This window comes from Lottia gigantea, assembly GCF_000327385.1.
Source record: "Lottia gigantea unplaced genomic scaffold LOTGIsca_108, whole genome shotgun sequence".
Lineage (NCBI taxonomy): Eukaryota > Metazoa > Mollusca > Gastropoda > Lottiidae > Lottia > Lottia gigantea.
The window spans coordinates 649381-710328 of record NW_008706957.1 but is presented as its reverse complement, the minus strand read 5'-3'; the positions used below and the strand labels follow the sequence as shown (position 1 = coordinate 710328).

At 33.7% G+C, this 60948-nt stretch overlaps 7 protein-coding genes across 7 annotated transcripts; 6 read left to right on the top strand and 1 right to left on the bottom strand.

Moving 5' to 3' along the window:
• Positions 1-4023: 4023 nt before the first annotated feature.
• Positions 4024-7195, top strand: LOTGIDRAFT_204992 (hypothetical protein). Its single transcript, XM_009046913.1, has 5 exons — positions 4024-4311; positions 4549-4680; positions 5079-5133; positions 5907-6024; positions 6926-7195. Exons 1-5 carry the CDS (start codon positions 4145-4147, stop codon positions 7021-7023), a joined length of 570 nt encoding a protein of 189 aa, XP_009045161.1. The 5' UTR covers positions 4024-4144; the 3' UTR covers positions 7024-7195.
• Positions 7196-9672: 2477 nt separating this feature from the next.
• On the bottom strand, positions 9673-13046 carry LOTGIDRAFT_171052 (hypothetical protein; the record flags this gene model as incomplete). The annotated part of the gene is made up of 2 exons (XM_009046912.1): positions 9673-9681; positions 10299-13046. The coding sequence occupies 2 exons, from the start codon at positions 13044-13046 to the stop codon at positions 9673-9675; spliced, it is 2757 nt and encodes a 918-aa protein (XP_009045160.1).
• A 1358-nt stretch (positions 13047-14404) lies between these two features.
• LOTGIDRAFT_171051 (hypothetical protein) lies at positions 14405-16525 on the top strand (the record flags this gene model as incomplete). Its single annotated transcript, XM_009046911.1, has 4 exons — positions 14405-14501; positions 14931-15099; positions 15877-15969; positions 16462-16525. 4 exons carry the CDS (start codon positions 14405-14407, stop codon positions 16523-16525), a joined length of 423 nt encoding a protein of 140 aa, XP_009045159.1.
• A 10831-nt stretch (positions 16526-27356) lies between these two features.
• Positions 27357-34699, top strand: LOTGIDRAFT_171050 (hypothetical protein; the record flags this gene model as incomplete). The annotated part of the gene is made up of 10 exons (XM_009046910.1): positions 27357-27463; positions 29109-29251; positions 30532-30631; positions 31380-31504; positions 32015-32105; positions 32730-32878; positions 32943-32995; positions 33123-33301; positions 33761-33954; positions 34638-34699. The coding sequence occupies 10 exons, from the start codon at positions 27357-27359 to the stop codon at positions 34697-34699; spliced, it is 1203 nt and encodes a 400-aa protein (XP_009045158.1).
• Positions 34700-37388: 2689 nt separating this feature from the next.
• On the top strand, positions 37389-38860 carry LOTGIDRAFT_171049 (hypothetical protein; the record flags this gene model as incomplete). The annotated part of the gene is made up of 3 exons (XM_009046909.1): positions 37389-37523; positions 37880-37931; positions 38208-38860. The coding sequence occupies 3 exons, from the start codon at positions 37389-37391 to the stop codon at positions 38858-38860; spliced, it is 840 nt and encodes a 279-aa protein (XP_009045157.1).
• A 7624-nt stretch (positions 38861-46484) lies between these two features.
• LOTGIDRAFT_59037 (hypothetical protein) lies at positions 46485-46838 on the top strand (the record flags this gene model as incomplete). The annotated part of the gene is made up of 1 exon (XM_009046908.1): positions 46485-46838. A coding segment is annotated over one exon (354 nt), but the record flags the coding sequence as incomplete, so codon positions are not given.
• A 10448-nt stretch (positions 46839-57286) lies between these two features.
• On the top strand, positions 57287-59223 carry LOTGIDRAFT_171047 (hypothetical protein; the record flags this gene model as incomplete). The annotated part of the gene is made up of 2 exons (XM_009046907.1): positions 57287-57844; positions 59188-59223. 2 exons carry the CDS (start codon positions 57287-57289, stop codon positions 59221-59223), a joined length of 594 nt encoding a protein of 197 aa, XP_009045155.1.
• Between the last annotated feature and the right edge of the window lie 1725 nt (positions 59224-60948).

Sequence of the window (60948 nt, the reverse complement as noted above, 5' to 3'; positions counted from 1 at the left end):
TCACTTAAGAGTACCAAATATGGTATAAATATATCTTCCCTTGAATATTTCTTTTCAGTATAGTACAAAAAAAAAATTATAAGATCTGACTCCCTCCCTCCTTCCACCCACCACCTTATATATCATAGATCTAAAATATCCCTACCTGAAATGGTACCGTGACTAATATCCAGAAGAGTTAAGTATAATGACTATGAAGTACTAATTGTATATGGTTCAGTCTGTCCTAATGTAGTATAATATTGATTAAAACAAACCATAACCATTGATTGATAAACGCCCAACAAACAGTTCACCATATCATAATGCCCACAACGCAATAATTTACTAATAATGACATATTTCCGTCTAATCAGTCCCTAGCTGAAAAGAAAAGGTATTTAACATTATGGACGTTTAATGTTGCCTGACTCTAGAAATGTTAAGTAGTTTTTAAAGAAGAAAAAATGGTATTTAAATATTAGCATGATAGAGTAGCACGAAAACAAGTATTCAATATTCTGTCGTTATGTCATGTCTGTATGAAATCCAATCTGAAATCGAACAGGTTCCAATTCCTGCAATTTTGAGATTATCACGAATGGTCGAGGCTATCGATATGTGCTACTAATTGCGTATTCTTAACGGAACTGAACTTTCGATTGTCCAAGAATAAAGCTTATTTTTTTTAAAATGTCAAACTCTGTGAAATATTAATAATTAATCACAGATAACCTTTTTATAACACTGTTATTGCCACCGACAGTCTTTAAATTCTTTTCTACGATTGTGCTTAAAACCTGGTTAAAAAGGCATAAAGGCAGATCTATATTGATGTATCGTTTCGGTTTTTTTTGCAAGTTACTCATCTTCACATCAATGATCTGATAAAATTTTCATACATCTCTTGTCATTTCATTTCAACCAATCAAATTTATATTCAATAAAAGATTTCCTTATTTTATATGAGGAGTTCAAGGATATTCACTGGTTAAATACTATTGACTTGTATTGTCTAACCATGCATGTATATATATATTGTTTTTGATTGGTTACAAATTGTTCCGATAAGAACGTGATTTAAACAAGAATGTTGTCAGACCTAGATAGAAACGATAGCTACCTTTAAAAAAAAACACGAAACGATTTGCATTATATCGGACTGAACTCATAATGGCCAAACTGGATTTAAAACCATTGAAATTGTGAGCAACTGTGATATTCGGTCGTATGTGTTTATTTTAAAGTGGCAGCCATGAGAATCCATATATAATGTGCGCTCGAGTACTCTTTAAAGGGTACGTAAACTTTAGAATATTGTCTGTGGTCTGTCGGCTTGGTAATGAAAATAAAACGTTAAAACAAAGTTAACGAACCTTAAGTTGAAGTCGGGATTTAGTTCAGGTAAATGCATGTAAACCCTTTTAACAAAATAGTGTACACCTTTCTTACGACAAAATCGATTATTGTTGAACATTGATTTGTATTTATTGAAAGGCGTCTATAGGCCAAGTAAGTCAAAGAATCATTCAATATATCGAAAGGGAAATACGTCTTTGTTAAAAAAAAACGATAAAGTTAAATCATTGTAGATTTGAGTTGAATGAAATAAAGAATTTCGTGAATTGTCTTTTAATACAGTCTAGCACGATTAGAGAAGAAACCCTTTGTTGTTAGGCTTTCCCTTGAGACATTCAATAACAAAATGTATGGTCGGTCGTTCACTTTACATTGTTGTGGTATTGCAAAAGGGTAGGCTTAACATCAAATGTGAGTTTTGGATGACTTTTTGATGATAGCTTTTGGTATTCCCTGCAAGAATTAATTTAAAAAGTAATTCTATGAAACTAGTTGTAAAATCAGAGAGCTGCAATAAAAAACACAAACAAAGCTTATAAAGCCTTCTAAATCTAGTAGAATGGCAAATGACCCCGTGGAAGTTTTGTCTACCAGAATCGATGTCATTGGCGTCATCCATGCAATGTTGGCGACAATCGAGAGTTTCCAGAAGAACACTTTACGATAAGAAACTTCAAATCAGTTCTGAAGTGTGAAATAGAGAATTATAGAATATTTATATTTTTATTATTATCGATTAACCACAATTTAGTCGGAGATTAAAAATCTGTTAATAATAATACTAATAAACTTCCTGTAATAGTAGTAATCTATAAATCTATAACCATCGGCCCAAGTCCGACACTGTTAATATGGATACTAATAAACTTCCTGTAATAGTAGTAATCTATAATTATACAACCCTAGTCCGAATCTTATACTAAAACACTTACTTTACTTATAGTAATCTATAAAATGTACATCTAGAGTCTATCTGTAAATAGTAACACTAATAAACTTTTTGTACTTCTAGTAATCTAAAATCTATAACCTTAGTCCGATTACTCTAATGATACTATTACTAATACAATTGTTATAAATGTATAAACCAATTACTTACTCTATTAATATAATTACTTATACCATTATATCATGGCAGTAATCTATAATCTATAACCGTAGTACAAGTCACTCTGTTGATATCATTTGATCTACTAATTGTAGTAATCTAGAAATATATAACCGTAGTACAAGTCACTCTGTTGATATCATTTGATCTACTAATTGTAGTAATCTGGAAATATATAACCGTAGTACAAGTCACTCTGTTGATATCATTTGGTCTACTTGTAGTAATCTAGACATCTATAACTCTAATGATACTATTACTAATACAATTGCTATAAATGTATAAACCAATTACTTACTCTATTAATATCATTACTTATACCATTATATCATGGCAAGTACTGGCAGTAATCTATAAATCTAGAACCGTAGTACAAGTCACTCTGTTGATATCATTTGATCTATTTGTAGTAATCTAGAAATCTATAACCGTAGTACAAGTCATTCTGTTGATATCATTTGGTCTACTAATTGTAGTAATCTAGAAATCTATAACCGTAGTACAAGTCACTCTGTAAATATCATTTGGTCTACTAATTGTAGTAATCTAGAAATCTATAACCGTAGTACAAGTCACTCTGTTGATATCATTTGGCCTACTAATTGTAGTAATCTAGAAATCTATAACCGTAGTACAAGTCACTCTGTTGATATCATTTGGCCTACTAATTGTAGTAATCTAGAAATCTATAACCGTAGTACAAGTCACTCTGTTGATATCATTTGGTCTACTAATTGTAGTAATCTAGAAATCTATAACCGTAGTACAAGCCACTCTGTTGATAACATTTGGTCTACTAATTGTAGTAATCTAGAAATCTATAACCGTAGTACAAGTCACTCTGTTCATATCATTTGGTCTACTTGTAGTAATTTAGAAACCTATTACCGTAGCACAAGTCACTTTGTTGATATCCTTTGGTCTACTTGTAGTAATCTAGAATTCTATAACCGTAGTACAAGTCATTCTGTTGATATTATTTGGTCTACTAATTGTAGTAATCTATAAATCTAGAACCGTTGATATCATTTGGTGTACTAATTGAAGTAATCTAGATACCTATAATCGTAGTACTCTGTTGATATCATTTGGTCTACTTGTAGTAATCTAGACACATATAATCGTAGTAGGCCTACAAGTCACCCTGTTGATTGGTCTACTTGAAGTTATCTGGAATTCTATAAGCATGATCAGATTCACTCTGTTGATATGTTGTTGTTCTACTTGTCCAGGAGTCGCTCTATTATTAACATTTTGTCTCATTGTAGTAATTTATCAATCTATAACCAAAGTCGGAGTCTATCCTTTATCTTGGCCTATGTTGGAAAACTATCCTGTTCCGAGTCACTGTTAAATGCAGAAATGCAGTAATCTACAAATCTATAAAATTAGTATGATCAATTCAAATAGTCCAGCTAGCATAACAAAAGTTTTCTTTGTTCATAATAAGCAGAGAGTACGTGAATGCATGCCTCCGAGCTTTTAATTGACACGTCTATAATGTGATGTTGAGATTATTGTTGTCTGACATCCTTAAGAAATATGAATTACCTCCCGTTATTTAATAATTCGTGGACTTCCGGTTTGATTGGAAAAATTGCGATGATGAAGAATAACATGTAATTGCATCAAATTGACAATATCACTCTCTACATTGTGCTTTTTTTTCATTCAACAGTTACCTAGACATTATTTCAAATGAGTAGTGACACTGAAAAACCCTCAACGTCGGCAGAAGCTAGTGGAAGCGGATCGAATTCGGCAGGACCCGGTGAGGATGACGATAAAACTGCTGCTTACGAATGCAACATTTGTTTAGATACTGCTCATGATGCAGTTGTTTCAATGTGTGGGCATTTATTTTGGTATGTATCTTAATGTATTTGTGCCCAAAACTGCTGAAAAACTGAAGTGACCAATGAGGAAGTGTTATGTTGTTTTCTTATAACCTCTATATTACCTAAGGTAGCACAACCAATTTTTTTGAACCAAATGTCTACCTTATTGCTGTTCATAAATTATGCATTTTTAGACCATCTACACTCTGATCCTTAAGAATATGGTCCTGTATGATTAATTTGATCGTATTAATTTCTTTTCAGTTGGCCGTGTTTACATCAATGGCTAGAAACAAGACCTCACCGACAGTTATGTCCTGTTTGTAAAGCTGGTATTGGTAAAGACAAAGTTATACCTATTTATGGTAGGGGTAACCCTAACCCACAAGATCCCAGGTATTTTCGATTTATCTGAACTTTGTTAAAAGGATTGTTTGCTTCCTGATAGACATCACAGTACCAATGTCTACAATGTCAATGTGTGTCTCACCAGTCACCAGAATACTGAGGCATGTTTTCTCTGTCCTTAAACATTTTGTATGATTTATGAAAGAAGGTAGAGTTATATATATCTATAGAATTGAGCGATTGGGGTCATGGTGTATTACGTATTCATAGCTTAATATTGTCCAATCAAAATTGGCCCTACTATATTGGTAGCAATGGGTATTGATACGATGGTTGTGCACATAGGCCTACTAACAATGTTGAAAGCACCTATATTTTTCAAGTTCTATCTACAAATACATTTTAAAATACTAGTTTTTTAAAAGCTTTTTGTATTTTGATTTCAGAGAAAAATTACCACCAAGACCTCAAGGTCAACGCCCTGAACCAGAGACTACAGGGGTAAGTTTATCATCAAGTTAGAGATAGGCTTAAAGGGACAGATGCGCATTTCTTTTGACCAATCATACTTACTTCAGAATTTCTCTTAGCTAGGCCAATCAGTATTAATTAGTGTTCACAGCTCACCGTCAAAATTTGAGTCTTCATATCCATCTGTACAGAATTATCTGCGTTAGAATGTTAAAATGAAGTTAAGATACTCTGTGATATATAGAAAAGAACTATATAGAAATAGTGAGTAATATTCCTAATTTGAAGTATTTTTGGAGGAATTATACAAATTTTGTACATTTTTTGTACTTCTTAAGACTATTTATATATTTTCAATACTAATATCAACCTCCCAAAATGGCGCATCTGTCCCTTTAACTTACAGAGTTGAACGAAGAGAAAATCTATCTCTCAACTGTATTGTGGTACAGTGTCGGGAACATGGTCATTAAATTAGAACATGCAGTAATGTCTTGATTTACTCATTAATTGTTGAGCTATGTAAAGATACCAATAGTTATGCCCAATTTGGCTTTTGTCATGGTGAAAATAAGTCATAACCTAGCGATCCTAAAATGGATTGGAGCAACTCCCACAAAGAGTGACAATTTATGTTTGCACCTGCAGAAGTCTGTGTATCACGTCCGAGGAACAGGTAAGGCCAGATTTGTTAGCATAGGGTTTAAGACACGTTTAATCATGCATGTTTTCTTACCTAAAATGATTAAGATTTCGGTTAGTCCAAAACCTGTCCATGCTCATCAAAATGATTCTTTTTTCAGGGTTTTCCAGGCTTTGGTTTTGGCGATGCAGGGTTTCAGTTTTCTTTTGGTATTGGTGCCTTTCCATTTGGTATTTTTACTTCATCTTTTAATATGTCTGATAATCGACCAGGACCTCGTAAGTTTTGTTTTATATTTCAATTTATTGTTTGCAATTTTATGTCAAAAAGCTCATTTACTATGATTGCTGGATAAGTCAAAGGAAAGATAGCTAAATTTATTCATTTCACAATTTGAGGGAGGAGAGTTGTTTTCTGTATTGTTCTTACTCTCTATGCTATTAGAAAGTGTCGGCTGCGACAACGAATATGTATATCATGGACACTGATTGTGTTGTTTTGCACCCTTCCAATTTTCGGTCAGAATCAGTCTTGCCATTCCATTGAAATTAAGCATTTTATGAAGTAAATATTACAAAGACCTAAGCTTATAAATATGTTATGCTTACCTCTTCTGATAGCGATTTCATAATATTGTATTGTGTTCCTATATTTAAAAGCATCTGACACAAAATGGGAATGATGAAAATGGAAGCCATAAATGACCACAGAACACATTAAAAAGTTTGAGTTCTCTTGCCCATTTTATTTCGAAATCTGAATTTAAAGATGGGTTTCCTTATTTTTAAGTGTCAAATTAAGCAAAATATTTGATTAATGAATTCTCATGTATTCTTAATCATATCATTATTTTCTTATAAGGAACAGTTTTAACCAATCATAAATGTCCATGTATGTACAGTCTGGATAAACAAAATAAGACTTTTTGACCATTCTTGATGGATTACTCATTGGAATTCTGCTGGTTATTCTCATCAAATTTAGCTAATTATGAATTAATTATGGGCAAACTGGTATTTTTCCAAGCCATTAGAACATCTCTACTTTCTATTCATATAAGTATTAGCAGATTCATTTTCATAAATAAAAATAAGGGAACCCATCTTTAAGTTTTTGTGAAACCAGCATCTTGCAGTTATGTTGTTATATTATTATAATTGTATTACTATTCTATTATAGCCCCACCTGGTTCAGCTCAACATACTGAAGAACAGTTTTTATCCAGGATCTTTCTCTGGGTGGCCATAATCTTTATTTTCTGGTTAATTGTTGCTTAAATACTATCTTTAGTTTCCTGAATGATTGACTGAATAGGTGAAAGATTATTTTATTACAGTGAAAACTAATTTTAAATCAAACGCAATTTTAAAGACTAGAAATACAATGGAAACTAATATATACCATTGACATTGATATAGTAATACATAAGCTTATACGGACAGTTTTATGATAATAACTATGATTTTGTTATATTTCGTGGTAACTTTTTTCATATATATTTATGTCAAAATTTTATTCAAAAGAAACTAATTGAAAAGTAACTGAAAAGCTATTTTTATGAGATACTATGTTTTTTGCGAAGATAGTGTAAACAATGTTATCTAAACAAAATATTTTATGGCATAATGTGATACTTCGTATAAACTCAAATCTCAATACTTGTATAATAAAAGCGATTCAAAACATGGTTTCAAATACAAGTTCCACTGAAACACTAAGAAGGCATAATAATCTATCTGTTTTAACGCCTCTTGAAGTGGTTGATATGACTAATATGAAATGTAGTCATTTATTTTATGTTAATAGCTCAGTAGGTTTGGCTGGATCCAATTTTAAATTCCAAGGGAGATAACTGTATATAGACATATGACTAAGTTTCCTATTAGTTTATCTGTTATATTTTACCCGTTCTAGTGACTAGTTAAACTGAATATGTTTATTTTTAACTCTAAGAAGTATTTAAAGTGGCTATCCCAGGTGTTTTGACTAATTAATTTAACCTCTATAATACAATATGATTCTAAGCAGTGTGTACATAGTTCTACAGTGTATTCTTTAGTGTCAATTGGATATAAAGGGATTGTAAAGAGGTTTTCTTAAATTTGTATGTGTATCTTGGAAACTGATAGCATCAATTTGCTCATTCCAATTTTCAATCAGTCGTCTGTGGTTCCTGCAATTCCACTAAAACTAAGTGTTTGATGACATCACTTATCACCAAATAGGCTTGTATAACATAGATCTTTAATGCTATTTATCTTCAATCTTTAAATGTATTTTCATTACCCACGCATCTTGATTATTTGTTATTGATAAAATGAATTGAATACAGGTTTATTGTTTGATCTATAGATTGTTTCATCCCTAAATATCAGATCTTTAAAAGTGGTTAAGCAAAACTTTCATGATAAAAAAAAATACAGCAAGATTTTTTAAGTTTCAGATAAGTTAAGTTTTCTGTGTATAATTTTCATGAATTACAGCAATTTTTTTTTAACATTGAGAAAATCATAATGCCCCTTAAAAGCTAATCAATTGAAGAATTACCTTTAATATACTCTAGTCCACTTGCAAAGTTTATCAACCTATTGATTTGTGGTGAAAATGTCAAAATATTGTTAGTTATATACATATATAGCAGATAAGAGGTTATTGTTCTGTTATTTGAACCAAATTTGCTCAGATTTAAAGGGATTGTAAAGAGTTTTTATAAAATTAAAAAAAAAAATTTCTGGGACACTGATAGCATCAATTTGCGCCATTTCAATTTCAACCAGACATCTGTGGTTCCTGCAATTCCACTAAAACTTAGTATTTGATGACGTCATTAAATGCAAAATATGTTTTATGGTGCAAATTGTTACTATCAGTGTCGCCGATACACGTGAAAAAATAAAACCTTTTTACAATCCCTTTAAAATATAACATGTATGTATTATTAATTAATGTAAATGAATTTTAATAAAGAATAAACTAATATATAATGTTGTAAGACTATGTATAATTTGTGTATGTTATTGGTGATTTGTGTAAATATTATTAAATTGTAAATAAATGTTGATCTAATATGAATATTCACATATTGATATTTCTTAAATTTGATATGTTTGCATCTTTTTGCACCCATGGTAATATGGGTGCTATCACACCATAGTAATCACCATTTGAGTATGGTTGCAAATAAAACTAGCATTCATAAGTATCCAACTCCACTTTCAGTTTCATGCCACTCATGGCCACTCTCATTATTTGCTGGTAAACACTGTAGAATCTAATGCTTACTTAATTATCCTTTAATGAAACTGTGTTGTCATGAGAAAAGTTCATATATGAGTGCCTTGCCACATATAGAAACAGAGTTTGTGTTCCTTTGAATGATAGAATGATGTTACCCCTTTAACTTTCTGCTGTCTTAGCAATATAATGCTAGAATTTTAATATATTGTCTGTGGCCATGTCTATCCTCGGTTAGCCAGTTTGTCTGTCTTTCGGTTGGGCTGTCAGTGGTAAACATTTCCTTGTAAACACTCTAGAGTCTACAGTTTTAGACCAGTTTTGATAATCTCAAATTACATAAAAAGACATTATATATTACAAAAAAATTTTATATAAAAAATATATTTACAATAAAGTTTGCATATTCATATACAAATCTATTATGTAAAATGCATTGATATATTTCTTCCATTTGAATATAATTTTCTATTTTGACCACCATGTTGATATTATACTATCCTACTGTGATTTTCCAAATAGTCTTTATAGAGTTTATATAATTATTTCATATCTTGTTAATTCAGAAATTTGGTAATTCTGTGGAATTGTTTTATATTGGTGGAATTTCTGGAAATACTGATAAGTTCAGGTCGACTGTTGAAGCACATGTATAAAACATATCCTTCAGTTGAATCTTTCGTCTGAATATATTATATTATCTGAAAAGAAATATAAATATATAAATTAATGAAATATTACCATACTATATAACAATTGAAATATTACCGTATTATATAACAATTCAAATATTACCATACTATATAACAATTGAAATATTACTGTATTATATAACAATTGAAATATTACCATACTATATAACAATTGAAATATTACAATACTATATAACAATTGAAATATTACCATATTATATAACAATTGAAATATTACCATGCAATATAACAATTAAAATATTACCGTATTATATAACAATTGAAATATTACCATGCTGTATAACAATTGAAAGATTACCGTATTATATAACAATTAAAATATTACCATATTATATAACAATTAAAATATTACCATATTATATAACAATTAAAATATTACCATGCTATATAACAATTGAAATATTACCATATTATATAACAATTGAAATATTACCATATTATATAACAATTGAAATATTACCGTATTATATAACAATTAAAATATTACCATGCTGTATAACAATTGAAATATTACCGTATTATATAATAATTGATATTTTCCCATTAATATATTACAATTAAACTAGACTTTTAATTAAATTGCATAACATATAAATGATTCTTACCAACTTTTTCTGTGCACCGTAAATTTTCTCAATGTTTTCTTTTGCATTTTTCTTTTTCTGTTTTCTCATCCTCTTGTTTCTCTTGTTTTCTTCTTTTGTCGCCATTTTAGATTCTCCTTGGGCGTGATCCAATGCGCTTACTTTTGCGCTTCGTTGATTTTTTGTGTGAGTTATGTATTCTTTAAATGCTTTCAACTTTTGTCTGAAACCTGTCTTCTTATCTGTGGTTTTCTCAGACACACATTGGTTATTACCAATCGTTACTTCATCATCACCTTCCATTTGAAGTCTCTCAGCATCACTTGCCCTTTCAAGTCTCTTAGCATGACGTTCTGTTTCATGTATTTTGGCATCTTCTAGTTTAATAGTATCGAAGTTCTTGTGGTAATCTTTTGAGACTGAACTCGCCAGGAATATGGAGTAATCTGTCTTTTTAATATTATTTCTTATTTCTTTTTTTGTTTCAAATTTCAGCCCTTGTATTGAATTGTTGTTTCGACTTTTACTATACTGTTTGCTAATGCCTTTAGACCTTTGTTTTCCATTCATTAGATCTTCATCTGTATCACTTAGGATTGAAATACTGTAGTCCATTGGGAAGCACGAAACATAATTTCTGGGTTTATAAATAGTATTTAGCAAATCATCCTTTTCTGTCTGAGGATTGATCCTTCGGGCTCTCAATCTCTTCTTTTTGACGTTCTTTGGAGACGCTGTTGGAGTTTGTTGCTTTCTCGTTTGGTGAAACTGAATCTTCTTTGGAGTATTGGTTATTGTTCTTTGGAACTTTTTTGAAGACCGACCTGAGGCTTGAGGATTGATCTTCAGAGAATCATTCCCTTGTTTTTGGGATATAGATGGATGTAACTTTCGTGTCATTTGAGTTGCACTTTGGACAGTCTTATAAGGGGCATGTGACTCTTTTGAAGATTTAATTGCTGAGAATCGTTGACTGCTGAGTGATCTTTGTCTTGTTTCCAAAAGGCGGACACTTCTGTCCCTGTTGGTAAGAGGTTGTTCTGTGGTACCATTCTTTAAATATTTTTGTAAAATTTCTTGTATGACCGTGTTCTGCCTTGGACTTTTGTAGAACTGTCTCTCCCATTCATTGACATTGTCCATTTCTTCGTTGAAGCTTCTGTTTCCTATCGGCTGATGCCGTTCTCTGGTGTCGTTCTTCAAATACTTCTGTAAAATATTTTCTATGGTAGCATTTTTTTTCGGACTTTCATTGAAGCTGTGTGTGTTTTGACCTTTATTATATGCTGAAAATATTATGGCCCTCTTCTCTTGTCTAGCTTCATCTAATCTATTGACATCATTGATGGTATCTAGCAGTCTAATACACCTCTGTTTAACCTTTTCTATGTAAGCATCAATATCAACATCAGCATTAACTTCAGCTCTACTTTCAACAAGTCTTTTTACCTTTTCCCAGTAAGATTCTATACACTTTACTTCTTCATGAGGACTTTCAGTACTCTGTCTATTGGTTGTGTTCTGGTCTGTGTTGTTTTGTGAACACAATAACAATCCCTTGTCTGGCCATGCTTCTGGCGCTCTTGTTAATCTATCATTATTTTGAAAGTCTTCTGCTTTTTGTTTTGTTTTCGATTGTAAACTATTAGTTCGCCTAGCTCGAAATAAAGCTCTTGTACTTTCTCCTCGTCGTGTACTTTCTTCCTTTGTTATACTTTGTTCTGTTTTAGTACTTTCATTCACAATGCGACCTTTGTCATTGCTTGTACTTTCTTCCCTCCCTGTATTGTGTTCCCTACTTCCTTTGCTTGTCAGACCGGCTTTTCTCCGCGTACTTTCTTCCTGTCTTGTACTTTCATTTATTCGTATACTATCCTCCTTTCTTGTACTTTCATTCCTTCTAATACTTTCATCCTTTGTACCTTCGTCCAAACTTTCATCTTGTCTCCTGCTTGTGCTTTTTTCGCTTGTACTCTTTGTACTTTCTTCCTTTCTGTTACTGTCTCCCTTTCTTGTCCTTGTTTCCTTTGTACTTTTCCCATCTGCTTCATGAATTAAGTTTCTGGGAGCTGATTTTTCTACTTGTGACATGAAGACTTTCTTTACTGCATATTTAGAAATAAATTCCTTTATTTGAGCATTTTCTTCTTCCCCTCTTTTCTTTTCTTCTTCCTGATCCACATTTTTACTCTTGAATCCATGTTTTGCTAGATACTCCTTTAATTCTGCTGCTTTAGATGGTTCAAGCTTTTCCAATTTTCTCCATCGCCTCTCAATCGCAGAAGACATTTTAGACTCTCCATTCAAAGTGACCTTTGTTTTAGTATCATTTGCTTTTTGCTCAGCAATACCTGTATCTGTTTCTTTGGCTGCAGAGCGATCTGTTGATATAGTTGAAGTTGAATCAGAACTCCCTGTTTCACTAAACTCAACAATTGGACTTACTCTAAAAGTTTCATCATTCCATACTCTTTCTATGGAGGCTCTATCGATGCTATTTCTCTTCTCTTGGCATTGTTTCTGTTGCCCTACGGCATTTTTTCGACTATTTCTTTTTTCTAGTAGTCTGTCCTCTTCATATAGCCATGATAAGTCTAATTTAGGAATACAGACACCATTTACAATAGTATAAGGTAATTCCTCTACGGCATATCCTTTATTTTTATCAGACATTCGCCCTATATTCTCGCAACTATCCTTCACAAAAGGTTTTGACGTGTCGATAATGTCGACACTCCCCTGAATGCAACACCAACATCCCACCGACATCCTGTAGCTATAATTAGTAAATTGTTTACCTGGGTAAACTTCTCAAACAGTTCTCTACGAAAATTTAACAATTCTCTTCACTTAATGTGAAAAAATCTTCGAAAATTGCTGAAAATTGTTGAGCGCTGTTATATGGTTTCTGTTTGTCTTCGCGACATTATCCAGAATAATTAAGATCGTCTATGACGTCATAAAGCTTTTTACGACGCTAACTTCATTGTTTTAAACGGAGCTGATTTTTTATACGCAAATATATACCAAAGTAACAAGTTTTGGTCTGTTGGAATTTGACATACCAATAAACTACCAATTTTCTTATCATTCAGCTACGTCATTTGATTAAAAATCCGACGTCCAATTCATATTCGCTTATAACAAGATATAGTTTACGTCTGAATATTCTGATTCTACTGCTGTATAGGCCTATCGGATTTTCGTTTTGAAGAGTGTTACTTTTAAAGCAAAGCCATAATGTGATATAAAAAACATATCTGTGTGTAGTCAACCACCCAAATGCATCAAACATCCTAAAAGGAAGTTAACAGATGAGCGTAAATGTTTTTGTTTGTTTTTTTGCGTGTATGGATTTTGCATTGAAGCGACTGTCGGCTTTTGTCATATTTCCCGTTTCTTAAGATTTTGTTTTTATAATTGTGTTGAAAGTATGCAAACGTCAAAATTTTAATATTTCGTTTTGTGAAAATCTAAGGTTTATGGTGTCGCGCCTTTCTTTACTTCCGGTTGAGGCTTGTGGGATTAAACAAAATTTCCATGTGAGAGTATAAAATGAGGAATTTAACATTCTTTGTCCAGATGTATTGCTCCTGGGTCAATTATGTGACCAACGTGATATGAATAATGGGTGTTTACAAGAATATTTAAAATATCAATATTACATTATAATATATTGACAATATAATCTATAATGATAAATGGTTTAATCAATTCGGCATTTCTTCTTTGAACAGTTTTTTTTTTGTGAACAGACTTTACCTTATCAAACTATAAAAAAAGATAAAAACTTCGTTTCAATCGTATGAAACTAATGAAGATAGATAATATCATCTGATATTCACCCGTAATAACCGTCTAGCTGTTTATTGTCTCTTCTAACCGATTCACGATTTTTCCGTGTCAACCCTCCGACCTATAACATCGTCTGGGACAACTGTATTCAACGAGGCAAGGTTAATTAACTTATTGGTTAAAAGGAAAACTAACCATGATAATAAATGTTTTGTTTTGGGTTTTTGTCGCGCTTTTGTTAGCATTGTACAAGCAGTGATAAAAAATAATTCTAATTATCACTAAGACAAAAAAAAAAAATTGGAAAAAGAAAACAAAGTCCACGGGGAATTATGGTTATCTACGTACTTCTACCCATAGGGTCTGAGAATCGATGTGCAGTAACGCCTACGAAGTTATATAAAATATTAAAAAAGTGTGCCGGATCAGGTAAAGACTGGTGGGGCCTCAGATCTTTCAATTTTATCCTAAAAATGTTTCATTGGAAATCTTGACGGAACGTTTTTGATTCTGGCACCTGGTATTTCAATTAACCACATTTCAATATTTCACCTGATGAAATGTTTGAAAAAAACAATTCGTTTATCATCAAAGGCAGTCGAAGTTCGCCCTACGTTTTTGCCCTACAAAACAGACAACAGTTCAATAGTAAATCTATAATCTATAGACCTACATGTTAATTGGGCTGCTAAATGTCGTCATATTATTCTGTAGGCTTGGCACAGATGTGGACATTCACGATGTTTTTCTGGATTTTTTTCAATTTCATTATTTCATGATACAGACCAAAGATGAAACGGACAGGTTGGATTTTAATCGTTCCTGTGCTCGTTGCTTTTGTACATTTTTGTCCATCAGTGAATGGATTTATTCTGAAAAATGACGTTGGTGGATGTAAACCATGTCCTGCTGTTCCAAATTGTGCACCACTATCAAGAAAATATTGTGTTGTAAAGAGGAGACCATGTGGATGTTGTGATGAATGTGCTGGAAGACATAAGGATCCTTGTGATCGCTATTCAGTTCCGTGAGTATACTGACGTAGGTGTCGTTTGGTAAAGGGGTGGGGTTCTTGGGTGTATACAACATCCAATATGCTGCAGTCGCAGGGGTATTGAATAACCAAATAGACGAGATGCTGGTACAGAGTTTTTGGTGGGAAGGGACAGATAGTGGGTATTCCATCTATTCGCTACTTCAGACGGATTTATTTGAACAGGATAAATTTCGAATCAAATACTCTTTCACACATCATTAGAAGTTACTGGAGTGCGTTTTCAGATAAGATGATGAACAAAATTAAATAGATTTCATTTCCAAGGTGGTCTTTTGTTTGGCATGTATAAGTCTTGTAACCGAGACAACGTTGCCCATGCTCTTGCTGTAGACCTATTACTGCAAGCTGAGTGTACGGAAAATCACATCTGGATCCAACTGTTCGGCAAAAATTCCGATGTTAATATTGTTTTAAAATGAAGAACAGTGATGAGTGTGTCAATTTTGGATGATTTTATGGTCAAATAGATAAGTGGGTTTTCAAACCCTCCGCCTCCCCCACAACCGAACCGGCATCTTATCACGAACACGGGTTTTGACATTGTCTTAGGAGGTATGATGAATGGGGGCGTGGTTTGGACATGAATAACCCCACCCCAGTTATTATTATTTTTTATATATATATGCTCTTCTGCTTTTGTATTTGGGATAAGGGCCCGTGGACTTGGTCCAACCACTCCCTATGATAGTTAAGCCACATGGTAACACTTATCACCAATTATGATCAATAGTATGTTTCTAATTTCAGATGTGACGACCAGTTTGAATGTGTAAATGATAAAGGCTATGGTTTAAAACATATTGAAAATGATTTAGATTTTCACGGTGTTTGCAGGTTCAGGTAAATAAGTCTCTGTATACTTAATAAATTACAACAGTTGATAATGAAATTGTTTCTTACATTTACACTTAGTCACTTGGAATTCGACCTCCAACACCATGGACTGTCAATGTGTTCAAATTTCTTTTTTTAAGTACTGTTGAAGTGCTATTAGTTTAAACATCTCTTTGCTCTCTTATTGTCAGCATCCAAATTACAAACAGTGACAAGCTCAACATTACCACCAACCAGCTCTTTCACAAGTTAGAGCCCTGTTGTATATCAACGATATCCTTAAGCTCTGATCTCCCAGAATCCGTGAGTATTCTACTGAGCAGCACCACCGACAGGGAGGATTCAACCTTTGCGAGCTCTGCCATATATTATAATGTCAGCATTGACTCACAAGCAATATTGTTACTGCTGATATCGTCGGATTTTGAGCTGTGAATTTTACATGTATATCGATATGATAACAGTTATCTATTATCTATTAATTATTCTCTATTTCAGAGCAAGAAAGGGCCAGTTTCCATATATATCTCGAAGATCCAGGCCATATATTATTAAAGGATAAGTGTCACTTGAAATTCAGATTTGAGAAATAAAACTTAATTCTTCTTTTGTCATTGACCTTGAATGGAAATTCTACCAAAACTAAGGAATCTGTCATGTTGATGCTTGAAGAGTGTCGGCTCCATTTTGATTAAAATGCAGATCTAAACGTTTCGTTTATGACTTTCATGTGTGGTAGACTCCATTTACCATCCCTTATCTGACGAAATAATTATCAACTACATGTTTTAGATGTTAAATACTAAACAATTGCATACTCTGCTCAATCAAAGATATACTAACTAAATAGGAGTAATTCTGTTATATTCACAGTTAAAATTAGTATTCAAAGCCGACATTTATTATTTTTTTTATTGGTAATCATGGCAACTTTACCCGATCAACAGTTGGAAAACAATTCGTAAGACCATGGATGACATTGTCTTCCTTAAGTGTCATTTAGCAATTGGGCAATAAATAACTAAACACAATTTTATGGCAATTATAAGCAATGAAAAAGACGGAAGAACCATTGTCGAAACGTCGCAAGATATTTTATTAAGTAATTGTTATCCATATATTTGTGTCAAGTTATTCATGGATGACACTAAACGAAAACCAAGATCTGCATTTTAGACACAGAGCTCTGTCTCTTCAAAACATTTGTCATAGTGAAAAAATGGCCTCTGCCCCCTGCTCCCCGTCAACCCCCCTTGAAAATTTTGTGGTCATCTCTCGGCCCCTTCACCTAATGTTTCCTACATACGCCACTGAAAAGTGATAGAAATAATCTTATAAATTAAGTTACTTTTTTAACATTTTTCGTAATATCCAGTATTAGTATAGTATCTAGATAAGTCGAAAAGGAATCTTTACCATAGAGATAAAAAAAGTTTAAAAGGTAACAATTGAGGATAAAACTGGACACTAAAGATCAATATAGGTTCAAGTATGTGGACAATGGTCGTATTTGTTTAGTTTATCCCTGCTCTACCAGGTCTACCACTAACATAGATTATTTACAATTCGATACAATTTGGTCCAATCGTTACAACCTATGTTCCTTACCCTTTAAACATGAATTTTTAGTTGAACTCAAATCACGTTCTGATCTCACGACGTCAACATTGCCAGGGAGAGGGGTATGATCGTCGTTGTCATAGTAATACGTGCAGGTAGTCGTGTCTTGAAGTCAGTGCTAGCAGCGAATGGTAGAGAAACGACGTTAACGTGATTGTAGCCAAACAGACCGATTTACCACTAAATATACATTCACGGATTATACAACTTAAATTAGTTCTTTAATATACTTCTCTTTAGTTTTTATTTTGATTTTGAACTGAAAGGAATATCACAAAAGACCGGGGATTCAAAATGGTTCGGAAAAGTGTGATTTCTGTCTTAACCATTGGCCTTTATTTATGTGGTAAGTGCAAAGTTTTCCTGCATGTCCTATATTCATAGTTTAATAGTTCTATAATATATTTGTTTTAGTAATGATGGAAAAGAGAGGGACTTGTTCCACACCTGTCATATTAGAGAATTTGAAAGATGGCATCCAAAAAAACTAAAACTAAAATAGTATTACTGTACATAAAGATTTAAAAGCTATTAAAATTGTTATGCAATATATTATGCCATGCACAAAATATGGTATATATTTTTTATTCTATTTCGACAGAGTCATTTGTACAAGAATGAAAAAGATAGGTTCTAAATAGACAACCTTGCGTTACACCTGAACAAGTATCAAATTGACATCAAGTCGTCATACAGGTTCTGCTATTATGCAAATATCCTTTTTGGTTTGCTGAACTATAGAAAAATCTAAATTGTATTTGTTACATATACCTGGATCATTGATTCAGTTAATAAAATTTGGTCCACGAAGTTTTAAACTTCGAGTTGTGAAATAGGAAAAAGGTTTGAATATGTTTGATTTTCTAGCCATTTTATTTGAACAAGGCAATTCTTTTCTCGCGAATTGAATACATTTACGTTATTCCACGTAAACCATTCAAATATCAACATGCGGACGCCCAACAAAACATGAGGGCTTTATTTATTAAAAAAGACGCGGTATATTTCGCTGTTCTTTCTAATGTCAAATGTGTGAGTTGAAAAAGAAAGGTAATAATGTGAATTTTAACCACGAGCTCGTTTTTGGACTTAAAGGCATGCATAATAACTTTGACACGGCATGATCATGAGGTTTTGCAACAAACAGGCGTTAATATTAAAACTCAATGCTATTAATGTAAGTAGCTTAAACAAACATTATAATAAGCAGAAAAAATATTCTCGCTATGAGTTGGAAATGTTATATAATCACAAAGTTTAAGGCAAACCCAAAAGTGGATCAACTTCAACCAATCCCATGTACAGTTTCAGATGGAGATGAAATATGACTTTTTGGTATCTCTTGTATTAAATTTACAGAAGATTTTTTTTCATTGGAAATTAGGGCCTATATTTTGAACTCTTTTTATGGCTTAATGTATCGATAATCAATTAAATCAAGAGGTACCAGAGTAAGTTACCCCATTTTCCACCAAGTACAAGAATAGCCCCGACCCTCACCCCCAAAAAAGGCCCATTGAATCAATAATTCATCACAGATCAATTGAATTGTCTACAAAGTGAAACTTTAAAATACTCCAATAGTTTGAAAATGTTGATTTTAGCCTTATCATTCTCCCTTCCATTTAAAGAAGCAATATTCCCCTAGAAGCAATATTCCACTAGATAGTTAAAAGCGCGAATTGAGCTTTGACGTTATATGAAATTTTGTATGATGGTGGTCTATAAGCCAGAGGTGACTATAGGATTACTTGCCTAAAGATGGTGTACATACAAATGAAGTAAATTACCGATTGACCATTACTATTAATTAAATTTGACTTGTCCTGTGAAGCTACAAGTTGTGTCAATAAGGAAAGAAGAACAATATTTAGTTTGGTATTACTACTTGTATTACTATGGCTTTGCTGGCTTAAAATATAGGCTTTGACCAACGTCACCAAAACCAATCGCCTCCAAGAGTGGCGCAATCGTCAAACTAATAATATGGTGATTGAAAAATTACATTACATTTATTCTTTCTCAATTTTTAACCTTTTCTTACTGACCAAAATCTGCAACCCTCTTTTCTTGGTGTTCCTCACATAAGACATCATTATGACCCCAACGTTGATGTTTCTTGGTGACTCATAAATATATAGTTGCTCTTTTGTGACTCCATCAAAACACAGAGATATCTTTGTTTCTTGGTGAATCATCAAATCAGTTGATGTCTCATGATTACTTATCACTTCTTGCTGTCTCTTGGTGAATCATCAAATCAGTTGATGTCTCTTGGTTAGTTATCACTTTTTGCTGTCTCTTGGTGAATCATCAAATCAGTTGACGTCTCTTGGCTACTTATCATTCCTCGCTGTTTCTTGGTGAATCATCAAATCAGTTGATGTCTCTTGGTTACTTATCATTCCTCGCTGTTTCTTGGTGAAGCATCAAATCAGTTGATGTCTCTTAGTTACTATCACTTCTTGATGTCTCTTGGTGAATCATCAAATCCGTTGGTGTCTCTTAGTTACTATCACTTCATGCTATCTCCTGGTGAATCGTAAAATAAATTGATGTCTCTTGGTTGCTATCACTTATTGATGTCTCTTGGTGAATCATCAAATCCGTTGATGTCTCTTAGTTACTATCACTCCTTGCTGTCTCTTGGTGAATCGTCAAATCAGTTAATCCGTGCTATTGTATGTTTGTTATTTCAATAAAAAACATAGCAGGTTCACTATGAAATGAGTGTCTATTTTCGTACTTATATTGGCATTTGACAAGAGGAGATCCCAGCGTGTTGTTTAGTAAGATTTCAATCGATGGGGAAGTCTGATGTCTCAATTTGGATCAATGAAGCTAATTGTTGACAATTGAGAATCTATACAAATTGGGCGATAGTTATGTTTGTCATTGTGATCAGATCTATAGGTGTCTGGTGTTTATCTTGTACAATACACACTTTATCAATTTTCGCATTGGATGGCTCTTTGTAATCTTTTGCACTTACAAGCTTTTGACTGTAGTTCATTTAGGTAACTATTTCACTTAGTTATTTTCAAGCGTGAATACTTGACCTTTTCGTACATGAATCAAACCCGAGTTTTTGTCAAAATTATAAAAATATTCATTTAGATGTTGCGTTTCGTTATTTTATGAGAGTCATTACACTCACCACCTATGATCTCACAATCTGTTTAAACCAATAGCGTCTTAATTAAGACATCATTAAAAAATCACTGATAAAAATGGGCTGATGATTTCAATCAATGTTGATCAATGAATACCCAATAATTCCTGTCGAGACAAAGCTTTTATCGAACAGAAGATTTGATTTGTGAAAAATTCTATCGACCTAAAAATCGTTTTACATGAAATTTGTCTTATGGGTCAATCGCGTTTCGATCTGTACTTTAATCAGATTGACTTAATTGAACTTTCGGAGAAAAAATAAACATACCATAACTATGGACAATGATGGCTGAAGTTCTCTGGATTTGGAGAAGCCACGCCTAAAACATTTTGAAAATGGAGGGCTTTAAAATCTTGCATTCCATGCATTTGAGGATTTCTTCCTCTATCAAGTGAATAATGGACCTTCCTCTACTACAGGTCCCATTTTGCCTCTTACTTCATGTTTTCTCCATTTTTCTTCTTTTTGAGTCTTTTGAGCCCCTCCACCCTTTGGAACCGCCGATGTTTGTGGACTTGTTTTAACGCTGAAACATAGTGTCGCTTGGTGTCTCACTGGGACAAATCGTCTTTCTGTAGATGTAAAGGTCATTTCTTTACCAAAATAAGTCCAGATTGTAGAAATATTTGAAATTTTAACTAATGGTCACTTAACTTGCTTTCAAAGGAATACCACAAATGTTTCAAAATCTGTTTGTTTGTAAATATAAATAGCGGTGAAAAGGTACGACCGGCACGTTCAGTTGTAGAAGTAACCATCTTGTTTCAGTCACTGACACTTGTGGTATGATATAATCCGAAAATAGTTTTTAGTCATTATATTACAATCAACTGCATGAATCTTAGATGCGTACTTGAATATGGGGTATATAATGACAAAGAAAAACAATATATATATAGTAAGCACAAAAAGTCCAACAATGGCCTTATGAAACTTAGATCACAAGACTAGAAATAGGACACTAGCAATTCGAGAACGAATTACATCCTGTCAAGCAATGTAGTAGGGTGAAAAGTGAAAAACCCTTCAATTTGTTATGTAGAAAGACATATTCTTCTATTTTTTGAGGAATATCTCAAACTTCTGCCAACCGATGTCTTGTGTTGGTTAGGCATAGTACTTGTCTAGCTTTGTCTGAGGTCATCGAAATATTAGTGAAAAATCAAACGATGTATTGGGAAAGGAAAGTTAAACAGTGATCCTTTCTTTTCGTCCTTTAACAACCGTAAGGCATAAAAACAGTTTTATTCCCCCTCGTGATGAATGTATATTGGTACTGATAGTGTTTATTTTTCGGACAATAAGTTAGTAAGATGGTATATACTGTAGGGTATAGTACTGTCAATAACTAGTCAATGATAGGTATGTCTAACGTTTTCTTGACAATCTGTGTTAAAACTGTAGTGTACCAACATAGAGATATCACCACAATCTATCGTTACAACAAAGATATCTATATCTAAAAGAACAGTATTACACGCTCTTTGTGTTTCGCTACCCCACAGTTCCGTCAAAAATGGGTCTAACGTGAAACAGCATTAGAACAGGACTCAGATAGAAAACTTGTAAGATTACAATGGAAGCGAAAAAAAAAAACCAAATTGTTTTCAAAATTTTCTTTGACAAGAGCTAAGGACTTATTGCTTTGTGACCGCATTTACTATGATTGTTAGGACAGAGCCAACTTCTATTTTTCAGAAAACGTTACTAAAAGTTACTGCTTATTAGCTGTGGAATTTAGTTCTTTCAAAATAGAGTTAAGAATTCCAAGATTAAGTTCAAAATTTTTTTTCCATGATTGCGTCCCTACAGAATGTACAGGTTAGATATTGTCATGATATAGAAGATATAATGACGTCATCGGACGTAGGATCTAAATTCTGGATGATGATTTGAAAAGCAGAATTCTCTAAATCTAGTCCGCAAATTTTGTAAATGAAAAATATAGATATGTCTATAACCACCAGGCATCCACAAAACTTAAATTATTGTCACTAAAAGAATATAATGTTGAACCACCGCGTTCAATGCTAGGGAAGTTCGTATTATGTTTATTTTATCATCATTATTTCGTTCTCGACAACATCATAAACATATTTCGCATACATTATACCAAATAACACTTGGTATCTGAAAAAACATTAAAATCTAACTAAACATTGACAAATATCTCATATATTTAGATATGAAAGTATTGCATACCTATATGACATTTTTATCTCCTTAGGAAGATGCGGTGTTTTTACAAGTGGATATCATAAGAATTTGCGGATACGGTGACTCAAGTTGACCAAATTTTAACCGATGGATTTGAATTACAGTAGCACTCAAATGCGTTACAAATACGTTAATAGACTTCTACCTTACCCATCTAATAATTGACATTCCGAAGGTTTAATCTTACCTTCTGAAAGCGTTCACAAAATATGTATTGGTACTTCCGGTTTAGATGTATTTCAGATTGCATGCCTCTTAAATGCATATAACCTACATTTTGTATCAGGTAAAAAAAATCGAAAGAAACGTATTTCAGCAGCTCTTTTCAATTTTCGTCAAAATATACACCAGCCGATTTCCAGATAACATAAACAAACTGGTTATTTTACAATTCATTCAGACGACACGAAACTCAATATTGATATTATTCTTCATATCAGTCATTCTACGATGATATTTCGGGTTATGACAATATGTAATAGATACAATATTTACCTCGGATAATTTGTCTTGGCACGGTTGTACCGTTGGTGATCTTGGTTGACCTTGAATACGACCCGTCTGAACAACTGATTCGACATTTACGAATCCAAGTTCAGGAGTATGTAATAAAGGTGGATGTTTTAGGTTAAAACCAAACCGGTCATGTGTCATTGGGATTGGGAACACAAATTGTGGTCAAAGCGGTTTACAAATTTAGCCAGGAGTCGAAATTTTGTTGTTAGTTTTTGCCAAAGATGACTTCAATCACCATCGATGAACTGAAGAATGATTAATGTCATATTATAGAACTAAAATATTTACCGATGTTAAATTTTTGAATATTCATAGTTTAATAAAACCCACTTTGAATAGTGTTTTTGCTTGTCACAACTCATTGTGACTCATTGGGTCACTTGAATACTGTCCTTATATTAATGCTGACGAATGAAGCACTAATAAAAAACAACTTTATTAATATTTTAATCGGATGAGACTCCTTTTTTCTTCTTTAGTAGTGTGTAGTCTGAACAAAGTGTGCTAGAGATCTCGTATTTATTCTTAGTCTAGCCAATTAACTTTTGCTCACTCACTGTTGGAATGTAACTTGTAAGGTGACTTGCTTTAGTTTTAAACCATCTGTGTTGACTTTGGTATTTCACTGTTGATCTCTACAGCTTTAATTTACAGACTTCGGTCAATTTTTAACTTTTACAAATCCTTTAGTACAAATGATACAGGCACAACTTATTTAATTGTTTTCTTTATTTTCGCCACCTGAGACTTTTAAGCATATTTCTGAAGCAATGTATTTCATATTGAGCTAATGAAGACGGGGAACCAGTAGCAACATTTCCAATATTTAAGATAATTAACAGAATAAAAGTGAAAACTGTGCAACTCTACAAATATAAATTGTCTAGTTGTCGATCCTTAAAATCCTTACAAGCAAGACTAGTCTGTTAATCAAAATCTCATTCAAAGTATGACAAAATTGAGAGTAAAGTATTATTTAGTGGAATACTCCATAGAGAAGTACCATCAGGTGTTTCGAAAAGAGTAAGCATGGTCTGCTTCGTTCGCGACACCCACCACTACTATATAGGTCAACATAATAATATACAATCAGACCAATGTATGCCTGACCAAACAAATCAGCCAAGATGTGTCAACAAAAGCAATTTAGAAATCAAAGGAAGTAATTCGTATCAAAATCTAATTTTGATTCATTTTAAGAACTAAACCCGTTTTCCATACAAAATGTGCTTCAAAACCAGGAGATATGGCGTATGTAAAACCCAGTTTTTCGCTGTTTTATATTTGACTTCAAACAGAAACACAAATTACCACAATCATGTCTAGATGTCAAGTCTCTAAAGTTTGACTCGATGTTTTAACACCTGAATCATAATTACAGGTAATCTAAATGTCAACAAACTGAGCTTTACTACTTTTATTTTCAAATACCAACAATCTTTTATCTCTCAGTAAATATGCATTGTCAATTCTTTACTTTCCTTAAATGTCACTCGCCAGAAATGAATTTTTTTCTCAAAAGATTGCATTATATAGTTTTTATTTCTCACTGTAATCGATGTGAACGCGTGTCGTTTTTGTGATTGTGACTGAGTTTGAGAAAACCTTGAACAAACCTGGCACAATACTGTTTATTCTTACACTACAAAACCGCCTAACGAGTTTCATTTCATATAACAATTAACTAACTCAATATCTGTACAGTATCTTAATATTTATACGTTACAAATGACAGTATCATATTACGATAATCATAGATAACAATGACATAATTATGAAAAGTTTTATTGTGGATAAATGACAATGACACAGTCTTATTACGTTAATCTTTATCATGGATAATAATGACACGGTCTTATAATAATCTTTATCAAAGATAGCAATGACGTACTTACGATAATCTTTATCGTGGATAACAATTATACGTCTTATTACGATAATCTTATTATTATATCATACATAACAATGGCACGGTTCATCATTACGATAATCTTTATCATATATAACAATGACATGGTTCATCATTACAATAATCTTTATCGTGGATAAGAATTACGTAGTTCTTTTACAATAATCTTAATCATTGATAACAATGACCTAGTTCTGGTACGATAATTTTTATCATGAATAACAATGACCTTGTTCTTTTATCTTATCTTTATCATGAATAACATTGGCATAGATTTATTTCGACAATCTATGCATACGATTATTATATTATAGATAAACATGACCCAGGTTTATTACGACAATCTTTATCATGGATAACAATAACCCAGGTTTATTACGACAATCTTTATCATGGATAACAATAACCCAGGTTTATTACGACAATCTTTATCATGGATAACAATGACTCAGGTTTATTAGGACAATTCTTATCAGGATAACAATGACCTAGATTTATTACGACAATCTTTATAACGGATAACAATAACACAGGTTTATTACGACAATCTTGATAATGGATAACAATAACCCAGGTTTATTACGACAATATTTATCATGGATAACAATAACCCAGGTTTATTACGACAATATTTATCATGGATAACAATAACCCAGGTTTATTACGACAATATTTATCATGGCTAACAATAACCCAGGTTTATTACGACAATCTTTATCATATGGATAAAAAATAACCCTGGTTTACGACAATATTTATCATGGATAACAATAAGCCAGGTTTATTACGACAATATTTATCATGGATAACAATAACCCAGGTTTATTACGACAATCTTTATCATGGATATCAATGACACAGGTTTATTAGGACAATTCTTATCATGGATAACAATAACCCAGGTTTATTACGACAATTCTTATCAGGATAACAATGACCTTGGTTTATTGCGACAATCTTTCTGGTGGTAACTAACTATGATCCTGTTCTAGTAAAAATCGTCTAGTTCTAAGATGATCTTTATCATGAATAACCATAAACAAGGTCTAGTTCGATTATCTTTATCGTGGATAACATGGATAAAACATTTCATTGCCGTAATAATCGTATGCATAGATTACTATGATTGATGACGATGACGACAACTATGACCGAATTATCAAAACAATTTTTAACGCCTGAGAGGTCATCAACATCAAATTTATTCGCTTGCTGAAGCTCAAAATTCTGAAAAATGTATCAATGTGTGGAAAAGTCATTGTTTTACCGCACAAAAATACTTAATCCTTTAAAAAACTGAAATAAACATAGAATCACGTTTGTTGATAAATACAGGAGTAGTGTTAGATATTTTTAGTTTATTTTGGACTCAGTGTCATCAATAGACCGAGTTTCATAGAAGCCAGGAACAGAATTTACGGAGGTCACTTTTTGTGTTGTGCTTATCAGCAAGTGAACACTTTTGTGTTTATATTCAGCTGATCCTTTTTGTGTTTTAAATACCTTTAATACAATTTTGTGTTTATATCTTGTGTTTGAATACTATTTTGTGTTTATATTTTACGTGCTTGAACATTTTTTCGTGTGTATATCTTTGGTTCAAAAGCAATTTCGTGTTCATGATTTATAAGACTTTGTGTTTATATATTTTTCGTATGTTTGAATAGTTTTTCGTGTTTATATTCGAGACTATACAATTTCGTGTTTATAGTTTGGGTGAAATACAATTTCATATCCTACATATGAATTTTAGACTTTAGTGAGCTTAAGATTATTGTTTATCTGTAGGACTTCTCAAGCTGAATATCTGAGCACGTTCATTTTTAAGCTTAAAGAAACTACGTTTTAACAATGTATACCGACTTTGGAATGAATGGAATCTTATTTCTTCTGTTGACAGTTCAAGTGGTGTTATGTGTTGACCAGACAGCACCAGCTCAAACACAACCATGTAACATGACCCACGCTAACTGGTGTGTGAGTCAGATGGAATCCACGCTCAACAGCGTTTTAGAAACAGCTTCTGCACCAGAAGGAAAGGAATCGATGGAAAACCTTTGTCTGTAAGTATCTTTGATACAATTTATTTTGAACTTTTTAAACTTTTGATATAATGTCCTGTTATTCTCCTCTGGGTTGAACTAGTGAAGACCAACAGCGCAATGTGGTGTACAACAAGGGAAGTTATGCCAGAACAATAACAGCAACATTGGTTTACTCTTTATTGCGAATTTTCAGTGTCCAAGGATCTTTAACGTGCACAAAAATAGTTGTAGTATCATCTGAACAAAGGGATCCTTTCCAACGACCTGTTTAATGAGGTATCAAGATGAAAACCCACAAGTAGGCCTACTATTTTGACCTGTAGGCCTACACATGAAGTCCATTAGCACAAAACAAAACACGAGCTTTTCCAAACTATTTTGTGAACAAAAACAAATGCGTGTTTGAAGAAGATAAAGTTTAAGACGAATTAAAAGAAGCTTAAGAATGTGATACAAAAGATTAGCATCGTGATCAGGAAGCGATCAAGTCATTGGTGTTCTTTTTTCTTTTGCGTCATGTCAGATAAACATCACTTAAAGGGGCGTTCCGCTTTTTCTGTAGGTCGAATTTTTTTTTGCTCGAATTTGTTAAAACTATACACCAAGATCTAAAGGCAAGTGCCCCTTGACGTCTCTGAAACTTTAAGTATACTTTTAAAGTTTGTTATGCTCTTTGGAAGCTGTTTGAAAACCACTGTACGGATTTAAGTAAATTAAACGCCTAATTCGACTACTTATAGGCTATCGAGCCATTCTTACACCTAAACTAGGTCAAACTGCTTAATTAACAATTAGTATTCTCCGTTTATATTTAACTATTTTAAAACAAATTCAGTAGTTACATAAATGTAGCACAATCTAGAGTTTTAATTTCAGGTATGATTTACGACGTGTTTGATGATGAAAATTTTACATACTGCAACTTTAAGTTATTCCTAAGTACACATTATATAAGCAGATAATCGCACAACTTTTTCTCTATTATCCTTTGGATTATTCGCGTGTCTTAATGATTTATTTTATCCAGAATAAAACTTCCTTGTTCGTCTCATCTGATGATCCGATTTAACAACAATGATATAATATGATTACGTATTGAATAATTACATTAATTCTGATTAAATTCCTGTGAAGTGTGATTTACGAGTATAATTATAAAGACCCCATGACAGTGAAATCTAAATCCTTTGAGAAATATCTATATCAACGACCGCTCTGAACTCGTTGGTATATGGCAACCATGACCAAACCGGAAGTTGGTAGATGCTTACGGTATTGCTTACATAACAGAATATAGATTTTTATCCATGGAGTTCAATTAAGTGATTCCGATTCCGATTATGTGGCATGAATGCGAAATCTTAAACCAGAAATACATACTGTTTTTTTTTACATTTTGAGATTTCCAAAATTCTATATGATCTATATTAGTAGTATATCCATCAAAATTGTGCAATTTTTAAAACTGTTTGTTACTTGTACAATTCAGAATATATTAAATCAAATTCGATTGCAGGGTCAATAGTTCTTGCGTAGCTTTCAAATCTACGAAATGAATGTATCATTCCGTTATGCGGGTTTCGTTTTGTGGTTCGGATCGTTAGTACTTGGTTTATTATTTCATAATGCTACATTGTTCCTTCCAACTTTTTTTTTATTTCAGAAATACGATCAAGGGCAATAACTTGACCCAATGTTATATTGATGCTACAGTAGGATGTCAATCAAATATTGATTCACAGCCAACAGAGACGATGAAAAATTGGGAAAAAGTCATGCAAGATATTTATAAACTTTGTGATGGAAGTAGGTAACATTATTCATTCTGGTCCGAAAGTTTCTGTCTTCAATATATTTATACGACAATATTCCTTTTAACATTAGTTTTTCTGCTCGAACAGTAATTTCAGATTGACTATTCAGTATATAATGAACAGACGACATTTCTTTGTTTTTCATCAATGCGTTCTTTAGACGTTTTTCACTTATCTCCCAAAGATCCATGTTTTTTAGCAATGGTGTCCGACGTTTATTACATCTAACCGTTGCTTTCACAGCACCATATTCTCGTCATTAGAAACTAATAACCTTCCTTTACAGAGCATTATAGTAGTTTGCCGTTTGGCAAACTTTGCACTTTGAGATTCAATAATCAGAAAGTAAAGTTGATACTTGCGTCTTGTTATTCAAAATTAATGACTAGAATATTGAGTTGTGAAAGCAACGGTTAGATGTTTTGAACGTCGTACACCATTGATAAAGGAAACATCAAATGTCAAAGATTAAGCCAAAGAAGATTCGTGTCAAATTAGGAAGTTTTCGGATTACCAAATATTCTAAATTCAGTGATATTGATTGTTGATCTGTGAACAAACCTAACTATTGTCATATATTGGTAATATTGTAGAAATTTGGGGTGGTATGCCATATACATAAAGCTTTTAGTCAACATTTGAAATATTGTGACGTCAAACACCCGCCATTTAGTTTGTATTGAATAAATATATACTAGAATACGCCCATACATTAAAATTAAACAATTTTTTTTAATACTTTAACATCATCTGATCAATAACAAATTTATATACTTATATCAAACAAAATTAGCTATGTGGACTCTCCTAAATCGGCAAAAAGTGTTGACAAAGTTATAAATCACGGTACCTTTTTAACCCCAACCAATACAATAGACAATGAGGTCCTTCGTAGAAATATTGGACCAGGATTATGCTTTTATGATAATAAGTTAAAAGAAAAGCCTAACAATATGATCAATAACTGGTTAGTAACAAGAACAATCAAAAGTAACAAGTGTAATCAAAAAAAAAAAAACACCAGCAAATCAAAAATAACAGGAGCAATCAAACTTAACAAGAGCAACAGCAATCAAAAATAACAAGAGCAATCAAAAATAAAAAAGAGCAATCAAAAGTAACCGGAGCAATAAGAAAAATAACAACTGCAATCAAAAGGAAAAACAGAAATCAAAAGACATACAGGTGTTAAAGAGACAACGTTAATGCCCTTACTGGAATATAGCTATGTTGTTATATAGACCATCTTACTAAATATAACTTTTATTTCAGCCTGTCCACAGTTTTTAGAAAGAACTATTAATATAACCCAATGTACCAGTATGATTAGATTTGATTCTCTGTATGAAAATGCTTTCAATATCTTTTGCACGTAAGTATTCATGATTTTTAATGAGTCATCAAAACCTAATCCATAACGGATAAAAACTGTCTTAATCTTCGTCTCTTCAAAACTATTACATAGTTCTACCGTGTTTCCCTCTAGCAGATATATCTCGTCAAATTCATAATGCACCGTAATTTACAAACCGTCCAATTATCACGCTTGTACGTAGTCATTTTTACGCTTTGTTTTGTAAATATGAACACACGCACGAAACTCATGAATGATAAATGAATTCGGGCAACCTCTATCACAGGGGTTTCAACCTGGGGTAATTATTCCTTAGGGATAATTATGATATGTTTTGGGGGTGATAAGGCCCTATGTAGTCTAGCATAAAATTCTATCGTGAAAAAGATTCTCGAAGGATTTATAGGGAGTGAGTCTAAGGCAATCTATTAAGGATCCCGTAAGGGACACTAGAAAGATAAAGGGTGAAAACCCCTAATATCTCGTTTTGATTTTTATTTTGATTTTGATTTAAGACATTATACGTAACACTTTTACGTTATCAACTACTGTCTTGATAGTGTCACTTATTTTAAATTTAGGAAAATTCTGAATAATTTCGAACTTGGCATGATGTTACCTTAACTGAATTAAAAAAAAATGCCCTAGCCGCCTAAAACAGACAGTGCGTCGCGCCAGTAAATGCTTTTTAACCATTGTCACGGGTTGTACTCTGATTGCTTTAAGGTTTTTGTTATTTGAATGACACTGTTTACTGTGATTACAGATCGTTAAACGAAAGTTTACTGTGTGCCCAATCAATAACTGAAGAATGTCCAATGTTCGGTAGATTATTTTATGATCTTCTACCACAGGGTGTTGATGCTACAGCTAATTCAATATGTACAGCAGGTAATTTTTCTTTTTTTTTTTCGTCTCATAATCAACAACTTTTGTTGGTCTTGTGATAACTATCAGAGGCTAGAGGACAACAGTTTTTGAACAAAGTCCATGAAGACTTAATATAATCAGAAAAATAGCTACATGTAAGATTTTCATGTAATCGGGGCGTTTCACTTTGGGTAGCACGATCCAGTACCTCTATTCTTTTGAACTGAATTAGTCATACATCGAAGGAACCTCAAATTAAACTATGCACAGTTCCAGAGGCCATCGTTAAATTAAAGATATCAATCAGATTGCAACCAGACAGCAGGGTTTGTACGGGCTAATGGCATATGGTGATGAGGCTACGCATCCTATCCTCCTAGATATTACTTCTTGTCCAATCTTCATATTGTGAACAATATAACTGATATAACTGTTTAAAACTAAATCGTGTCCAAATATCACATTTTGAAAAAATTGAAGGATTACCAGAAGGTTAACACTCAATAACGGCCCACCATTTTAAATATTTAGGTTGTAACAACTTTGATGAAGCTATGGGTGTTTTAGAAAACTGTAAAATACACGTAATGAACTTACCAGAAGATCTAGAAATGGCTTGTCAGTAAGTATGACCATGGAGCGTTCAAGACAAAGATATTAAGCGAAGAACGAAGAACGAAGAACGGTATAATGTGTATAATATTCGGACAAAAATCAGTATCAGAATCTCGATATTATGTTGATATGCACATTGAAACGCTTTGGCAGCATTAGGTGGGTGTTTGCTGGCAACCTTTTGAATCCACAACTTCTTTTAACACTGTTGCGTTTAGACAGGGAAGTCTCCTTCAACCAATTTCAAGAAGGTGAAAACAAATTGAAAGTTATTTTGGTGGAAAACAAAAGAGGCTGAAACTGAAAGAAGACGGTTGCCTGTGTAAATCCACCTTAACTATTTGATTTCAATATGATGAAAGGGTAGTATCAACATTAAGTTTCAGCTTTGGTAGAAGGATATTTATTAATATTAAAGCGATTGTAAAGAGGTTTTCTAAAAATTTCTATGTGTATCGGAATCACAGTCAATGTGATTGAAAATGGTGCTGATGCTATCAGTGTTCCCGATACACAAACAAAATCTAGAAAAATTCTTTACTATCCTTTTAATAACCGGAACTTCCATATCTGTTTTTTTCTTTATTATTGTAGCATTACAGGTTGCTTTACAGGAATAATTATTTTTCAGGGCATACAACAATTTTAAACAGTGTTTACATGCTTCAAGTGCACCAGTAACATGCCCAATGTTTGAAGCCTTAATGGAAGTTTTATATCCACAACATATTTTTGGTTTATATGAACAACAGTGTAATAAAACATTCGATACGCTGCCAGGTAAGAATTTTTCAGAATAATCACTCTATTTCCATACTAAGTAGTCTTTTGTGATTATATCAAGAGGTTCCGGTTTTAATTTGCCAGATATCAGTTCATATTCTAGGAGAGCAAAAGGTTAGTTTAAATTGTGCGATTTTTGGAAATAGTAGATGGAATAAATAAGATACCCAAATCACTTTTCAGTCTAATGCGCCTATGTATCCTAGCCTATGTATCCTAGCCTATGTATCCTATCCTTCAGCTGGTGATTAACATGACGTTATTGGTATTACTCTTGGTATCACAAGATGATCTTTTTACAGGTAGTCGAGAAGAATGTGGAGAGACCGGTGAAGCAAGAATAAAACATTGTGTTCGAGTCTTGGCTTTATCTTGGCCAGCTTCATTAAATAAATCACCAGTATCAACTAAACAGTGCAAGTAAGCGGTCTTTCGACGATTCTTATTTTCTTTCATGTAAATATAATATTCTGAAATAGGTTTCAAAAAGGAATTAGCTTCAATGCTGTCTGCCGCCAGTGTTATAGAGGGCGTGTGTTTCAGGTTTATATAAAAAAAAAACATGAATATTGACAAAGAATGGTCTTCTAATATTATTGACTGATATTGTGAAATGAAGAATGGTTATTCCATTGATTTTAGTAGAGAGAGTAATCCTTATTTTAGGAACTTTATTTGGTTATGATTTTTTTTTAAACCATCCGATATTTATTTTTCTCAACACAACATTTACTATGCAATTAGACTATTATAATTATAACAATTACAAAATACACTCAATAAATCAGTGTATACATCTACTTTAAATCGATATCGATCTCTCAAACTTTGAGTATTAAAAGAAACCATCAATATTTGACATGACAATACATTTTACAGAGCTTATGAAACGGGATTAAGATGCCTAGACAATGCAGGATACCATCGCTGCCCGTCTTTACGTCAGTATTTTGACGAAGCTACTGCTGATAGAAGAGATTTTATGGATATGATGCAGAATAAATGTAGTAATATATTATCTGATGGTAAACAACATAACACTGGTAAACAATCTGTTGGAGGGGGAGCCTCTGGTACGTATAGATCCTCAGATTTTGTGGGTAGACTACGAGCCTACTTCGCTTTGGCCCTCTATATACCATGATATTTGATTGGTATACATGTTTGACTCTCTAACGCTCCCTTCCAGTAGAAGCCGATATCGCAAAATGAAATGAATGGAGTTTAACGTCCTCTTCCTCTGCATCTAATTGAGTTGATGAAGACAGGTAACGCCATGCAGTGTGTATTAAAGGGAATAATGTCAAGACAGTGGCAATTGCCTCTTTTCTGACTTTCAATTGTCGGGTTATCTTTAACGTTAACAGCCCGTAGCAGATATGGCAGCAGTGGCGGGGCCAGGTTTAACTGCGAGGGGGCCAAATACCTGAGATTACCCGAATTTCTAACCTAGTTATGAGATTTTTGCCCGAAAAACATGCCTCGGGCCATAACCGAGGATAACCTCTCTGCCCCCCCCCCCCCCCTTTTTGGTAGTCATGGTGGTTGGTAGTAGGATCTGGATCATTTGGATGGTTTGGTATTGGTGGCAATTGAGAATTGAGTTTCGGTCTTCCATTGACTTTTGTACTGCCTTTATGCATTAAGGCAGGTGTGGTCACGTGAATAGCACTACGTCACAAGTTAATTACGATTTATTTAAAAACTATTTGCAATTCTAGTTGAAATAATGTTGAAAATGCATTTTTTTTTTCAGGTTTACATTCTACTACAAGTTTATTTATTGTTGTGTTAACAGTATGGCACTGGAACCATTAACAGGAATCATCTATAGTATCAGTGGTATTTAATGATAAACATTTGTAAAATACGAGACAATTTCCCATATTTGGTCTACTGAATCCCTTTTAGCATTAGTTTAACAGTATTAGTAAAACACTTCACATAGGTTGAAAACCATTCATATATTGCTGTAGCTCGATTGGAAAATTGAATTTAAGTAAGAAGTCATTGTAAGATTGACATCTGAAAGTATAAGGCGACAAATTTGGTAAAAGATGCACCCGAGAGTGTTTACCGGTCATTTAGGTGGGAATATAACTTGAAGGCTAATTAATGTTCTTTATTTAAAATGATTACGGAGAGGTTTTCTAATTTTTTCATGTGTATCGGGGATACTGATAGCATCAATTTGCTTCATTTCAATTTTCAATCTGACGTCTGTGGTTCCTGCAATTCTACAAAAATTAAATGTTTCATGATGTCACTAATCGTGATAAATTATTTGCTTTATCACATAAGACCCTTCATGATTAGAGTAGTCATCAAACACTTAGTTTGAATGGAATTTCAGGAACCACAGACATCTTATTAAATATTGGAATGGTGCGATTGATGCTATCAGTGTCCCAGATACACATATTTGTTTTTTCAAAAAAAAAAACCTCTTTACAATCACTTTTACAAATTTTTCTGAGATTTGATTGTTGCTGACATCAAGCTATCTTGGGTGTTTCCTTAAAGCCATATTCTAAGGCACAATTAACACCAATCGCCGATGGTGTCTGATTCTCTCATTATATGGGTAATGAAAAGAAACTAGATCATATGACGCGAACGAGAGCATGCCCACAACAGACTAGAGGACAACTCTCGATTAATCGTACATCTTTGAAACTGATATGAATGATGTTAGCGATTGTATCTGTATCGGGGACACCATTCCGATTTCTCCTTCAATCTCACAGATTAATATTATTCATAAGGAAACATCAGGAAATATAAACTTGACCAGCTACTATTCGATTTAATGAAATGGTACTCGTAATTGTGACGTCATAATCTGGTCAAGCCTTTATGGAATTGAAAAAAAAACATCGGACGAAATTGTGCAAATATAAGCTAAAAGTGTCTTTGACCAATATTTTAGAAGGACCAAGATATGAAAACTTCGTGACTATTGTACTATTTAATGATCATTGTATATATTTCATAACTTTATTCAATGTCTATTTCGCTTTAGTGTTTCCACAGTCTATATGTAATTGAGAGGAACGTGGAAACTACGTTAAATTATAATAGCATTTTGTACAGTTTTTGCATAATTCACTTTTGCCCTTTGTGTCACCTTGTAAAAATTCATTTATTTTGAATAAAAATTTAATATAAAATTTTTTTCAGTTTTGTGGATCCAATATGGCCAATTCATTCCTTTCCGACTGAACTGCAGACATTGATGTTTCGCTACTGTGAGTTACCACCTTCGCAACCGATAGATAAATCACACATTATCACACAACCTTTCTGTTTTCTGCTACATACGACAGGTTCGTGAAAATGACGTGAACTCGTAGCACAGGTTAATAGCTATGCAAATTAGGCCATTGTATTCATGCACCATGTAAACAGAACAATATGGCATTCTTTGAAGATAACTACTCAATTTAGTAATCACCAAGATCTTTTTATATTTTTATAGAAAGGTGTAAAAAGGCTCAAAAAGTAGGTCCTGTTTAGACAAAATTCAAGGAATTTAAGTAAAATATGCGATTATTGATCGCCAAAGCACGAGTAATAGCAAATCTAGCAGCTCATATAATAAATTCCATAATATAAGCACTCGTTTAAGATCCTATATGTAGGAAATAGCCAGATCTGCATGTTTTCAGTGAGTGGGTTCTACAGAACAAATTTGTCGATATTTGTCATCTAACTTTATCCAGATTGCACACGTATACAATAACTTAACAATTAATTTAAAAGTTTGGAGAAGTTATAAAAATATTCCCTTTCAAACTTTCTTCTATAGAAGATTTTCAAAAGATATTTCTAAATTGGACAGAATCTTTGGAATACTCTTGGGAATATTTCCAACGATATTAAATATCCTAGTAATTTACTTTTCCAATTCTTTGGATATTATTTTATTAACTCTCTGAATCGATTGCATTATGTGCGTTATATTTCTTTACTATGTATAAGCATTGCATAATTTGAGTATTTTCAGAATCAATATTGTGATCATTTAATATTTTTCTTTGGAGACGAAAACTGAATTACATAATATATTACAAATAATATAATGTTCAATTTAGGAGGAGTCGACTACTACACAACTTTTACCTTCGATTTTGCCATCTTTTGGACGAGATTTTGATTAATGGGATTGCCTTTTTGAAAATAAATCAATTGTTGATAGCTATATAAGTACTTTTAAATCTGATCACAACAATAGCAACGGTGGATTTATTGTGTTATCAATACTGATTATTGATAGAAAAAGTTATAAATTCTTTAGGTTCTTTAAGGTTAAGATTTTTTTTGCCATTTAGGATCCTTTCTCTGTAGAGCAACAATGTTTTTTCAACTTGAAATTGTGTATCTACTTTTTAAATGTATCTTAAGTTTAAGATTTGGAAACTTCTCTAAGACGAATATTACAGTGAACAGCTGCGATGAATCTCAACCTATTAGAACTGTAATAAAGCCGCAGTTATTATTTTGTGCGATGACTTGCATTGAAGAAGCAGAGTGTAGGAGATTGTTATTCTGTCCAGCGGATAATTCTTGCAAGTTGTATCAAGACGGAACGGGCTGTATTGTGAAACCTAACATAAACGCAGGTTGTAGTTGTTATAAAAAGGTGGGTACAAAGGTTATTGTGTGTAAATAACACTTTAAAGGAACTGCTTCGCCATCTGTTTGACCAATCGTATCGTAGCCTCAGAAATGGGCAATTATTCTTTTTTCGATTTCTAATTGTCGAAGGATTATTAACTTGCGCATCCTGAAGCACAGGGGACCTAGGTTTATTGTCCCATCCGATCGACAAGACGCTTTTTTTCATGTCAGACCGTCCAACCTGCATCTTTAACAGCGGGAAACCGGGTTGAAAAATCCGAAGTTAGCCTATTATCTCAACCTAGGCCAGACTGAACCATCGACCAAGCGTCTTTTTTCTAATATTTTATGTTGTTAATTAAATATTGGTCTTTTCAGAATATTGGTTGTGATGAAGATAATAATTGTACATGTCCTTTAGGTTACTATGGTGATAATTGTCAAGATGTCATCACAGGCAAGATTTGATACTTCATTCCTTAATCCTCTTCCTTGAGGAATTGAGTATTGTCATCTGTAAAAAGCAGTGGTCTTTCTATGCATCAATGGTCCGAGTATGGACCATGAAAGTGTCAAAAAGGGCTTCCCTATGTAAAATGATAATAGATTTCAATATGGTTGGAAATCGCAACGTCGGGTCAGAATATCCTGGTCTCCCTCTCGTACAATGTCACTGGTGACGCCTTATATTTGTTTGTTTTTCCAGACTGTTCTGATGGGTATAGCAGAGGAATAGAATATCCAAAGGAACTGTTGACGACCATACAACCCGTGTCATCTCCAGAACCGTTTGAAGTCTTGTGCTATCTCGATTATGGAGGTTTTACTTCAATATTAATGCGAGCAGAATACTGTGACTTTGAAGAATTCAATCGAACCTTAGCAGAATACGAGACAGGCTTTGGTGCGGTTTATCTGAACCGTTGGATTGGATTCAATCATATCTTAGCTATTCTGAATAATCCTCATTCTAGTTTCACTTTGAAGGTTCAACTTCTAGATATTAATTGGGTTAGTTGTGAAAATAGGTATTCTAATTTTGAAATTGGAGACAAAACCACTAACTACGTGTTAAGCCTCACCGCAGATACAGCTAATTGTGGAGAATCGATTACTGGTACACCAAACTTGAATGGCAGGCCGTTTTCTACCTATGACGTTGATTTTACTGGTGTTCATGAGTGTGCCTTAAATTATGGTGGTGGTTGGTGGTTTGATGAATCAACAGAATGTTCTCAAAGTTTTCTTACTGGAACTATTGAATATGGAAGTTCATCAGGTGTCTATTATTTCTGGAAAGATAACTGGAATGGAGCACATATTAAGCGTATTGCCCTGAAGTTGATTCGATATAACTGAGAAAAGTTGTAAGATGGGGTTCATAAGAAACTACATAATGGTTTGCGCGTGGAATTTATAAAAAGGTTATAATATTTCAACTAATTACAAATTACATTCTATTATTTGCTGTATGTATCATAAGTTCCATAAAATAACACATAAACCTTTTGTTTTTGTTGTTTGTGTACTTAATTCTATAAAACCCCAATAGTATGACATAGTGTAAATTTGAAGGAGACAAATCACAAAATCGTCCACGATTATTCAAGATGGCGGCGCAAAACAGGTTGAAGCGTTTGGGGCTATATTATACCCGACATCTTCATAATGTCAAATTACAATGATAATCGGAGACCTAGACATAGAGACTGTAAAAGCAAAGTCATAATGTTTACAATCTTTCTGTTGAGTGCACTGATTGGCTGTATTCGCTGGCAGACAGTCCAATCATATCGTTGCATTCCGTGATACGAAAAAGGCGGTTATGGGAGTCAAAAGTATTAGCCGAGGGTCGTAATAGCTTGACATTGTGAAGAAGTATACCGGGATGATGACTGTGTCGCTGTTTTATCATCTAAATAAAGAGCTATGGTTCAACTACCATGGGGACTGGTTGATCCCACCACGCATAATATCAACTCTTTCAGTTTTGTGAATTCAATATGACTAATTCTTATTCCATATTCATTCCAATCTGAAATTCATGATGTTGTTTCGTGTTTTGTCTGGGGGATACTGCATCAATAAAAAAAAACACAAGATACGGACATCCAGATCTGCATCTTAATCTGAATACTATCTCAGATAAAATTCAGATATTTCAGATATTTCGAATTGAAACCTTTATTCAATGAGATGGAAACGTATATTTTGTGGATTATTTAATGTGAAATGGAATATTAGCTTACTGTCCAGTTGGTATTATATTTAACCTATATAAAAACGAAGATATTAATAAGCTATAAAAAAGGGGCGGTCAACTGTCGAGATTGAGATTCAATATGTGACAGTTCTGTGGAAGAACATAGAAGCAAGACTCCAATGAATCTCCTGAGAGGTTGTCTTCCAAGAAAGTTTTTGCAAAATGGAGAATAGATTTGGTGCATTCTGACACATATTTTTGGGGTTAAAGCGTATGAAAATCATAATTCTAAATTGAATTGAATTTCGGGGAAGGGAGGGTTTGATTCTCCCAAATGTACAGGCCTAGGGTGGAGCAGACACTTTATTTAGAAATTAGGATTAAGGGTCTTGATATTGGGTTTTCTTCTGTTCTTATTCTGACCTGAAATTAGAAAAAATAACTCGCCCGATGGGCGAGAAGTATAGTATATGTTATGTACTGATTGTTTTTAGTTTACTATGAACAATATTATCATTTAAGTTCTTGTTTTTTGCATATGCAACTATCATTTTCTGCTTATAGACATGGGGGAATTTCTCTTGAAGGCTCTTATAGTGGGCATGAACTATCTTGCTTGCTCGATTGCTGGTTGTATTAAACGGGACAACAAAGGGTGCTATGCCTACATTATGATGAATATTTAGTCCTATAGGTCTTGCTGTATTCAATGTCTCAATCCAATGGGCCTCCCTAGATTGACGGAATTTGGTAGTTTCATCTTCGGGCAAATCAATTTCTATACGCTCAATTGGGATTAGGGTGAGATCGTCTATTGAATGGTCGTCGAGGTTGAAATGATTAGAAATAGGCTTGTCTTTCTTTAATTTGATGTCTGACCTATGAGCATTAAAGCGAGTTCGTAAATTATTCTTAGTTTCTCCTACATATTGTTTGGGGCATTTCTTGCATGAAATTAAATATATTACATTCGAATGTTCCCATGTTAGATGTTCCTGGATCGGGTACCTTTTATTCGTAGAGTTGCTTACAAAATAATGAGTTTCTGATATAAAGGGACATGTTTTGCATCTACTGGACAAACATGGAGCACTTCTTAAACCTGGAGGTACTTCGGCATAAAGTCTGTTTTTAGCTGCTATCTGTGCTAAGGTGGAATTTTTTATGTTTCGTAAAAATCGTTTAGAGTACCCACGCTCTTTCAGTTTTGAGAAAACAATCGTACAGGCTTGGTTGAAATCAGAAGATCTTGTACAAATTCGATGAAATCGTAAAACTTGTGACTTAATTATACCAGAAAAGGTATGTTTTGGGTGAAAGGAGCTCTTGTGCAAGAGTTGATGAGTATCAGTTTCTTTGAAATACACTTTAATATCCAGTTTATTTGTTTCTGCTATGGAATCTCCCTTAAAGACTGTGGTATCGAGAAAGTCTATGCTTTTGTCACTCACGTTTGCGGTTAGTTTGATAGAAGGATGGTGGTTGTTGAGAATTTCAAAGAATTCCCAAAACTGCTCGATAGAATAAGTCCAAACTATAAAAATGTCATCCAAAAAGCGTCCGTAAAAAAGTGGGTCGAATGGACAGAGGGGCAACACCTCACGTTCCCACTCTGCCATGAAAAGGTTTGCGTACGAAGGGGCGAATCGTTTGCCCATTGCTGTCCCTGAAGTTTGTAAATATGTTTTACCATTAAATGTGAAATCGTTTCGACTAAGACAAATCTCTAAAAGTTGTAGAATTGCATCGTCGGGTCTGTTTGGATCTGGGTTTCTATTAAAAGCTAACGAACTGCCGTTAAACCAGTAGTGTTATCGATATTGGTATACATAGAAGAAACGTCGATAGAAATTAAAATAGCATTAGAGGGAACTCGAAGATTTTTTATTTTATTGACAAAATCGGTTGTATCTTTAAGGTAGGCGCGATGTTGGCATGCTAGAGGTAGTAAGAAATGATCAATGTATTCTGACACTGCATATGACTCACTACCACAGTCAGATATAATCGGGCGGCCTTTAGGGATTTTATTCGAGATAAACCACTCCTTGGTTGGATTCTTATGGATTTTAGGCAAAGTGTACAAATGTCTCTCGCGACAATCAGGTTTGGCAGACAGATAGTCATATTGTTTCTGTTTGAGATAACTAGTTTTGACTAAATCGGCAAGAATATTATTAATCATGTTAGCAGTTTCTTTGAAAATTGGTTTCGGTAAAATGGCATAATGTTTAGGATTATTCAGTTGATTCTCTGCTTCTGAAACGCAATCCTCCCTATTCAGAATGACACAACATGAACCTTTGTCACTCTTTTTAATAACAATGCTATCGTCTTTCTTAAGTAAGTTTAACGCTTCACGTTCCACTCGTGTGAGATTAGGCTTTTCGTGTGTTATGGAAAGGTTCACTGTTTGGCTATTCATACTCGCAAATGCTTTCAATATTTCAGGATGGATGGCGGCCTGGGGGGGTGTCAACGTGGATTTAGGAATAAACATTGTTCTAGCACCACGTGGGGGGTGGTTTCGAAAAAAATATGTGCAGCTAAGATTTCGTTGAAATCGTTCAATGGATGGTCGGAGATAATTCAAGTTAGCTATCTTTGGTGTGGGAATAAACTTAAGTCCACGGTCTAAGATTGAATGCTGAAGGGGTGTGAGAATTTTGCGGCTCAAGTTAACTACAGTTTGGCCTAGCGGTGGCCTCTCAGTATTTTTATCCCCAGTAATTAGTTTAAAGACTTACTCGATGCTTGAAGCTGGTGTATCCAAAACAAATAGATGCTGTTTGCTGTTTCTGGAGACCAATGAAGATTATCAACTGGTTCGAATTCTTCTTCGTAGGGCGGTAAGATTGTTGCGCTGTTGATACTGGACTCCATCATCATGTTGTTGAGAGTGCTTAGGTTCTGTTGTGCTTTCTTCGAGATTTTATTTGAAATGGGTATACATGTGAAGAGGATCTTGGAGTTTGGGAAGGTTTTGTTGGCCGTGGCGATTAATTTCTGGGCTTGGTTAAAGGAGGTCTTTGGTAGTCTGGATACACGTCTCGACTTGGATGGAGACTGAGGGGTGGTTTGCTGGTCCAAAATCCCACAGAAGGAAGAAAGGTTGGCGGATCCTGGATCACGTGGTGAAGATTCAGATGGTGTGGAAGGGGAAGACGAGTCTGAAAGTGAAAAGAGAAGGGGTGTGCCCTCTCTACGAGAGCGTTTACCTATGTCTGCTGGACTAGGAGTAGGTGAACTTCGGGCTCGTTTAAGTGTTTGGTTCGGCAGCGTGGTGGCTCTAGATGGTGCAGGTGTAGTGTCCATTTCAGTTGGTAGAGATATGGTTACTCTGGTTTTTGTTTCGTTGATTGTTTGGTAGAATTTGGAGATTACAGCTTGAGTGTGACGTTTCCCATAGGAGCGACGGGCCCAGGACAGGGCATGAGAAACGATGCGGTCGACGGCAGGTGATGATAAAGACTTGGTACGAATGGTGGTCAGCTTCTCTTGAAGTGTGGTTTGGTAATGGTCGCTCAGGACCTGCGTAACCTTACAGAGCCATGTCCGATGGAGGGATCTAATATTCGCGTCGACAGCTGATGTTTTCATTGCTGGACGGATAAAACTATCCAACTCAGAGACTTTGCGTTTGAAGGTAAACGCTGGTTGGCCTTGCTGTTGAAGGGTAAGGATTGCCAAATGATGGAGGCACTGCAAAACTTGGAAGAACACCTTCACAAAGGGTTCTTCCTCCTTATGAGTGGGGACTGGTTCCCGTTGGTGGGCTGGTAGTCTTTTCTGTTGTTGGTCAGGTCGATGGTTACCCCTGGATTGGTAGGCTGTCGGCGATGGGGTGGGATATAGCTGGATGGGTTGGTTGGTGGTCGGCGATTGGTAGGTGGTAGAGGTCGATGGAAGACAGGGCCGTTGTAGGGTACGTGATATTGGTTTGGTTGATGATTAGTGTTTCTATGTCTGACTTCTTGCCAGTGGTTGTTGTAGTTGGGGAGCATAATGAAAAGAACTTGGGGTTAGAAGGGAATGTACAGCGGATGTAACAGGAGGAAACTGTATATGCTAGCGTGAAAATGTTGGGATCAAATTATGCAAATAAGTCAAACTGGGTTTGGGGATATATAAAGTAAGATGAAAGTTATGATGAAAAATGCAAAAATATATATTTAGGTGATAAATAACGCTAACAATGATGTGAAAAATTATAACAAGTCAAACAAAAACATACGCAATTGACACACCTCCACCCCCCCTCCCCTCAACTGTACTGATTGACTTTAACGTTGATAAATATACAATGGTACTTTGTTTTTGAAATTGCGCTGGGATACCCTAGGAATTGAGATGAATTTAGTCCAACTTTTTAAACTATGAGTATTCTACAGCATACAAAATAAGCAGTTTCAATAGCAAGGACCACAGCTTGCGAGCATTTACTTTCTGATATCCTGAATTGTGATACAATTTTGGTCAAAATCCACATGGAATTGTGCCTTCTAGATTATTCACGAGAAATTGTGAACGGACGCACGGACCGACAAACCAAGGGACATGGGTGACGACAATATACACTTCACGTTTCATGCGGTTTTGGTATTCCTTTTTGAAAAAAATCAATAATTGATTGATCTTAGATCAGATTTAAGAACGGACAACTTAGCAACGGCGGATTTTTTTGTTATCAATAATGATTATCGATAGAAAAAGTTATAAGTTCCTAAACGTTTAGTAAGTTGTTCGCCAGTTAAGATTCTTAGTAGGCAACGATGTTGATTCGACTTGAAATTATGTATCTTCTTTTTAAATGTATCCAAAGTTTAAGGTTTGGAAATTTCTCTAAGACGAATATTTTGGTTAATAACTGCGATGAAACCAAAGTTCTTAGAACTGTAGTTAAACCTCGATTATTATTTTGTGTGATGGCTTGTAATGGAGAGGCAGAATGTAGGAGACTGTTATTTTGCTCCACGGACAATTCCTGTAAACTGTATCAAGACGGGACGGACTGTATTATGAAAACTAACTTGAACGCAGGTTGTAGTTGTTACAAAAAAGTGAGTACCAGTATGGGCATCTTCACAATGTCAAGCTACTACGAACTGCGTCTTCTTGACTGGAATAGCCGCCTTTCTTGCATCATGAAAGATTGTAAATAAAGCGATTTGATTGGATGGCTAATACAGCCAATCAGAGTCCTCAACAAAAAGTCTGTAACCAATAACCCAAAATGTTTATAATCTGTCGAGGGCTATGGTTGGTTATATTAGCTGGCATACAATCAAATCAAATCGTTTCAATCCGTGATACAAAAAAGGTGGTTATTGCAGTCACGGTATAAGACGTAGTACGTAATTTGCTTGACATTGTGAAGATGCACTAAGGGTTATTGTATGTACATAACATTGTTATTTTGCTTTTAGATGCGTTATTAAAATTTTACGCCATTTCCGCTCTTTGTTGAAATGTAGTGCAATGATAAATACTACTAAAAACTATTATCACCACGTTTAATATTGCTTTCATGATTGTAAAGTAAACATCAGCATTAAGTGCAAATGAATTTTAAGAAAAATCTGTGAGTATCTGTGAGTATCTGTGAGGTTTTTCACAAAGGTCGTCAGAGTACAGAAAAGGTTTTCACACATAATTTACAAAACTTATTGTCTGAACATTCTATCAGAATATCTTTGAAAACCATGTGTATAGAGCTAGGGCCTAACGTCCTCTCATTCAATTTTTAGTTTAGACTTATGTTCAAGTTGCACGGGTCATCCTGGTGGTTATACTTGATTCAAAAAATGATTTATGACATTGAAATCCTCAGAATTAGCAAAGCTATATATTTTCTGAGTGTATAATTTCAACATAAAGCCAGCAGATTCGAGGTTTAACCTGTTTTTCTTCGATATTTCACAGATTTGGGGCATTTGTGACAGTTCTGCTTGGTTGAATCAAACAATATTTACAATTCTAATTTAAATCTGACAAGCATAATATCCTCCAAATCGGTTTCCCGATATTCAAAACACACTGTAGACCCTGTCACTTTATACCAATTTAAAGCTATCATGTTTTCAAAAAGAAAAAAAGAAATGTTAGTTATTAAAAAAATAAGTTCTTGTGTCTGCCAATGGTCACTTTTCTAAAAGAAGTATTACTGCCATCTTTCCACAATAAAAGCCAGATTAAACGCATCCACCATATATATGTGTGTATATTCAAAAGTGAAAATATCTTGTTACTGCATGATGCTTTTTAAGTATTTTTTCTCAATTGGTCATTTCAGACTATTGGTTGTGATGAAGATAATAATTGTACATGTCCTTTAGGTTACTATGGTGACAATTGTCAAGATATTATCACAGGCGAGATTTGTATTTTTTTTTAATTTCTTTGGCCCTTATTTGGAGACTATGTTGTGCGAATATGAGAGAGAACTGTCAACGAGGAGGGCTCCTTTCCTTGTGTTAAATGATAAGAAATTTGAAAGTGAATTCGGGTGGATTAGCAAGGACAGCGTCTTTTCTGGCGAGAAATGTCCGAACCCTAACGTCCCTCACTCCCCCACCGGCAATGGTTAAAAGATTACAACAGGGCTCAAATATTATATTTTCAGACTGTTCTGATGGTTATAGTAGAGGAATAACGTATTATTCGGAACTGTTGACGACCATACAACCTGTGTCTTCTCCAGAACCGTTTGAAGTGTTATGCTATCTTGCTTGGGGTGGCTTTACTTATATATTAATTCGAGCAGAATACTGTGACTTTGAAGAATTCAATCGAACCTTAGCAGAATACGAGACAGGCTTCGGTGCGGTTTATCTGAACCGTTGGATTGGATTCAATCATATCTTAGCTATTCTGAATAATCCTCATTCTAGTTTCACTTTGAAGGTTCAACTTCTAGATATTAATTGGGTTAATTGTGAAAATAGGTATACTAATTTTGAAATTGGAGACAAAACCACTAACTACGTATTAAGCCTCAACGCAGATACAGCTAATTGTGGAGAATCGATTACTGGTACACCAAACTTGAACGGCAGGCCGTTTTCTACCTATGACGTTGATTTTACTGGTGTTCATGAGTGTGCCTTAAATTATGGTGGCGGTTGGTGGTTTGATGAATCATCAGAATGTTCTCGAAGTTTTCTTACTGGAACTATTGAATATGGAAGTTCATCAGGTGTCTATTATTTCTGGAAAGATAACTGGAATGGAACACATATTATGCGAGTTGTCGTGAGATTACTTCGACATAACTGATGATTATGTGACGCTAAACATTAGACACTGAATGTTCTGATGCTCCATTTAAAGAAAACCATTCGCAAATAGTTAGTTTCTAATTAAATAGTTTCTAACGTAGAAATAACTTGTAGGAGACTTGGGGTACAAATATTTGGTAGACTGACAGTGAGGGCATCTTTCGAGGCTGAAAACTCTGTGGAGGCGTGATAGTCGCAAGCCTCTCGTCGAGCGTTTGGTGACTTTCTCCTAGGATTTCTTTTAAAAACGTAATTGATTAGATGCATTCTGACTCATATTTTGGGACACAAACGCATGAAATCAAAATGGAGGTGCAAGCCATCCATTTGGATAGATGGGAGAATGCCCGTCCAAAGCCTGTTTCCCCACTGACACCGACCCTTCTTACAAGGTAGATAAATCGTATATTAAAAGCTTGAATGATGCCCATTGTGTACACATAACAATGTTCTTGTTTTAAACGGACCAAAAACCGACATGTCTAATCGCAAAGTGATATCAAGTGTTCCTGAAGAGTAAGCAGTAGTGGGAACAAATTCAAAGGATGTTGCAATAAAGGGAATTCCGAAGGTCGAAATGTTTTTTGTCCCTAAACGTATCGTAAAGTTTTAACTAAAACAATTCATCCGTTATTTTTTAACATCAAAACTATTTTAAAAACATTATGTAAGCTTTTTAAATTCGTTACGCTTTTAGGTAAGTGTAAGAAAATTACTGAACTGATTTTAGCAAAATAAACGCCTAATTGCAGAGAAAATAATATGTCTTCTATTTATTCTGAAGGTTTCAACTAATATCGAGCCATTATAAAACCAAACACCAAAATGCTCAATTAACATTTAGTACTCTCCGTTTTTAATAAACCTTTTTAAAACAAATTCAGTTTGATCAAGAAGATACATAGATATATGAAATGCATATTTTAGAAATATTTTCAGGTATAATTAACGACGTGTTTGATTTTGCACACTGCCCTATAAATTGATATTTCTTATTCATTATAAGAGGCAGTTTGAATATAACTGTGCATTCAAACATTTGAAATCAAAGCAATGTTTTGTAAGAAAGACCACTCAAAAAAAGTTTGAAGAGAAGACAACACTGAAATTTCAAAAGCTTATAAAACATATTTTCTTTGTTTTCATTCTGTCTATTCCATCGCTTCGATTTTATTTCAGTATTGAATTGTCTATGGATTAGCGCATAATTCTCGAAATGCAAAAACTCTTTGAATACATAAATAAAAGTACATAGAAACATACAAATTACATAACCTTAGTCCCACTGACAATGCACAGCAAGGATAATAACATGTCATCTAACAGAGTCAGTCTTTTCTATATAAGGCGGTGTATCTTAAATTGACCAGTCGTCAATTTAACATTCAATCGCGGATAATTCTGTATACACATAGATTTAAAAGGTTTAAATTTCGACGGTGGGATTTGCATCTCATTGGCTGATTGGCCTAGCTAAAACAAGAAGCCGTTTCTGAGACTAAAGTAAGATTTGTGAAAAGGAAAAAATAGAGCCCATTTTCAAATTTTGACGTGGATGGCAAAACCCCTTATAGTATAATTTAATGTACTTTCTGATATCTTCCATGTTCTTTTCATATGCAAACCCTCTGGTAAATCTGACCTCATTAGATAGCAGCCATATAATACCGTTACTATGATACTTGATTCGTGTAGTTTAATATGATTCGATATAACTGACGTATGAGATAAATATATTTGTTGTTATCTAGGAGCATAGACTGTGGCATATTTGAACCGATTTCTTCTTCACAATTCCAAGCTATAACTGTCGAGATCCGTCTAATACAGAGAGATCATTGGACAATTTTATTTAGTCTAACGTAATTAGGCATAATGCTCATATAATAGCTACAACAAGTAGTAATTTAAATGAATCAATTAATTATGACTGTATACAAAGAGTATCTTATAATTGGCAGTGGCCCAACTAGCTAAGCGGCACCCTTGGGTTGTGGCCCCTTCATTGGGATTTTTTTTTTACATAATGATCTCTTGTATTATGATACCCAATTCAATGCCTGTTTATAATCTGTCGGAGTTGTCGGAGGCTGTCGGAAGATTAAAGACAACGTTACTATTATATCCTCTACAGTTAAGGCTTTTAGTAATTTTCATGTACTAGGACCCTCATAGACAGTCATAGCTGACATAATCTTGCTCTTGGTAGGGCCCTAGATTAAGTTGAAAAACCATTTTATTGTGTGTTAGCCTTTGGTACTATTTTGGTACTTTTTTTTTATTCTAATTTTGTAATTTTATTTCAACTGCTAATAACCATTTTGCAAGCAATATTTTTTTTCTCTGCAAAGAAGAATGATCAAATTGACATACCCAATCACAAAGTTTCAGTGTAAGAATGCCTTTACCCCACAGAATGAATTATAATGGAGCTCAATTTCAGAGGATATGAATACAAAGCCTTTGAAATCAAACCAACATTGTGTTGCGAAATTCCATTCATTTTTTAAAAGAGAAGATAAACAAAAAATTCCATGGTTATTGATAAACATTTAGTCTTTGTTTTGCTTCTGTCTACTCCATTGCTTCGATTTTATTTTAATATTAAACTTTCTTTACAGAATGCAGACACCATTTCTGTACAAACAAAACACCACAGAAACAAAGAAATTACATAACTGTTGACAACATAAGAAACTTCATCAAAATTTACCATTTTCTCAAACAAAAAGATTTTAGCTTGACAATATGGTATTTTAGTCACTATGCTTTGCATTTAAATATGTTAAAGGAACACTACCGCTTAGAATGGTCATAGGAGCCGCGGTGGCTCAGTGAGTTAGACGCTTGGTCGCTAACCTGAAGGTCCAGGGTTCAATCCCGACATAGTGATGCAGGTACGAGGGGCTGACATGGAAAAAGCGCCTAGTCGTTCGGACGGGACAATAAACCGAGGCCTTGTGTTCTACAGGTTGCGCGCGTTAAAGATCCCTCAACAGTTGGAAATTGAAAAAGAGCAGGCTAATGCCGCTGTTCTGGCAAAATTTCCCTAATGGCACCCTGCATGGCATTGCCCGTCTTCATTAGCCCACAAAGTGCAGAAAAGTAGGACATAAAATTCCATTCATTTCATTTCGTTTAGAATGGTCATAAAATTTAAAGACTCTAACTTGTATGATATTCATCAGGTATAGAATAGAATATCTATATAACACGATACATCCATTAAATTAAATAACTATTGAAACACGCTGCTAAGCATGTTTCAAAATTACTTCGTTTAATGGACTATTACTTAGATTTATGGATTAATTAGATTATAGAGGGATTCTGTTGTATAGTTTTGTCACCAGGTAAGCCTAATGATGAACACAGACTCATTTTATCCAAGTTTAAAAATTTCATTTTTTTTGGTTGGTCATCCTTAAAGAAAGTATACCTTTAAATTTCATTTAGAAGAAATATTTGTGATACCATTTCTATTTTGGACATATCAAACTTTTATTAAAACAAAATCTCTTCGGATCAACATTAGCACAGTTGGGAAGGGGTCGGCTCTGAGCCAATGCGGTCTGACTTCACTGAGAGAGGTTAAGGACCAAAACGTTATAAAACAATTATTGTTATTTGTCAATCATAATTGAAAATATATCTGACAGTTGAAAATAGATTCTTAATTGAGTGATCGCCCGCAAGGTTTTTCCACACAGCAGAAAATAACAACCAGAAGTGACGACAATAAACGTCCCGGTCATAGCGCGTGTGAATGCAACAACTGGAAGATAAAAATCTCAACATCGGCTCCACCCCAACATTGCTTTTTTCCTCTAAAATAAAACTTTGTTTCCCTGTGTTAAACCTCCGTTCGATCATTTAACAGTTTCTACCTAACATAGATGTAGTTTGCAATTGGGTTAAAGTTTTCAGCATTAACCTGGTCTATTCGATTTTTCAACCATTCCCTATGTTAGTTGAGCCACCACATTTTAAGGTTATTGACAAGGGAGATAATTCAGTTCACAAGATAAATACAAAAATATCAAAATAATCCTTTGAAATAGGATTTATCTTACAAAATCTATAAATATAAAAATTATACACGCTTTTCTTATATTGATTAAATTTTCATTGTGTTTGTTTATTTTAAATGTGAATATAAAAATATAATAACATGATTTATCAAAACCTTTTATTTTCTTTTGCGAAATTTTATAAATAATTTTTACTATTGTTATCGTCGTTGATTGGTTAATAATTTCGAGGACTATCAAAAAGTTTAATTAGTTTTTGTCAGGGGTGCTATCACTCCTAAAAGTACATCCTAAATTACAGTTTCTCCATCCCTTTTAAGGAAATATGCCGTGATGTTTTGACTTACCAAGTCGAGAGTGAAAAGTGAATAAATTGTATTTCAAATGTAACAAAGCTGTCTATGAAGTACATACCATTGATTAAAGTATGTTCCACTCACTCTGGCGACCTGGCAAGATTTCTTTTTAAATTGAGATTTGGGTTAAGTATACAGTTTGGATTGATAAAAAGAAATCGACTATAATAAGCGTTAATGATGATCCCAAAAAGGTACCAATGCTATTGTCACACAAGCACTCTAAAGATTGAAAACTCTTACGGCGACAGTAACGTACGTTACAATTTAACATTCCTATAGCTGATTCAAAAATATAAATGGTATTAAACTTCTGTGCATTTTCAGTACGCATGTGCACTCTATAGTCAAAAACACCATTCGTTGGCGAGAAAAATAACGGCGACAGCAATTGAATTATTGAGAATGGGCGAATTGCTTGTATATTGTATGGTATATTTCCTGTGTTCGGACATCACTGATCTAATCACAATCATTGCTTTTTTCCACTATTATAAATCTTTGTTTCCCTGTGTTAAACATCCAGTGGATCATTCTGCAGTTTATACCTTACATGGATGTAACGTCATGCAGTGTGAAATGGGTGAAAGTTTTCAGCATTAGCCTGGTCTATTCGATTTTTTAACCAGTTGAGCCACTAAGAATAACATTTTAAGGTTATTGACAAGGGAGATAATTCAGTTCACAAGATAAATACAAATATATCAAAATAATCTTTAAAATAAGATTTATCTTACAAAATCTATAAATATAAAAATTATACACGCTTTTCTTATATTGATTAAATTTTTATTGTGTTTGTTTATTTTAAATTTTAATATAAAAATATAATAACATGATTTATCAAAACCTTTTATTTTCTTTTGCGAAATTTTATAAATAATTTTTACTATATCTTCATGTCATAACCTTTGAGGTTTATCGTTTTAGTCTAATCAGTTTTTGAAAGGGGTGCTATCACTCCTGAAAAAGAAATGCCAATTTAATAACAGTACATATAACAGTAGATAGAAAAGGATACATATACGTATCGTATTTGAGAAGGTTAGTATCTCCGGTCATGCAGCAAATTTTGTACCACAGGTAATACTTTTAACCATTCAAAAGGAGGTCATGTTGAACCCGTTTCTTGTTGTCGAAACTGCTATCCATGTAAATTACGATGTAGTTCAAAAATATCAGAAAACTGTAATTTGAATTAGATTAATGTAAGTGCTTATTTGATAAATTGAAACTGCCATGGCTTTGTCCATACATCTATCGTGAATACCAGTATTTTCAAGATAAGATCAAAGTTTCCCCATGTTTGAGACACTTGAAGTGATTAAACAGATGTTATGTAACCACCCAGAAGTACCTATAATATCAGTATTATTTCGAGTTGATATTATCTAGTGTATAACATATTTTCTGCATTTTTCCTCTTATCGATCGATAGAGGCCCGTGGAATTATTTCAACCGATCTCTATGTTGAGCCACTGAAAACAACATTTTAAGGTTATTGACAAGGGAGATAATTCAGTTCACAAGATAAATACAAATATATCAAAATAATCTTTAATATAATATCTATCTTACAAAATCTAAAAATATAAAAATTATACACGCTTTTTTTATATTGATTAATTTAAAATATGAATATAAAAAATATAATAACATGATTTATAAAAAACCTTTTACAAAATTTGTCACCTACTTTATAATCGAAGTTGAATAAAGTCTGTTGAGAACTATCGTATTTAGTCCAGTCGGTTTTTGTTAGGGGTGCTAAAACTCCTACAAGTTCAATCTAAACAAAAATGGATTCAATTATCGTATTTGTAAAGGATCAAATCTACGGTAAACTATGAAATTTTCTACCAATAGTCCAACCCGAAGATTGTATTTTCAACCAATCAACGTGATTATCGACAAGGTGGAAAACGACCGACTGGAGATTTTTGTCTCCTCGCGTGCCCGTGCCAGTCGTTGAAACTCAAGACAAGACTCTAATCGGCGACATCATGAACTGAACTGTCGGACTGAAATTAGATTGGTGCAATCAAACCATAACGAATACCAGATGCGAATAATGAAAGTGGTCATGAGTTGCATGAGAGTTGCGTTCGAAACTTATGACCGCTATTCTTATGGCGCAAGCATTCGAAACTGCTGATCGCTATGATGTTAGAGCCACTTAAGGTGCGGGGGTACGAGCGGTCTTGGTCGGAATGAATTTACGAATTAGATATTCTTTGAAGAATCAATTTTGATGCAGAATTTAAATCAATACTTACTTACATTTATCAATATCCAGAATCTAACGAGATTTGATATGTATAACAACTTTAAAATGTGATCTATCATATTAATCCATAAAAGAGCAAATTTAACCGATAGCATTTTTAAACTAAATGTTTTAATGTAAATACGTATATAGGAAATCAAATAATATGTTTATTTTTTTAACCACTTTTTTTTTCTCCATATATTAAGAAAATCATTACTTTGAATGAATTTAATCAAGAGTGGTAATCATGTAATGGGAGATAACTGGTATTTGACTGTATCGACATGCATTCTTATATTTTTGTCCTACTAGTCTGCTGCAATTTAAGCCGATAAAGATTTGTATGTCATGATGCCGTGTGCAGTGAAGTGTAATTATGCTTGGACAGTGGTAATTCTCAAGAAAAGAGATACAGTGCATGTTCAGAATATTTGTAGATAATATACCTCTGTATTTATAGTATTGAAGACGAACAACAACATCAAGCAGTTTGCAATATTGCAATTGGAATATTAAAAAGAATAGCAGCACCTACCTACTAAAATAACGAAACCGAAAACCTGCACGTTAACGAACTATATGTAGATGAAGGCATATTTATCACATCAACGATTAAATGTGTTAAATCGATAGGAAAATGGTATAATGTGTAAGTGAGAACCAAGCCCGTCTAAATGAAAAGGGGTGCTTTGGGGCTAAATGGTGCGATCATACAAGTTTTCAAATTAGCGATCGAAGGGAGATAACTTAATGTTATAAATTATTTCGAAATATTTTGATGTTTTTAAAACTAATTATTTAGAATGAAAAAAAAATATTACATGAATTTTAAAATTATATTTGTTAGTTTTAGAAGATATAATTTTATATTGTAAACAATATTATGGTTTTAATTAATATAATCTAATGATACTTTTTTTACCTTTGTCAGTTACTGTATACTGGCTTGAAAATTTATGCTAATTTCAGGTGGAGATTTTGGTGGGATGTAAATCCTATAAAATAAAGTTACTTAAGGAATACCAATTCAGCACGCAGGAATAAATATCCGATAGTTGACTACATGCCCCCATTGATCCTGCAGCTTGACCGTCTGCCTTCTAACATTGCATTATTCCAAATGGATGACTTTTTTTTGGAAAATGCTCACCAAAACATACAAAAATTTACTATTGCAAGAATCACAGTTTTCAATCTAAAATCAACAACAATGTTAGCTCTAGAATATCTAGACTGCTGAGTAGACAAAAAAATACGCCCGTAAAAGTTAGCACACCCGGCCTCGACAGCGACACCCAACTACTACCAAATAGGTAGATTTCGAGTATTTTCTGTGTGAACGTGTGGGATATTATCCTAGCCATTAAGAGATTGTAGGTAATTGAAACATAAAGACATGTATTGAAGGATATTAATTCTAACTGATTGGTTATCTTTTACCAAGCTAGGTGTGGGGGTCAAAAAGTCAGCTCGTGATCTTGGGCGTACCCATTTCTTGACCTGCAATTTTTGGTGGAAAATCATTAATAGATTGAGCACAATTTATAATTTTAGAGACTTAACCCTACAAAATATTACAATGATTCTTGTACCTTCCTTATAAAGTAGGCCTTTTTAAATGATACAGTGGATCCATCAATATATTCTTGTACGGAATCTCAAGCAAAAAAAAAAAAGCACAAGAATATGGAGTTTTACGTCCTGCTTTTATATACATTATGATCGAGCAAACAAGCAACGCCATGAAGTGTACAATGAGGAACATTTTGCCAGAACATCGGCATCTGTTAATTTTCCATCCCACGACTAGACGCGACCTGCATCACTGACAGGGATAACTGGGTACAATCTCAAGCAGGATGTACACTTAGTCCTGCTGAGTGGGATAAGCGGTAAAGCGGTATACTCCTTAGCAGTTTACGCCTTATTTTGGGTAAAATCTTGTAAGGAAATACTTATCGTTAGATTTATTACAGAGAATGGGTGTTTATTACGCATGGTTTAGGTTAGGTTGTTGTACTAAAAGAATTTTATTAATGTATTATAGGCCCTTAACTCATTGAAAATTAGCCAGTAATGTTATTCAACTCGTCCGATAGAGCGAAACGGAGACATTATAGCTTCGTATACCAAAGTATACTATCATAGACTATAGACTATTAACAAGGCCTATACATGGACCATTTTTGCCAAATGGTTAATAATATATTGATATATTCGTTTATCCAGACATCTGATATAAAGCGTCTGGACAATCTAGTAATTTGGATACCGGTGTAAGATGAACGAATCCAGGCGGACTATATCAGTTCATAGTGTAATTTCTCGCTAAACGTTTTTAGAAAGGTTCAAAATTTTTGCCTGACAATGTCAACAGAAGTGTGATGAAGGGTACAAGTTTGAAAGTTGAAAAAATGTGTATATGTGTATTTAACGACCGTGTATTGAAGTGTTCAGCCTATACCAGTTAGCTTCAATGTTTACTATCTGCCAATGATAAAAAACGCCTTGGTATTACTCAAGTAGATACAATTGAACCATTTGAACAAAATATTGTACAACATATGAAAGGAATTTGAAAGAAGAAATTTTCTTTCGATAGAATACAAACAGCTACATTGTTGTCAAACAACGTCTTATGGTTTAAAAGATTTGTGATTCTGTGACAACATAGAGAGGTGAGGTCTATTAAAATCGCTTCTTGTGACTTTGGAACCGTGTTCGGTGAAATTTCTGTGACTTCAGGAACTTATGGTTTAGAATATTTGTGATTCTGTGACAACAGAGAGATTACGCAACGTAAGGATTACGCAAATCACGTCTTGTGTCCTGGGAACGTCAATGTATTCGAAGGAATTTCTGTGACTTTCAGGAACATCGTGGACTTGTGAAAGTTACGACAAAAACAGACACAAATATGCTTACTTGTGGTGATCAAGGACCCCCATGTGATTTTACAGACAGCAATAATGATTTTCAAGACTTTCAACGATGCTCAAGGCGGCTATAATCATAAAAATTTGAGTTACACGATACAAAGGGACAATCTCATGTATATCACAGACTTTAACAATAAAAATATGTGTGAAATTGTTATTTTGTAGATGATATACCCCATAGCGAAACTATTCACATACATATTGAAATAGGGAAAGGTAACTTGCTGTGTGTGGATCGTGATTAGGCTTAATGTGTGTTCAATATATGACATTCTAATGATTTATAGACAGTCGGCTATACTTAGTAGGTAAACTTTAAAACTTTACTGTGTCAAAATGACATTGGATTGTAAGAAAACACTACATTAAAATTGGAAAGTTTGCTTTGAACTCAATGTAACTCTTGAGTAAGGTTTGAAGGTACGTCTTAATCGTTACGTAACCACTACAGTGGATTTAGGTGTTTTTAACTTCGGATTGGAGAAGTTAATTTTTTAGCCATCTATTTCGTACCAACATTCTATCTAAGAGGAAGTGGACAACGAGCGAGTATAACCGTCGTGCACTTTGCTCTTGTGTATATTTTGGTGATAACCATTTAAATGTGCGATCCTATGGGTAAAGCATTCTAGAAAGTCATTGGATACGCTTTTTGGTTCTAATGGATGTGATCTCGAAAACCATACCCCCAGACAAAGACATTTTGAAAATGGATGGTAGAAATGACGTACAAAGCAGATCTAGCGGGACATCTTCGAAACAATCTGGTAATTCTTCATCGAATTTTTATCATCCTTCAAGAGATTCGCCAACTTTAAGAGGAGGATTAGCTCACACAAAAAATTCAAATCTTCAAAGAGGACTTTCTCGTTCAATGGATGTGATAATGAACCCGGCTCTTCGAGAAAAGGGTCCGGTATATTCCAATGTTTCAGCTGATTCTAACAACAATTCTAAAAGGTTGGAGAATTTCAGACAGAAGTTTTCATGTCCAGAAATAGCCGCCATATTGGATCAGTATATTCCTAAAGAAGATTTGAGTGATCCTAAACCTACAGCTATGCCTAGTCCGATGAGACGTTCTCGATCGTTAAACGAACTTCCAGGAAGTGTAAGAGTCCCCATCTTGAAACGAACTGAGACAGACAGAATGAAAGCTCGACTGGAAGCAAGTATTGCTGGTACTGAAGAACTTAAGAAGTTGAGGGAAAATCAAGAGAAGTTGATGGCAGAGACTCGCAGTTCCGTTAACACCAGAAAACACCAGGTAAATTTTAAAACAATTATAAGATTTTATATCTGTCTGTTTTGATGCGAATTCTAAATTCTGACTTCGAAATACACGTCAGCAACGTGAATGGGCTTTGTTACTTATTTCCCCAAAATGGACAAGTTAATCTCCATCTCCAAAATAGATTCACGAAACATGTGTCGGCCATGTGAAATGATCCTCTGGTCACTTTGAATGTTTACAGTGACAGAACAGGTTACCTGTTACATGTTTTAAGCCCGTATACAGTAACCTTCATTATCACCTATGTACAGGTTTTATACAGTAACATTATTTGGCACTTATGTTATAGGTTATGCACCGTAACAATATATAGCACCTATGTACAGGTTTATGCAGTAACACTCCTTGACACATGTGTTATAGGTATTATACAGTTACATTCCTTGACGCTAAGATAAAGTTGACACTTATGCTATAGGTTGTATACAGTAACATTCTATATTACTTATGTTTGATGTTGTATGCAGAATCAATCTTAGGCACTTATGTTATAGGTGTGCAGTAACATTCCATATTCTTATGTTTGAGGTTGTATACAGTAACATTCCTTGACACTTATGTTATAGATTATGTACAGTTACATTCAATATTCATATGTTTGAGGTTGTATACAGAATCAATCTTAGGCACTCACGTTGTAGGTGATGTACAGTAACATTTCATATTCTTATGATTGAGGTTGTATACAGTAACATTCCTTGGCACTTATGTTATAGGTAATGTACAGTAATATTCCATATTCATATGTTTGAGGTTGTATACAGTAACATACTTTGGTACTTATGTTTTAGGTTATGTGCAGTTACATTCTATATTCTTATGTTTGAGGTTGTATACAGTAACATTCTTTGGCACTTATGTTATAGGTTATGTACAGTTACATTCCATATTCCTACGCTTGATGTTATATACTGTAACATTCTTTGGCACTTTTGTTATAGGTTATGTACAGTAACATTCCATATTTTTATGTATGAGGTTGTATACACTAACATACTTTGGCACTTATGTTATAGGTTATGTACAGTAACATTCCATATTCTTATGTTTGAGGTTGTATACTGTAACATTCTTTGGCACTTATGTTATAGGTTATGTACAGTAACATTCTATATTCTTATGTTTGAGGTTGTATACAGTAACATACTTTGGCACTTATGTTATAGGTTATGTACAGTAACATTCCATATTCTTATGTTTGAGGTTGTATACAGTAACATTCTTTGGCACTTATGTTATAGGTTATGTACAGTAACATTCCATATTCTTATGTTTGAGGTTGTATACTGTAACATTCTTTGGTACTAATGTTATAGGTTATGTACAGTAATATTCCATATTCCTACGCTTGATGTTATATACTGTAACATTCTTTGGCACTTATGTTATAGGTTATGTATAGTAACATTCCAAATTCTTATGTTTGAGGTTGAATACAGAATCAATTTTAGGCACTTATGTTATATTCTTATGTTTGAGGTTGTATACGGAATCATTCTTTGGCACTTATGTTATAGTTTATGTACAGTAACATTCCATATTCTTATGTTTGAGGTTGTATACAGTAACATTCCTTGACACTTGTGTTATATTTTTATGTTTGAGGTTGTATACAAAATCATTTTTTGGCACTTATGTTATAGAGAATTATACAGTAACATTCCAATTTATCTCTTGGCGGTATACAGTAACTTGGAGTGTTATTTATGTTAACATTGTTATAGATTTTATACATTCCATGTTGCCCATGTTATATTCAGTAACATTCCATGTTACCTATGATATAGGTTGTATACAGTAACATCCTTTTTACCTTTGTTATTGGACGCATGCAATAACATTCCATGTTACCTAGGTTATAGGTTATATACATGTATGACGTAATAGCTAACAAAATGAAAGGCGAGAAAGTTCAGGAATGCGATTGAAGTCTGTGTATCGGAAATCTTTAAAGTCAACGTTTTTATGTTTCTCAACCTACGTTCTAGTGTTTACTTGGCTAATTTAAAGTTATTTTACCTCTTGCATTCCAAACGGCCTAATAAAACGACACTAGAGCAGATTGATGGCAGCCTTAGAATGACATGAATAATCGAAATAGATTGAGTTTGATTTTTTGTGAACCTCTAAGTTTACTTGCTGACCTCTGTCAAATTTTGTCTTAGTATTGAAAATTTGGTTCTAAATGTAATTCGACTTCGAGTGAAGTCATTTTGATTTTTGCTTATTGAACTTTTATCAGCTTTATGCCCAAGGCTTTGTTGAATTTGAGCTCAACTATAATGTGGCTAGAGTCTTGTCTTACACTTGTAACCACTTGCGATTGGGTATATCAACTAGGTTTCGTTGATTTGAATGTTTATTTAATGGAACCACAAGCTTATGGTGAAGTCCAGCAGGTATCTGGCTATGATGAAAAATGAGTTTTCTTTGTCAGTAATCGATTATGGTTCTTAATTGATCTGCTGGGAATGCTAAGGTAACAGATGTCTGCTGTTAACAATACAACTGATCAAAACTAGGTAAATCAATTTTCAGACCATACGGTTTATTAGTATTTATTAGTATATGATTGGTTCTTACATTATGTACTAATTAGTGACTTATTAGTACCTTTTTTGTACTTTAGTCGTAATTGATATAAGAACGATTTTTCTATTTCATAACATCATCGCATTAACATGTAGGATCATAATTATTTTCTATTTGTTTCGTTTTTTAAATGATATTTGTACGTGACCTGACCGTTTATATGAAGACACCATTTTATTTAGTAAACGAAACATTTTTGCATATTTGTTTACCTGTCAAATAACATTTGACTGACCAAATTTCCAGAGAAAATGTACTATTTAATTGAATTACAGTTGTAATGGCTGACTATTGCCTTATTTTCCTATTTTAATTTCAAGTTTCGTATTCAGCCCTTTTGAAAAGAATTTATTTATTCAAAAAGGGTTTATGACTTTGGAGTTACAAGGAGTGTACGCAACGACGAGTAGAATTTTGTTTTTGTTATTTCCATTGGCTATGTCATAATAACAACTTGAAAGAAATAGCAAATAATTAGTGTGTGG

What these genes read in the sequence shown, in the direction of transcription:
- LOTGIDRAFT_204992 (XM_009046913.1), top strand. Translation starts at nt 4,145, where the DNA reads ATGAGTAGTGACACTGAAAAACCCTCAACGTCGGCAGAAGCTAGTGGA. An exon ending in CCTAACCCACAAGATCCCAG is followed by an intron (nt 4,681 to 5,078) that starts GTATTTTCGATT and finishes TTTTGATTTCAG; the next exon opens with AGAAAAATTACCACCAAGAC. An exon ending in TGATAATCGACCAGGACCTC is followed by an intron (nt 6,025 to 6,925) that starts GTAAGTTTTGTT and finishes ATTCTATTATAG; the next exon opens with CCCCACCTGGTTCAGCTCAA.